At 40.0% G+C, this 72,089-nt stretch overlaps 3 protein-coding genes across 6 annotated transcripts in view; 1 reads left to right on the top strand and 2 right to left on the bottom strand.

Annotated features, from left to right (window-relative positions):
* Positions 1–8,776, top strand: part of LOC143289073 (kidney mitochondrial carrier protein 1-like) — a 28,446-nt gene extending 19,670 nt beyond the window's left edge. For all 4 annotated transcript variants that reach the window (XM_076597907.1, XM_076597905.1, XM_076597906.1 and 1 more), the window contains 3 exons: positions 3,160–3,264; positions 6,112–6,192; positions 6,611–8,776. In XM_076597907.1, coding sequence (XP_076454022.1) covers positions 3,160–3,264; positions 6,112–6,192; positions 6,611–6,649 — 225 coding nt within the window. In that variant the 3' untranslated portion in view covers positions 6,650–8,776. The remainder of the gene's footprint in view (positions 1–3,159; positions 3,265–6,111; positions 6,193–6,610) is intronic.
* Positions 7,791–19,946, bottom strand: LOC143289075 (ER membrane protein complex subunit 5-like). The gene is made up of 4 exons (XM_076597909.1): positions 19,865–19,946; positions 14,556–14,608; positions 13,573–13,676; positions 7,791–11,648 (listed from the first exon to the last, which is right to left on the bottom strand). The coding sequence occupies exons 1-4, from the start codon at positions 19,935–19,937 to the stop codon at positions 11,570–11,572; spliced, it is 309 nt and encodes a 102-aa protein (XP_076454024.1). The 5' UTR covers positions 19,938–19,946; the 3' UTR covers positions 7,791–11,569.
* Positions 19,947–40,350: 20,404 nt separating this feature from the next.
* LOC143288835 (AMMECR1-like protein) lies at positions 40,351–48,508 on the bottom strand. Its single transcript, XM_076597481.1, has 5 exons — positions 48,273–48,508; positions 46,249–46,359; positions 44,610–44,724; positions 44,296–44,386; positions 40,351–40,847 (listed from the first exon to the last, which is right to left on the bottom strand). Exons 1-5 carry the CDS (start codon positions 48,488–48,490, stop codon positions 40,681–40,683), a joined length of 702 nt encoding a protein of 233 aa, XP_076453596.1. The 5' UTR covers positions 48,491–48,508; the 3' UTR covers positions 40,351–40,680.
* Positions 48,509–72,089: the final 23,581 nt, after the last annotated feature.

The following is a 72,089-nucleotide window of genomic DNA, read 5'->3' as shown; positions in this document are numbered from 1 at the left end:
ATGTGATTGTATGTCTGATGTCTTGCATACTACAGTGGGGCTCTAGTGAGCTTCATTGTAACTTGGTTATTGGCTCGATGGTTGTTATTTTTCAAGGTGTTAGATCATTCTGCTTGATTGATGGCCTTCAAGCTCACCCCGTGAAGCAGCAGAAGCAGACGTACCCTTGGGTACCGCGATTGACACAAACCCACCACAATGGAGGCGTCCAGCGGTGGGCACGAGCGGAAAGTGGCGTGCCCTCGCACGCGCCAACATTAGTGGGTCTTGGTTAAGTTTACATCCCCTACTACTGTGTTTATGATTGCATCATTCCTTCATTGTTTCTATGTAGACTTCAGTTTCTCTTTGGCTTTGTAACATGTGTCGGGGGCAATGTCTTCATCTTGCGTTTCATCACCTCCGTTTTCATACCCGCCCCACTTTTGGTCAGCCCAAATACAGATCTTAAATGACAGTAGCTTAACTTCAAGCAACCAGACAATTCAGCATTAACCTGGAAATTGTTTCATTATCAAAAACACGTTTTGGCTTTTTAATAGATGTGTGGATGATAGCTCTCTCTATTAAAAAAAAAAAGTACAAAAAGAAAAAGCAGCCTTGATCAAACAAAAAGAATTCAATGTAATTTTTTTTTACAAAAGTCTAAATGGGCTGATAGATGTGTGTTAATTCATTGAATACAGTATTTTTGTTCTTGGTCACTCAAAATAATGACATATTCTGCAGCCTGTAATTTTAACAGCATGGGTGACTATCCTGAATTTACTCAAAAATGGATATTGACTATCAGCATCAGGCACAAGTATTCAAATACTTGAAGATCGCTAAATCATTCTTGGTTTTTGTGGTAAATCATGCAGGCACATGTCAGAATATTGGTGCACTGCAGATTTTAGTTAATCACAATTAAACTTAAAGAAAGGAAAAAAAGGAACTGGTCTGGAAAAATAGAGAGAGCTATGAATCTGATATTGTATTTCAAAGAAATGAATTGCGAATAAAAGATCTGTTATAATGTTGATATTTAACAGATCAAAAAATTCTTTTATAGTCCATAAAATAACTAAAGGACAAATGTTGATCAGTGTATTTCACAGCAATGATTCCAAGAAATTTAGGTTTGTTATTTTTGAAGAAGTCTGAAAACTGAAGTGCTACAGGCAAATGATTTCTGTTCATCATATAGATCTCATGAATCACTCCTCAGCTGGCTTGCTGCTGTTGACTGACTGACCATTTCACTTTCCTAATATTGATTAGTCCGGTGTATGTTCAGGATTCATTGTGGTATAGTGAGAGGAGGAAAATCGTCATTGAGAGGAAGAGAACGGAAATGTGTATGCCCCAGTTTTATTCCGTTTGCATAAGAAACAGTATCAGGGATGATCATGTCAGTTTGAGAACTGCAAGGTACTATCTTCTTTCTGATTGTGTCTATATAACCAGAGGCACTGGCATACAAGAAGAAATAAATTTTGAACTGAAAGTTTTGCTGTCAAGGAACACTGACAATCTTTTTGTCAAAGATTACTTTTTGTCTGGCTTAAGTTTGCCATGCCATTTGAATTATGAATTAAGCAGTTACAGCTGTAATGAAATACCAGTCATCCATACTCAATTTGCAAAAGATAGATGAGAATTCACTGGAAAATGAAATAATTGGCAGGAGATGTTCCTCAGTTCTGCAGTGATTGTTTTGCAGTCTTTTATAGAGATTGCTGGTTTGGAAAAATGGAGCCACTAAATCCATAAAGAAAAGCTCACCACTGAAAGATTTCATCAGTTTTAATGTTGCTACACCACTGCTTGAGATTGTGCCACTGTCCAAGTCGAGATTGAATCACTGATGACTATTTCGTCTCTGGCAATGAAGGTTCTGTTTGATAGCGTATTGGTGGACATGTTCACTTTATCACAGCTTTTGTACAGAAAGATGTGTGGATTGAACAGACTGTGAGAGGCATGTGCATCATGTAACTGTGATTGCCCAAAATTTTAGTGCCCAAACTTAAGCAATTGGGAGACATGTTAAAACAAAGATGTTCAAAGCACAAACTGAAGTTGATTGAATTCAGATTACCTTGAGCAGTGCTATGAAAATACACATTTTCCTTTGTTCTTGTCATTCTCCTTTTTTTAAAAGACAGATAATTGGCCTTTAGCACTTCATGTTTTCTTTGTACAATGTTTATATTTATCAATACTTGTGAACAATTGCGCCAAACATTTCAGTTTTGAACTCCAGATTTGATGCTGGTTTAATGCATGGACTTTAACATTTTATGAAGTCTAGTTTTGAGGAGTAAACATTGTTAAAAGATCAAATGAGTGTATTTGAAAGACATAATTCAAAAACTGGAAACAAATACTTGGAGCAGGAAGTAATCAAAATTCAGAAGTGGAAGAGCAAAGGGCTACACAAGTAGGCTGTGGTCTGTGGTTTCCATTCAGTTGTAAAAATTTGACAGTATGGCGATGATAGTTAATAATGCGACTGGTTCTTTCTGGTTATTGTAAAATGGATAGCACCCCATCTTTTAATTCTCATAGAAATATTTTCATCATGCCACCTGAAGCAGATATGTGTAGTACACAAAGTTACAAAGTAAGAGGAAATATTCCAGCTGTGCTAACACATAAGATTTCTGAAGTTCATGGTTATACAAGATATTTGACTATTCTTTGCAACATGTACAACCAAGAACAAGTGCTTTGAGAAAGCAGATAACGACGTTCCTGAGAACTGGAAAGTGCAGTTATCGTTTTGGCTTTATGTGAAAAGAGATGCACCTTCATCTAGTTGATGCCCTGCTGGAGAGCCCTTTATCTGTTCAGATTTGAATCTGGAACTATATTTGGGGAGGTAGTTGGGGGGGGGGGGGAGAAAAGGTTTGCCAAGTAAAAAGATGCTGAACATGAGATCTTGCTTTGGAGGAGGGAAGTGATCCAGGGAGGGATAAATCACGTACAACCAAGGTTCTGACCACAGCCTACTATGTGCAACAGGCCCCAAACTGTCCCCCACACACCCTCCTCATCCATCACCATCTCACAATCATTGCCATCATCATTTCATGGCCACAGTATGTGCACTGTGATTTTCAATGCCTATTCCCAGCCAGAAGTCTCACAAGGAACTTTTTTGGATTGTTGCAGACTCGCATGATGAGCCAAAAGAAGCTGAAGGTCAGTCCTGCAGGTGCTGCCTCCTCGGGAACCATGCATGTCGTCTATTCCTCCTCTATGGACTGTTTGCTGCAGGTTAGTGTGTGTTGACAACCAGAACATAACATGTAGGGCACAGTGTGTAAAATCAAACTATTTTGGTAATGATGATGTCTCAAGAGCGAATGCAAAATGCACTACAGAAGGCTAGGAGGGGGAGCAAAATAAAGCATAACCCTTAAAATACTGCATTAGAGTGTGGTGGAGGTTTGGCAGGTCTTTATGTGGAGGAGAGAGGGAGTTGGAACAATAATGAAAAGGGGGCTGGAGAAAAAAACAACAAATGGGTCTATCTGGAAGAAATACTATAATGGTTTGAGGTGCAAGAAAATCTTCATGCTTCAGAGGAGGATATGAAGAGCAGCAGTGACCTTAATTGAATATTACCATTTCACCCGCCCCTCAGGTTATGGAACCAATTTAGCCTTTGAATGAGTTTCATGCAGTGCAGCAGGTTGCAGAGGTTTTTCACTATATTTTCCACATCAGAATTCTTTAATCATATCAACTGACCATTGGTATGGTCTTGTACCCTTCCATTTGTGGTTCATCATCTGCCTGCATCTTCTTGATCAAAAAGTCAACCCTCAAGTAGTATAGATAGGGGTGCAAGTCGTCCAGCATATGCCTGAAATCTAGCACTGAACGTCATGATTTTGGGTAGTTTCCGGCATGAAGAAATTTCGTTTCGGTAGTCTTCGGTTATGTATAAATTTGTGTCGCCTGGTCGCTGTCTCTGATTTGTCTGTCATGTTTATGTTCAGTGACATGATTTTGTATTTGACGAAATTCGAACAAAAATGAAAGGCCAGAGAAGTACTAAAATCAAAATTTGTCAAAACCAGTGTGTCGTTTTCTTGCTTGTGCATCAATGTCTTCAAAACTATGGGAGATAAACGCATTGCCTTGATCTCTGGAGATTTAGGTTGAAAAGTGCATTCACCAAACATATTTTGTGACGGCATGATATTAAGCCTTTTTGATGAAAAATTACAAGAATACTGAGTCCGAGACCTGACAACCCTTCTTTCTCGGGGCAGTTGATCACGCTCCCTCAGTGGCACGCACACACACATCTGAAAAAAAGAAAAATAGGTGGTTTTGCGATCGTTTATGAGCAACACCTTTTGAAAAGTCCTTGATGTCTTTCCTTCGGTTTGTGCAAATCCAGCGAGAGAAAAAAGTATGGGTGGGGAGTATGAAATTTAAATGTGATAATCCAGAGAGAGAAAAAAGTATGGGTGGGGAGTATGAAATTTAAATGTGATAATGCTGGCAGCAGCTGTTGCGGTGCTACTGCTGTTGTATCTCAAGTTGAAATGGGGGGTGGGGGAGTTACGTGTGCTCACACACACACACACACACAAAATCACAGTTACACGCTCGCAGGCATGGGCGCGCTCACACTGACGCGCACACACACACACACTCACACTCACAAACGCATGCGTGTGATCACCATCACCATCTCTGCCTCAACCTTCAGCCGGGCTGCAAACATTGTCACTTTTTGCAACCATTACTTTGTAGCAATTGTGACAAAAACTTAGTAGCGATTGACGATTGACGTTTGAGTCTGTTTCTGAAATTACGGAAGCAAGGATGTGGCAATACCCTTCCATCATGGCTGCAGTTTTAGTGTACGTTATTTAGATCTGGGTATTATAGCCGAAGTATCAAAGATGCATTTGCATCACTTGCATGAAATGATTACTGTTGTTCAAAGCGCCACTTGTCTCTCATTTGGACATTGGTTCACAGGCCTGCCAAATACTTCGTTTTGCCCGTAGTTTCTATGATTCAAGCCCTCAGACTACAGCACTAGGCCGAGTAAAGAAAAACTACCATTTTGCTGACCGCGAAACCTCACACACACACACACACACACACACACATACATACACATACACAGAAAACAAATGCCAAGAAGCACTGCACATATTCATCACAGAAGATAAACTTTGTAAGCATATTGACATATGTTAGTTTTTTTTGCGTATTGTTGTGATTACGTCAGTCGATGATGCTACTGCCAGTTAGTATGCATTGTTTAGATCAGGGATCTATTGCCGACGTTCCATAGATTCATCCGCTTTACCTGCATGTAGTGTTATGTTTTGTTCAAACACGCGTGCGGTCTCTGTCATTTGGGCGTCAGTTCATTTCACTATCGCCGTTGCTTTTGATCACACATACACATGCACACTCGCTTGCATGCACACGCCTTGACAGACACCACACATACACAAATAGACGCACAAATGCATAGCTGTACACACACATTTACCATTACTTACATACACAAATGCATGTGCAAACACATGTACATGCACATGCAACGCACACTCGCACACACATTCATGCACATGCACACACCATCCACAAACTTACACGCATTTGTGTGCCTGTGCGCGCATGCATACCACACATAATTATACGCAGATCAACACACAAACACACATTTGACCATTGCTTACATACATAGACATGTACACACATATATACACACTTGTGTGCACACACACACACACACACACTATCCAGGCACTTATACAGGTGTACAGACACACACACACACACACATGCGCACGTGTGTAACACACATTCCTTTAGGTACTTTCTTCAGTAGCTCCAGACTTCGGTCTGGGCAGAACAAAAATTTCAGGTTTGAGTAGGTCTCTCTGCTTGCACCCTGTGTAGATCTGTATGTAGTTGATACTTAAAGAAAATGACCTGTTGTTTCCCATTGTAGTTTGCTGGCTTTGAATTGCTAATGGTGTGGGAGTATTCAGCAGTTTGGTCCTGTCATGAACACGATGGAGTTGGCATGTTACATTGTCAGAGAAGTGACAGAATGTTCAAAATAAGTGTGCCTGTTTTCAGACTGTGAAGACGGAAGGTGTGATGGCTCTGTACAAAGGCTTCATCCCCAACTGGCTGCGCCTGGGCCCCTGGAACATCATTGTATCCTTTTAAAATCTGAACAGTAGTAGTTATACATGTAAACCATGCGAGTCAGTGTAATCACTCTGAACTGTCCTTGTGTATTCAACAGTCCATTTTTTGAAACATTCATAAGAGCTCTCTCATAAAAGCAGACCAGTGTTCTTGTTCGGAGAAAAAAAAAATTGGCTGGTAGTCTGGACTGGTCATGTTTGTATGGGAGACTGAATGAGCAGCTTAGTAATGCCACTAAAATAGTGTAGATAAGCTATAGCAGCAGGGCCTGCTCAATAGTGGTTGAACTTTTTTTTCCTTCTTTTTTTTTGTTGAACTTTTTTAAGAAAATGAAATGTTTTTTCTTTACTATTCTGCATGAATTATTTTTCTGTCCATGCAGTTCACCAAAACTGTTCCAGTATGAATCCTTAACCAGGCTTAGTTCTTCATGACTTACGAACAGCTGAAGAAGACCTACTGAGGCAGTCAAAGGACACAGACTGAGAGCAGCCCAGTAGGAGTTTCAGGTGGCGGCCCCCCACTGGGTCTCACTTGAGGCTGTTTTTGATCTCTTGGCCACACACTGACAGTGTGCTTTGGTCTGGTCCCAAGCTCCTCTATTTCCTACACAGGCAACATGCTGCCAAGCACCATGGTAGGGAAGCTGAAGTCTGTGGGAAGCACACTGCAGGGTAAGGGAAGGAACTGCCTGTCTGTGATATGACTGATTGTGTGGTATGCTTCCCATGGAACCCATGACCTCAAGGTGTGGAAGGACAATGGGATCACACACAGCAGCAGTGTCTCTTCCCTTGCCATTTTTTTTTTCACGACCAAGAGCAGTATTGGGAGTGGGAGGGGGGTGGGGATCAGAACATAGGCAGTTCAGAATGGGGTTAAGGGAGATAAGCAGTGCTATCAGAAAGACCTATCTTTAATAATTGACAGTATTCTATTGAATTGATGATTGTTATGTTTTCATAGGGGACTGGTAGGGGAGAGAGTTTGTGAAGAATCACATCAGACCATGTGTAAATATTCACTCTCCACTGTGTGACTGAGAGAACTTGGGATGTGTAGAAAACTGGTTGGTGAAATGCTGTGTCTGGCAAACTGCTGAGTATGTATCATTGCATATGTGGACATGTGTTGGTGTTGGGGAGCTTGTATTGTGAAAGAACTGCATGGGTTGTGATTATGTTGGTGTGAATGGAATGATTTATCTGAGTATAGGTGTGTGAAGGAAAGAGCAATTGAGGGAGAGGCAGTTGATCTGAATGATGCAGAAGCACAAAGGATCTGTCTGGTGTATATAGATATAATTTTTTATGCATTGGTTGACTCTTTGTCTCGATGTTCATCCAAATGGCTGAATGTAGTATGTATGAACCCCAGTATTTAAAATAAAAAATTCTCCCAAGTTTTAATTGCAAGGTTTTGGCAAACTGAAAAGAAAACTGGAAACAAAACGGAAGTTTAAAAAAGAGGTAAAGACAAATGTTTAGATATTCTCTGAGCTGGTGAGAATTACATGAATCTTTTTGTTTGTGGATGGATCTGTATCAATTCTGGTTTCCTGTGAACAATGGTTGTCTCTTTGGAGGTTGGTTGGGTTTTTGGGGGGGGGGGGGGGGGTTGTTTTTTTTTACTGGTTATGTTTCTTTACAGATACGAATCATGATAAGGCAAAAGAGTCACCACACAACTTTATAATTTGGTTTGCAGAGGTGCCAGAACATTTATAATGTGTATTTCGAAATTTTCAAATGTATTCCTTCTCCATCATTTTGACCGTTTTGTCAAGAATAAACGAGTTTCGTTATGATCCAAATGTGACTATATACGTGAATTCTATGGCTGATCTACACCAATCACAAGACACGAGATCAGCCATTTTTTCCTTCGCCTTGGTCCTGTGTTTGATCATGGCAAGAAAAGAATAATGGTCAGGGTTCAAAATGATCAGATGAATGAACCTTTTCAAAATTTAGGGTTAAATGCCATGGTCACAAAACCGCATGATTAAGAATCCTGTTGCACAAAGTGTTATGCAGAGGCACAACTGCTGGGGTGGTGCTGTTGACATTGTAACTGAACGCTTATTTGACCTGGTAGTGGGACTTGTTTACTTAATATGTCAAGCCCCACAAGTCTGGAATGGGAAGAGGTATGCCTCAGAATATAACAGCTTATTTACACCAGTGGATACTTAAACCAGCTGATAGCCAAGCAAACTTGACTTAAAAGATGAAGGATACATACAAGTGGGTGGCTGGTTAGAGGCAGGATGTGGCAGACAGGAGACATTATTTGTCAACCACATTTTGCTGAAGTTTAATTTTGTTCAGTTGTGTTTGTGAAAAACAGGTCAATTGTAACATAAATACATTTCCAGGAGTATTGTTTAACGGATTTTGGAGGTTGGCACCTCTGGGCAGCAAAATCCTTCAGACTGCTGTTCAGGAAATTAACTCTTTTCTTGCAATGACTTCTTTTAACTTTTATGTTTGCTTGATTTTAATCAGTTCATTAATAAATTTAATTTTCTTTATGTTCTGTCTTAACAGTGCTCCATTTATGCCAAATAAACAACCGCAATCAATCTTTATTCTGTGTTTTCATAGCTTGTAGCACAGAGACAGATGCATTATTCAAAATGTACATTCACTCTGCAAAATTAACTCAGTTATGTATTTACATCAGAATACTGGATACATCATTTTGCAGTTCCAGCCTCTCAAATGGGCTTTTATTGTCATACATCAAAGCACTGAATACATCTTCACTGAACTCCTCTTCAGTTCCAATCTTGGCCTTTCCCTTTCATACTTATACTGGACACTGAATACATCTTCATTCTCAGATGTCCATTTCAGCATCTCTTCCTCACATTAGTAATCAACATTATTACACACATCCTGTAGGTCACAAATTTCAATCTTTACTACTGTCCTGAAACTGAGACCTGGTAATGCCCTTTATGTGAAACCCATGCAGAAGATCAAATGTGCACATTAAAAATCCTGTGATTTATGCTAAAGTTCATTGGATTATGGAAATGCATGGCAGAAAGCCTACTCAGAATGAAGTGACTTGCAGCCCATTTACACAGAAGATGAAGGAAACCAAAAAACCCATATAAACTGCATTAGTTGGATTAAAGTCCAACTACGCACATTTCCTGTCGGTTTTGGCAGAAAATTGTTGATGTTCAGATTTTTTTTTTTTTTAAACTACTAACTTTTAGTCATTGATTTCTGTTACAGTAAAAACTTTCAGAAAGGGGCAATCTACACACCCATTAACTGCTATGCAAAAGATAATCAAACACACACACACACACAAAACTTGGAACTTTTTAAATTACATCCTAAAGACCAGGCCAATTTACACAAGTACCAAATACTGAATTAACCATGTAAACACAAGTACCATGTAAACACACAACACAAATACCAAGTATTTTTTTTAAAGAACAATTTACAAATAAAAACAAACACACAACACAAATATCAAGTATTAAGGACAACTTACAAATAAACCATGTAAACAATCCACAGTGAGGAATTCTAAAGCAAGCCACTGTCCATTCACAGGCACAAATTTGCACACAATACATTCATCTTGCTGACACATCAAACACAACTTTCAATTACTGATAAATAATATGTGAGCAACAAAACATTGCATGAAATAACACATATACTCGTAGTGCACATCCATCACTTCTGAATACCAAAAAGGATTATCCACACTACAGCAATCCATGTCCATCACAGCACCAACAAAGAATACAAGAACAAACTTGCCTGTTAAGTGTCTCAAGACTAATCCACTATCGAGCACAATCTCATGACCCCACAATATGATTAATACCGGACACAGGAGTCTGAAAAGTACTCGGCAATCCATCATACCATAGATCATGGGAAGCAGTGTCGCAGGTTCTTTGTTCCTACTGCCTGCTGTAAGTAAACAACTCGTGGACAATAAAAGCAGCAACAAAGAAGCATAAGCATGTCACCAGTGCCATGATACACACACTGATTGGTAATCACATGCCAGAAGACATTCCTTAAGTTATGATAATGTCATTAGTTGCCAAAGGATTACATCATGCTGTGAGCTGTTGTAAGAAAGTGTCAGATAATGGGTAGCTCCCTTCATGCAAATCCGTACATCTTTGGCGTGTACAAGGGCAAGAACCAGACATGGATTCTTCCTCATGGGGGACATTACTTTCTTGATCAGCCAGAGGCATACTTTACACTTGGTTTGCTCCCACATCTAACATTTCAAAGTTGTGAGTGGGAATGTTAATCCTTTTTTTTTCTTCTTTTTTTTTTTTTAAAGATATTTATAAGTATTTTTTTATTTCTTTGGCTGAATGATACATAATGCATTCTACTTGTTTCTTCTTGAAATAGAATAATACACCGCATCTTTCTCACCATGCTACTATGATCAAAACACATTTCAAAAGTGATAATTCACAAGGGCATGAACAGTGGTAATAAATGAAAGGCTTCATGACAGCTCTCATAAAACTGTTTTCCAAGGCAGCTTGCAAGAACTACTTTCCTGGCGTTTGGGGTTTTATTTTTTGTCCCATATGAATGAACAGTGAATAACATCAATGAACGAAGAAAAATGTGTCCATGCTAAAATTTAAAAAACAAAAAATTAAACAGAGAAATGACAACATACAAATTTTTATATCAAAACCACTAATGCCATTAAATTGTGGGTTCAAAGTGACAAAACTAAATACAAACAACATGGTCTTGATCGCTAAATCAGAGATTTATTGTCTGCTGTAACACTATCCATTTTGCTTTTCAAACAAAAATAACATGTCCTTAAAAACATAAGTCCTGGTAATATGATGATGCCCAATTCACACTGTACGCTGGTGGACAAAGTAAACAACAGAACCATACAATGAATCCACTTTTGAACTTCAGTACTAAACAGTCAAAAAAATTTTGGGAAGCGATACCAAATTCTCATCATCTTCAAACCTTGCTCAATATTACTAGATCTTGATTAAAAACAACTGCATTTTCACATTTTTTAACTTCTTAACCTCACCAACTTTTTAAAAAAAACCATGTTCCATTTATATCACTGACCATTTCTATAATGACAAAAAAACAAACCATCATACCAATTACTTCTTCAGTCTTTGCTAAAAAAAATAAAATAAAAAATTTAAAAAATGCATCCACCATTTTACACCATGCTTTTGATCCAGACAAACATGCATACACAATCCTGTTCAACTTTTTTTTCCTTCCAAGTTTGCTGCCATGGTGAAGACAGACTGTAGATCTGTAGATCACATCAATGATCAACCTTGGTTCTTCTGGTGGAAGATGACGAACTCTTACAACTGCAGTCCTCAGATTCCATTGAACATGGCTTTGCCACGATGATGATAAATGTTGAAACCACCTCGGTTACTCAGCATGTCCCATGTTCTGTAATATAAAAAAAACCCAAAAAAACCACCATGCACATACACATAACAAAATGAGACAAATGATTAAATTTCTTCAAAATCAAACAGGGAAAAAAACGTTTATTTTTCATATCCTAGTGTCTGCACCAGTTGCAGTTTCTCAAGAACACGTCATTGCATAATTTGGGCGAATCCATATAATGCTACACCACATATGCAAGGTAGATGCCTGACACTAGTCAGGCCTGAGTGCATGCATTATATTTTTGCACAATTTCAGAGGCAGTGAGTGAGTAATCCCATTTTCACTCATAATCCCCACACACAGCCATATCCAGGGTTGTCTGCCACTGTCCCTGTGCCAACAGACTACAGAGAGCTATCAATGTTGTGTCACAATCCTGCCACACACCAGAGAGAATACTACACTCCTTGAGTCACTTTCCTGTTGTTTCGTGGTGCCTGGAGCAAGAGGAAGATTTCTGTTTTATGTCCTGTTAGTGTTGCATATCACTGGTGACTGCAGACAGTATTTATAGTCACATTTGAATGCTATCCAGTGTGTGTGTATGTATATATATGTGTGTGTATGTATGTATGTATATATAATATATATATATATATGTATGTATGTATGTATGTATGTATATATATATATGAATAAGTAAAAGGGTAGGAGTGGAGGGGGTGTATGGTGAGTTGAAACAGGACAGATGGAGGAAGGAATCAAAGATGAATGTCTGAAATGGAAATACAATGAAAGAAACTTTTTTACAGATTTTGTGTAAAAAAGAAGCTAATTTAATGATAGAATCAAGAGATAGTGAATGTAAAAATTCAAAAACATCAATGTTCACAGAGACAGCAGATGACTCAGTGGTGCCTGTTCTGAATCAACATACATAAGATACAACCCAAGCTCTTGTCTATACTGACAGACACCAACAACAATCTAGTCACAAAACCAGAAGGACCAAGTGTCCTTCCTGGAGTGGAGACCACCACTACATCCCTCAAACAACACTCAGTAAAATCCTAAGACAGGGACGTAAAATCACTGTATTTTTTAATGCAAAATCTCATCAAGTCATTATACAAGAAACGTTCAACAATCAATTGGTCAACTGGAAACACAATCAAAGACATTTACCTGTTTTCAATCTTTTTTTATTCACTCCATTTCTTTTCTGATCAATCCACATTGTCAACGAACTACAGCTTCTGATGACTGATTTATTGCATGTCGAGTGACAGTCTTCACTTGATTTTCGACAGAACATTGAGTTAAAGGAAACAGGCTAAAAAACAGGTACTGTCCATGATTTTGTTTCCGACTGACCTCCAGCTGATTCCGGAATGTTCCTTGGATGACAATATAAAGAAATTTCTTGTAAAGCAGCATTCTGTGATTTTATGCCCCTCAACACTCCCAAACAATCTGATGACACAAAAGACAGGTTATGGTCTGCCCATATGCATTGTCTCTTCCTTTAGATGCTGCTATGACTGTGTGCACAATCTATTTTCACTCCAGCCTGATTCAGTCACAGCCACTCTAGTTCACAAGGCAAACCAAAAACATACTTTTCCAAGGAAGTAGGGGGTGTCAGGAACGAGTCTGACACTCACCAATATTTGGAAATCTAAACCTGCAGTATATTAGACTGATCAAATTTTTGCTGTAAAAAATTCAGCGAACAGCCTCCAAGGACACCCAAAATTCTCCAGTATGTCTTATCTACAGATGTGTTATGTAGTTTCTGGTTTATCACAGTCAAAATACATTTTTATAGCATGAATTTTTTTGAAATATACATCAAAACCTCCAACACAGTCACAGCTCTGTTAAAATACTGTCAGAATAAAAATGGACACATGAGGATGTGTTGATGCTGCTGAGTTCAGAATAAATCATTCTGATCTAAACCACACTGGGTACTCACTTTGTTTCCTGTTCTGAACTGGCACGAATCTCTCTGAAGTTGCCTGCCACATTCACCACCCCATAGCAGGTAATCAAGAGTCCAATTACACACTGGAGTAAAATCTGCAAATAACCAAGAAAAAATTCTTGCATGATTAAAGACAAAAATGTAACAAATAATTCTTTCTTTTAATATCTCATCTGGGGATGGTGTGTTATACTTCAAGCTGAACAATATGGAAATTACATTGAATATTTGCCTTTGTGCATTTTGGCCCAAGTCACACAAAATTCCTCCTTTTTTTCTTCTTTTAAAAAAATATATATCATGCTTCTGATCTCTTATCAACTACACTGTTCAGTCCTCACCAAGATTTTATTTTTGCTTGTTCCATAGAAATTTATTAATCAGTAATGCAAACTGCAACTGAGAAAAAATACATTCTCCATGAAATACTTTGAAAACTATATTTCTGTCTAATCGCAGATTTTTCCCACTTGTAACTAAAAAATACTGAAAGTTCAATTGTTCAACACTTGTTCTAAATTCTTTTACAGCTGATATTTAGTTATGGTGTTTTTGTATCAGTTGTATGAGTTATAGTGTGACATGAAGCTTCTAAACGACCAACATTTTCTTCTTTCTTTCTATTCTTCAAATGCATCTTCATATTCTTCATATACATGAACATGCATGTATATGAATGTGTATTCTGTGTGCGTGAGTTTATGTAAATTTGTGCCTGCCTATGTGTGCGTATGTGTTAGGGTAGCTGTTAGATACACATGTATTGTTAAAATGTATGTATGCAGTGTGTGTGTGTGTGTGTGTGTGTGTGTGTGTGTGTGTGTGTGTGGTCACATTTTGGTGTGTGTATGTAACATAGATGTAATGTTTTATGTTAACAAAGTGTTTTTGTAAAGCACCTAGAGCAGATTTCTGGATAGTGTGCTATATAAGTATCCATTATTATTATTATTATTATCTTTGCATGAACTTACATCATGTGGAAGCATTGTAAATTCTTGTTCTGTTAAACGTAGATAGGTCCGATCTGAAACAAATGTTAGCATTTTCTGAAAATTTGTAAAAGAACACAATATATAATCAATAATGATAAGAAGCCATACCACTGCAATATGGATTCTTCCTCTGTGTTCTTTCCATTCAGTTTCGTTCTGGGGATGGTAAAACTGTAAATCTGTTTGAATAACATTGTTATATATACTCTCTATTTCTCCCCCTGTCGAATGACGTAACTAGTAACAGTAGTAGTGGGGACTGGCATTTTTGCCTTTAGGCCTCGCGGCCTATAAACATCCCCTCTTTGTATTCGTATCTTTTTGGTCTGCATTGCATGCTTAATTTTAGATATATAAAAGCAATTATTCGTCAAATTCATAAAACATTACCAAATTTTGGATCACAGTCCAGAAAGTTCTTAAAACTGGTAGTATCTTTTGCAAATTTAACTGAAGGTGGTAGTGAGTTCCACATGTTAACAACACGAATACTATAGAAAAGTTATATTTTCTTTTGTTTGTGCAAAATGGTTGCACAAATATTTTTCCTTCGGAATTTCTTGTTGTGCTTGATTGGCAAAGAGTAAAAAATTTGTTAATATCAATGTCCTCAATGTTGTTAATAATTTTGTATGTCGGTATCAAATCTCCCCTAATCCTTCGTCCCTTCAGAGAGTGCAAATTTAAATACTTTAGTCTTCCTCCATATATCATATTCTGGCATTCCTTCAACATTTTAGTAGCTCTCCTTTGAACATTTTCCACAGCTATTGATTGATATTTCCATGCAGGATACCACACAACATTCCCATATTCCAAATAAGGTCTAAAAAAAAAAAAAGCCTTATATAATTTCAAAAGGGTAACTTATCTTTAAAAGTACAAACTCCCTTTATAATTCCGACCATTTGGTTAGCTGTATTTATAATTCTCTGGATGTGAGGCCCAAAGGAAAGTTTGTCATCAAACGTCACTCCTAGATCTTTTTCCTCTTTACATGCATATTAATATAGTTTGAACATGATTACTAATACTCAATAGTGTAGTCATAACCTGGGTTTTGTTTGCCAATGTGCATAACCTTACATTTTGACACATTAAAACAGAGGTTCCATGTATCTGACCATTCTTGCAGCATCTTTATATCTTTTTGAATGACATTATTATCAGCTGCTTTATTGTAGATTCTTGTCATCAGCAAATAGTTTACATATGCTTTGTGGATTTTATCTGGCAGATCATTTATAAATATTGTAAACAGGATAGGACCCAGAATACTGCCTTGTGGGATGCCACTGAGAACATCAACTTTATTTGATAAATATTCACCCACACGTACCCTTTGTGAACGACCCTGTAAAAAGTTGCTTATCCACTGAAATACACCACCCTGGATACCATGACTGGAGTTTTATCAATAGTCCTTTATGCGCGACCGAATCGAACGCCTTCTTGAAGTCAAAATAAACAATATCAACTGGTTGATTATCATCCATTAAGCTGGTATGGTCTTCCATAACTTCAAGTAGCTCAGTTATACACAAATGTCTTTGTCTGAAACCATGCTAACATTCTACATATAAATTATTATCAGTACAAATATATACAATATTCTACTATGGCATCTCTAAAAACAGACTCCAGTACCTTACATACAATGCAAGTTAAGCTTACTGGCCTATAATTACTAGCATCTGATTTTGCACACTTTCTGAAAATTGCTGTTACTTCAGCGCTTTCCCAATCTGTTGGAAGTATACCAGTTTCTAGTGATTTATGAAAAAGCTGACATAGCGGTATATATAACTTCCTACTAACTTCTTTTAGCACTTTAGGTGGAATCTTCTATGGTCCTTGAGCCTTATTACTATTTAACTCTTGTAATTTCTTCTCAACAGCAAGAGGAGTTAATCTTATATCACAAAGTGTTGTACCGTTAGATTTCCTGCCAAAACCTGGGATATTTGCTGTGTTCTCTCTAGTGAACACACTGGAGAAAAAACTATTTAGAGTTTCTGCTTTTTCTTCATCAAACACAGCCATGGAACCATCTGTTTTTTTAAGAGTACTAATACCCAAATTTGTTTTCATTTGTCCTTGAACATATTTCCAAAATTTCTTTGGAATCTTTTTCCCTTCATTTGCAATATTTTTCTCAAAGTGTTTTCTTCAGTATTTTGTTACATTCATTCCTTGCTTTCATATGCCGTTCGTATTCACCCCCCTTCTTGGTTTGTAAAAAGCGTTTATAAAGATTGTACTTCATTTTTTATAATTCTCATAGCTTTTTTGTTCAACCACGCAGGTGTGATTTGTTTACCATTATTTGATTTTACTTTTGGTACACAAGATTCCATACCCAACATGAGAACATCTTTCATATAGTTCCATGACAATTCCACATTCATGTCCACCATAGGCTCCCAGTCATGAGTTCCAATAATATTTCTTAGTTTATTCATTGTAATAGCCTGTATTCAAGTCATATTTATACTTAAACATGTTGTTTATCTTTTCTCTTGGGACATAGAGTTGGAATAATAAAACATCATGATCACTTTTCCAAATGGTTCTAGGTGGGTAATACATGAAATCACATCATCTTCATTTACAAGTACCCAGTCAACCAAGGTTGAGTTCTGGCTAATTCATTTTCTTGTTGGCTCTGTTACTTTCTGAATAAGAAATGCATCTGGGATATTCTCTAAAATCTTTTCACCCTTTTCCCCGGACCATATTCCATCCCATCTGACATATGGGTAGTTGAAATACCCCCCCAATATAAATTTTATTACATTTAACACTTAAATTTGAATTTAACTCTTTCCATACCAATGGCAAAAGAGACCACGTTAACAGCATTTCACCCCAATTTCCATCATCAAAATATTGCAAGCGGAAGGCTCTTAAACTGAAGACGTGAATGTTGACAAAGAATACCACAATTCTGACGACGGAAGCTAAAGGTTGGGTCATTCAGACACCCACTGGACATCCGAGGGGTCTGTGTGAAGAGAGGATTGGCCGTACTGAGTGAGTTAAAACTTGAAATAGTTTGGCATCATTTTCTTCTGTGCTTGTGTTTGGACTTTCTCTCTCTCTCTCTCTCTCTCTCTCTCTCTCTATATATATATATATATATATATCCCTCTCTCTCTCTCTCTCTCTCTCTCTCTATATATATATATATATATATATATATATATATATGTACACCCAAGTAATACTCTATCCCCATTCACACTAACAAACATATACCAAACACTTTCTTCAAACTCACTTCCATCTATTTCCTCATTCTCTTGCATTCAAGGATTTATCAGTATAAAGTGCAACTTGTATTTTGGTGTTTTTTATTTATGAACATATCACAACCTGGAACATGGTATTCCGCTTCATTGAACAATGAATTTGTCTTTGGCAAGATTTCAGAAAGTGCAATAACACTGGGTTTAATCTCTTGCAATTGTATCAAAATTTTGTCTTTTTTATTTAAAAACTATCCACATTTCAATAAATCATATTACATGCATCCATTCCACATTTGAACTGTTTCTCAGTACCACTGTCACTTTCACTCCCTATGTCCCTATCACTACTTACATTATGCACAGAATGGTTTTTGAGTCATTCTGTCTCTTCCCTCCTTCATCGGCCCACCCATCATCTGTCTGTCCTGTTTCTTCAACTTCAAAGTCACTATTTTTCCACTTCTTATTGCAAGGTTTTCCTCTCCTTCCTGTACCCTTCTGGATAGTTCTGCCCTCAACTCTCTGTTCTTCTCTCTCTGTTTCATGGTAAGGTCTGGGTTTATATGTATACATGTGCATTTGGTCTTGTCAGTAATTCTCACGTTAATCTCAGTTTTCTTAATCAGTTAATAATCTCTTTCTTTTTTTCTTCAGACTTCAGTCACTCTGAGCATTCTTGGCCTGTTCCCCCCTACATACCCCAGCCTGACTGGGTCAGTCAATCCATCATCTGTAATCTCAGTCAATTTTCCCCAGGAGACTGCATGCCATTGCAAGATCATCTTGCTTCCTCTCCTCAACATTGACATTAGCACTTTCTTTCATGTTCACAATAATGATGTTCTTTTTCCTCTTTTCCACCTCATGTTGCTCTTCAAGAGCTTTAACCAGTTTCCTGTCTACCACTTCCTCAACTTTTTCTTCAAGTTTTTCCATTCCCAACCCTTCATCTGTCTTCTCTAACTTTGCTTTCAGAGAGTGAACTAATGGTAGAAGAGTCGTGAGGAAAATTGTATAATATATATTTTTACAATGTTATTAACCACATTAAAACTTTTCCTGTCTTATAAATGGAAAGGTACAGGAGACGAAATGTGGACGCCACACCCTTCTGAGTCTATTCCAGTCAGGGATGGTGAATGGGAAGAACATATGTCTGTATTATGTCCTGCAAATACTAAACTAGTGCAGATGGAATGTCAGAGCTGCTGCTGCTGGTCTTTCTGGCGCTCAAACTGCTGCCTGATCATCTTGGCAAGTGGTCTGAACCAATGACAGACCAGTCCAAGATGAAAGTTTGGAAACATGCAGAATGTCTCCAACAAGTGAAGAAACTGCTTTAATTTCTTTAACTGTTGTTAAAGCTTCTCACTTCTAGATTGAGAGAGAAAAAAGTAAAAACAAGTGGTATTTGTGTGTACACACATGTGTATCATGTGCATGTGGGCATATATATAATATATATACTATACATATGTGTGCATGAGAGAGAGAGAGAGAGAGAAAGAGAGGAGAGAGATTCAGAGAAACTGAAAGAGGGTAATGTCCTATCTTAGCGTCCTAAATAATTGAACCCAATGGTTACATTTTCATTTGTTGTGGGACCAAAAAAAGCAAGATGGTTTAGTAACTGAATCCGAGTAAAATAACGTACAACACGAGTCGAAATACACTGAAAATGGGTCACAAAATCTACTATTGTACTAATGGTAGTATTGTTTCATACATGCACAAAAATCGCCGACAAAATAGGTTCCTAATTTAAAGACGTAAAAATATGGGGAAAACTGTGACAACGTTGTTGGTTTTTTGCTTGTTTTTTGTTTGTTTGTTTTTTTTGTGTGTTTTTTTGTGGTGTTTTGGTTTGGAATTTTTTTTTTCTTTTTTTTTCTTTTTTTAAAGCAGTGGTGGTCGAACCTGGGTGCTCATGTATCGCACTTGTAGACGAGGTAACATAATTATCAGCGAACCTTTGCATACAACTCTAAGTGGATTTGTTGCATGTTCATTAATTCAAAAACTAAAAAGGAAACTTACGTTGGGCAGCGGAATACGCCGCATGAACCAATGCAACCAAACCCATGATCACGCACAGTTTGGAAGCAGCCATTTTGATACTGATTGCTAAAAACGGATATGGTTTGATTGCAACATTGACTTTGACACAGAAAAGACAAATAAATTTTCTGTCGATTTAGCGACAAAACCATGTAATGAAGACCAATAAAATTGCTTTGTTTTGTTTAAAATGGGAGACAGCAAATTCAGACTGAGGCAGTTTTGCGACAGACGACGAGTGACTGCAACCTGACATTGTAAAACAGACTGTAAATAATTTTAAAGATTTTCAGTTTTCCTGTGGTTGTGTTCTCTTATATAGTAATGTAGATAGTCTCTCCAATAAGATAGAGGAACTCAAGATAGGATTAGGTGAAATAAAACCGCATGTTATTGGACAAACAATTCCAAAAAACCAGAAAAATGGATTCAATATTAAAGCCGGTGCACTGTAATATCCAAAATTATTATATATTTACTAATACCAATGAAAAGAAAGGTGTGGCCCTGTATGTACACAAATCCTTAAAAGCGCAAGAATGTCCTACATTAGCATATTTTATTCTTGAAGAAAGTGTATAGTGCAAATTTGAAAGTGCGAATGATAAGAGTTTTAATTGGGTGTACATACAAAAGTCCACATTCGTCAGAATAAAACACAGAAAGATTATTTGAACTCTTAAAATCCAAAGAAATAACAAAATTCAACAAAGTATGTATTATGGGAGATTTTTATTATCCAGCTATGCAGTGGGGTGGTACTTGGACAGGCCCTTCAGACAATAAATTTATTGAATGCTTACGTGATGCATTCCTGATACAAAAGGTGTCAAAACCAAGAAGAACTAGACCAGGTCAAAAACCCAGTATTGTGGATCTGGTAATAGTAAATGAAAACAATTTAGTATCAGATATCAACCACCTAGATCTCCTGGGAAAGAGTGACCATGATATGTTGGTTTTTCAGTTCCACTCAGTGACATTTCATTGGCGAAGGTAAAAGCAGAAAAAAGCATAAAATTAATTTGATTTAAAAAGGGGAAACTATAATGGAATGAGAGAAATGATAAATAAAGTGGACTGGGCATCAATGGATTCGGATGGAAAAGACGTGAACCAGTGTTGGAATGACTTAAAGACTATACTTCACAAAACTATATATATATATATATATATATATATATATATATATATATATATGCCAAAAGTGTCAAATAGGAGAAAAATCAAACCCTCATGGATGAACAATAAAATAATGAGAATCATCAGACAGAAATATAAATTGTATAAACGTTTCTTAAGAACTAAGTCAGGTCACTCCTATCTATGCTACGTCAAAGAAAGGAATAAATGCTGCACAATCATTGTATTTAAAAAAAAAAAAAAAAAAAAAAGCCACAATTTTTTATTTTTTTAATTATTTTTTTTAAAGATTATGAAAGAAAGTTAGCCAAAAAATGTAAGCAAAGTCCTAAAATATTTTGGAAATATGTGCAAGAAAAAACGAAACTTAGTACAGGAATAGGGGGTACTGAAAAAAGAAGATGGAAGCTTAGCAGAAAACGATCTAGAAAAAGCAGAAACACTTAATAAATTCTTTACGAGTATGTATTCTAAAGAGACCTTGACAAATTTACCCGACCTTGGAGAAAACTCAAGGTCGGGAAACGTTAATATTTGTGACTTAGGAGTCACTCCATTGGCAGTAGAAAAGAAGTTGCATGCCTTAGACCCCTACAAAGCACAAGGACAAGAAAAAATACCCTCAAGAATATTAAAGGAATTGAGCAGAGAGTTAGCTCTTCCTTTGAGTATGATTTATAATAAATCACTTGAATCTGCTTGCCTACCAAAAGATCGGAGTATGATTTATAATAAATCACTTGAATCTGCTTGCCTACCAAAAGATCGGAAAATGGCTGAGGTAACAGCTATATATAAAAAACGGTCAAAACATAAACCAGGAAACTACAGACCAGTGAGCTTGACTTGTAGTGTGTGTAAGATCTTGGAGTCCTTTATCAGGGATGCTATAGTATCACACATGACAACAAACAATCTGTATGCAGACTGTCAGCATGGTTTTAGACAGAGAAGATCGTGTACAACACAGCTCCTAGAAGTAATTGAAGGTCTCACAAAAAGGATATATATGGGTAAACCTGTAGACATAATTTATTTAGACTTTAGAAAAGCATTTGACTCTGTACTACATCAAAGACATTTATTAAAATTAGCTTCATGTGGTATTACTGGAAGTATACTGAACTGGACAGAAAACTTCTTGTCAAAAAGAACACAGGTAGAATTGGAGAAAAAATGTCAATAAATGAAAATGTAGTTAGTGGTATACCACAAGGTAGCATACTTGGCCCAGTACTTTTTACAATATACATAAATGACCTTCCTGAAAGTATAGAAAGCAAATGCAAAATATTTGCAGATGATACTAAACTTTACGGCAATGTACAAAATGATACTACACTACAAAAAGACTTATATAAGTTACAGGACTGGACTGATAGACGGAATCTATATCTTAACGTATCAAAGTGTAAAGTAACGCACATGGGAAGAAAAAATCCAGAAAACATATGATAATAGAAGACACCACACAGGATATTGAAAAATGTCAAAGTGAGAAAGACCTTGGCATATTTTTTTTTTTACAAAAAACTATCATTCGACATACATATACAGAATACAATAAATAAAGCCAACCAGATGATAGGAATAATTAAGAGAACATTTACCTATTTAGATAAAAATATTTTTCTTAAACTGTATAAAGCATTGTCGGTTAGATCACAAGTGGAATGTGGTAAAACTGTGTGGCACGCATACCTCAGGAGACAATCTAGCTATAGAAAGGGTACAAAGAAGAGCAACTTTAGTTATTAAAAGAATGCAAATCTATGAGCTATCAACAGAGACTTATATACTTAAATCTGCATTCATTAAAGTAAATAAATTAAAGTAAATTAAAGTAAATAAAACTGCATGTTTGGTGCATTTCTGTTATGCATGTGTGGGTGTATGTGTGAATGTGTGTCTTCATGTTTTACATTTATTCGCTTATTTATCACCATTGTTGTCTTATTTATTTATTTATTTATGTTTTATTATTATCATTTTATTAGTATTACTAATATTATTACTACTACCTTTTTCTATATTATAATTATTATTTATTTATTTATTTATTCATTTATTTATTTATGCAAGCTTATCTATTATTTATTCCCCCCGGGTTGTTTTTTTGTTTGTTTTTTGTTGTTGTTTTTTTTGTTGTTGTTTTTTCTCAAGGCCTGACTAAGCGCGTTGGGTTACGCTGCTGGTCAGGCATCTGCTTGGCAGATGTGGTGTAGCGTATATGGTTTTGTCCGAACGCAGTGACGCCTCCTTGAGCTACTGAAACTGAAAACTGAAACTAAAGGGTAGAAGGCTAAGAGGGGATTTAATAGAAACATACAAAAATGTTAAATTGCCATAATGAAGTCAATGTGAATAATATTGTTTAGAATGTCCGATTATGAGAGTACAATAAATTCAACGATGAAAATTTGTCAGTAAAGAGAACTGTAATACTAACCTAAGGAAAAATTCATTAGCTAATACAACTGCACAAATATGGAATGCACTACCTATCGAAACTAAACTTGCACAAAATACTAATGTCTTCAAAAATCTCCTTGACATGAACATCAAGTTAAAAGAAAAATTTGTTGACTTTGACGAGTGATTTACAGTACGTGTAAAAGAAAACATATGTATCCCACAAATAAAAGGAGACCGATATTGAAGGGGCATAAAAATGTCGTGAAGCCTAGGCAGTCAAATGCCAGTCCCTACACTACTACTACTACTACTACTACTACTACTACATGTGAAATCGATTCAAAATAAAATTTCTGTGTGCACTCCAAAGGAGCCTCAGCTGGAGCGACATGTGGAACATGGCCCCTCTGAGGATCAGCTTCATCTATGTACGACCTCCTCCCCTCGAATACAAACTTGGTGAAATGGGGGAAAGCAGATGACCCTGCGTGCCCACTGTGCCATGGCAAACAAACAGTGGATCATGTCCTCAGCTCATGCAAAGCGGTGTTGAGCCAAGGACGGTACACATGGAGGCACAACCACGTGTTTAAAGAAATTGCACATGTGGTGAGCACTGTCCAAGGAGCATCAACCCCACCAGAAGTTCCAGCAGAGTTCCGCTTGGCAGAAGGCAATAAAGTCTGGCCAGGAACAGCATCCAATGTTTCCAAAGCATGGAAACGTGGGCTGCTTGATGGTGCCGAAGATTGGGAATGCACAGTTAACCTACCAGAGGGGAAGAAACACCCGGAAATCATCAACAAGAGCGGAATGAGACCTGACATAGTACTCCACTCCAAGGCAACAAAACAAACGATTCTGATTGAGCCCACTGTGCTATCCGAAAGCAGAATAGAGGAAGCCCACATCTACAAGACCGAGAAGTGTGCTTGCCTAGCCAGCAACCTGAGAGAATCTGGCTTCCAAGCCAAAGTCCTCGCCATAGAGATTGGTGCAAGAGGGTTTATGAGCGCATCTGCACTGCCCACACAGCCTCATGAAACAGCTATCGATTTCTGGCAGAGAGAGGACATGGGCTCTCACGGCAATGACAGAAGCAGCAGAAAAGAGTTCCAGCTTGATCTGGTCGAGGAGGAATTAAAGTAAACTTCATAAGGAGTAAATTTCCCTACTCAAACTTGGCTTACGATAGCTCAGCTCTGCCAGAAAAGGTGATTCAGTCCGGAAGTGGCGACCACCCTGAAAGGCGTGGGTTCGAACCTGCTGAGGACCAGGAAAACAGAAAAAAAGAAAAGAAAAGGGGGCAATACAAGGGAATCCAGGAGTCATGACCTGGGTGCGGCCCGGCTCCCTTAGAGTGTAAGGAGTTCAGGGCCGAAACACTTGACTGAGGGGGATTTCTTCTCTGAAGACCTTGTACTGTCCAGCTCTCCTTGGAGTTTCTTATCACTGTGTCGATGTCACATGCTTAAACAATTATGATATGTAATTTCTTGTGTACTTTCCAAATCTTGGAGACAAACGACTGAGGAAAAAAGGCACAGTACCCCCCTGCCACATGGACTTTATAAGCTAATGACAAAGTACCAAAGTGTCGCTTATCCCTTAGTGGTTTATTTTGCTTCAGTCATGTTTTTCTTTCCTGTTCCATTTTATCTGTTTTGCACCATTTTTGTTCCGATTAATACCTACTATGTCACTAGAGTTTTACAGCTAATGACATTAAACATTTCTGTGTTCAGTTCTCTCTCTCTCTCTCTCTCTCTCTCTCCACACACACACACACATTGGATCTGTTAAGGATATCAGTCTGATCATTCAATGGCTTGTATGACATTTGAAAACAAAACAGTCACAGCATACTTCTTCTTCTTTTTTTATTTTATTTTATTTTTTATAGCAGTTTTATGTGTCATCTTAGATATTATGCTTTGAGTGTGCTATACTTTAAAGATATTATGAATCAATAATGTTACTTTAATGTTGTTTTATCTCAAGCTGTTTTGTCATCAACATGCCAATTCTCCTTGTATTTTTATGTGGACATTTAAGTATATTTTGATTGATTGCTGGAAATTCAACAGCTAGCTCTCTCCTGAAACATCCATGTTTCACAGATGAACGAATGAAATGTCAATACGTTTTCCTGAGAATTTGCAGCTGCATGACTATTTTGAAAAAGTTCAGACATTACAAAATCTTATAAAGAGATAGCCATACCTGAAAATGTCGTTTTGGATTTTTTGTTGATCAAAGTTAAACAAAAGCCATTGGTTATGCAGAAAAATAAATTAACACTGATTTTTTTCTTTGAAAAATACAATTCCTGTAATTAAAATATTTGCTTTTGAAAACCATTGACTGAATTCTGAGTTATCTGTTCAAGATCAGCCTAATTACAGCCAGAATGTCAAATGAATGCATGTGAGAGAGAAAGTGTAGAAAAGGAAGTGAGTGAATTCTAATCTTAAAGATTAGTTGACAGAATATGTCATTTACATGCTTTTCACGGCACTGCTGTTGTGCACTGGCTTTACATAGTTCCCCCACTGAGACTGGATGTGAGTGAGAAAGGTCCATTTCCCCATGTTCCTCCATCCAGTTCTTTTTTTTTTTTTTTAAGCATGACAGTTCTCTTCCCTATCATGAACTATCAACTTTTCATTGTAAAGTAACAATCATGTGCCCTCTCTTCCCTTCCACCATCAACTTTTCAATCTGATTCCCTCGCATCTTTTAAATCTCATCTCAAAACTCACCTATTCCCTCAGCAATAAGTTCAATTGTGGCAGGTCCACAACTACATGCATGTATATGAATGTGTATTGTGTGTGCGTGTGTTTATGTAAGTTTGTGCCTGCCTATGTGTGCGTATGTGTTAGGGTAGCTGTTAGATACACATGTATGTTAAAATGTATGTATGCAGTGTGTGTGTGTGTGCGTGCGTGCGTGCGTGTGTGTGCGCGTGCGTGCGTGCGTGTGTGTGTGTGTGTGGTCACATTTTGGTGTGTGTATGTAACATAGATATAATGTTTTATGTTATCAAAAGCGTTTTTGTAAAGCACCTAGAGCAGATTTCTGGATAGTGGGCTATATAAGTATCCATTATTATTATTATTATTAAAAGTAACAAGCATGTGCTTTCGCTCCTTGAGCTGGGTGGAAAAATGTAATATATATATATATGTATATGTATATTTGCTTATATTTGCTTATCTCATAACCCTGAGTAAGTAAAATATCATTTAGTTTCTCTTCTCTATCCTTAACTATCATCTTGTCAATGAAAAATAACCATCAATCAATGTACTCTCATCAACTGTGCTCAGTTCACAACAGTCTGTTCGTTTGAACTGTAGAGTGCTCAAGACTTTGAGACTTTAGTAATAATAATGGATACTTTTTGAGCGCTTTCCTCCCTTAAAGGGAGCTCAGTGCTTTACAATAAACATTAAACACATACACAATAACTTACAAAAGGGAGAGGAAGAAGAAGAAGAAAAAAAAGATTTAACATTCAAAAGCATAAAACAGATTCAAAGACTACACCTATTACATTACTTAATCAAACACACACACACACACACACACACACACACACACACGCAGAGTTTGCATGGCTTATAACTGAATGGCATTGGAAAGAGATGGAAAGTCCATCCATAAGTATTTTCAAAAAGATGCATTTTCAGACCAGTTTTAAAAGATTGAAATGAGGGAGAATGGTGAAGATCATGAGGTACACTGTTTCAAACAGACGGAACTGAATGCAAAAAGGAAGAATCACTGAAGGATTGGGTTTTAAAATGGGGAGCGAGTAGCCGCCGTGAATCAGATGATCGGAGTTGTACTTTCAGTCCCTTCAGGATTTCTGCGGGTGTCTTATACATATATACATACATATATATAGATAGATTAAATATTAAATCCAGGCCCAGATGTCTTTGTTTGTGAAACAGTTGTCACTTGCTGTGCAAACCAACCTTCCTTTTTGAGGTACTTTGGACCAACATGGGCATATATGAGAACTTTTTAAAACCACCACCCCATCCCAAACACAGTTTTAAAGGTTAAAAGATTAACCAAAACTGTTTTTTGGTGTATCCTCCATGACACTGTGAAAAAACAAAGACATTTGGGCCTGCACTTAATATTCAATCTATAATCACATAACATGCATCATCCAGTGAGCCCAACAGGTCATGGTGTGGTATCCAGTTTTATAAACTTGGGATTGACTTCTTGGAAGTATATATATATATATATATATATATATATATATATATATATATATATATATACTCATTATATTATATATATATATATATATATATAGATATAAATATAATCATTAAAACCCTGACAGTTTCTACCATATTATGTATTGAATGGTGATCACCAACAAACATATTTCATGAATGAGCTGGGAATTTTGTTTTGTTTCCTGATAATATGTGGATATCTTGTAACATATGTACATGGAATGGAACTGTCAGGATTTGAATCACAAACCTCACAAATTTGTGGGATACAAGTCATACTCCAACCAGCTGATCGTCACAGCTATTGCTACAATGATACGAAGTCCATATAATCCAGATGGAAGTTCAGTGCACTTATTAACAGGCTATCACACTCCTCATGCCTATAAACCAACAAGTTTTGCCTTACCATTAATCCCCATGATACAATATTTAACTGGTTGTTGTTGTTTTTATTATTTTTTTTTTAATTGTCATTGACAATAGTAGCCATTTTCTGCAATGCTCTTTTAGCAATATAGCTTTTCTACCAAAATACACCCCAAAGAATTAATACATAAAACTGCGAACGCAAGGATTTGTACCTATTATTCTGTGTATAACCTCCTCTAAAACCTTTAACACAAGTACTAGTATTAAAACCCACCTCTTCCCAAAATAGCCTCCCTTGCCTGTCTCTTTCTTGTCTTTGGTTTCTACAGTTTTAGAGTTATGCACGCGTGTGAATGACTGGTGCGAAAGCGCTTTGATTTGTCTCTGCGCAAGATTCAGCGCTATCTAAATACCATTATTATTATTATTATTTCAACAGTGTGAAACGTGTAAGGCTGACTTGAAAACCCGAGCAAACTATTGACACCATGCAGCATCCTCCAATGACATAAAATGAAAGGGTCAAGCAGAAAACAACATTACATATGATAATCTGTCAATAAAATGTGATGCAATATAATTATGTCTACAATTTTCTTTAGTGCACACACACACACACACACGCATACACACACTGTCAACACCAACCAAAACGGAGAGCTTTGAGATACATATTTATTGCCACTACTACATAGATAACTTGTACATCAAAACAGCCAGTGAATGGACCATGAATGGAAACAATAATCCGAAACAGTACAACAAAACCACCACTGGGATGTCCGTATGTTTCCAAATTACTGTGAATGGTCTTCATGTCCTCACACAGCTCATAACACATGTGATGTCTGATCCTCCATGTGATTATATGACTCAGTTATTGGACTCTTTTGCCAGTTAGCCTATTTACCTAAGACATGACTCCAAAACACGTCTGGTCTCATCTTAGTTTGAGCCATTTCTAAAATTTCCCCCCAAAACATGTTTCTCTGTATCAGTGATCCTGTTTCAGATGTAAAACCCCATACTGATTCAGCTACTTTACTAATGGAAAATTGTATATAAACTTTTCTGCTTGCTTACCACAGCGAGTATTATTTATCTTCAAGATACAAATATGTGCACATAGAACATCATAGGTGGAAATGAAACTATTAATTTTGAACACTTCAGCACTGATGGAGAAGGAAGTCTAAATGAACTGACTAGAGACTGTGTAGAATGTGCAAATCAACATTATTAACAACAGTCATCATTGAAAGTTGAAAGTGTTAACCTTGGTCACAGAATCACATGTTGGATCACAAATGTTGGAAAGGCAGAGTAAAAAATAAAAAATTTTTAAAAAAAATCTTGCGTGTGAATCTGTTATTTTTCTTTTCTTTTCCCCCTCAGATTTTTCAAAAACTTAAAACATACATGCATGCATCAGTTATTCAATTGTATCAATTTGCAGATGTCAATTAATACTGGCTGCTAGTTAACTAATCTATTCCATTATAAGAGAGTTGGTAGAATGTAAACCATGTTTGTCACAGGTAACAATGAGCATGCTTAAACTTTGCAGCCAGACAAATAGTGACAGTGACATGGTGGTGTTTGTCGTGACTGGTGTACTTATACGGTCAACTCATCACAAACGCTACCCTTCACACTTTGTTTTCAGCACAGTACATTTTACACAGATGTCCCAAGTGCCGAGTTTCAGTCGACCAACTGAATCAACCTGTCGTGCTTACGATGAAAACAAATGTGGAGGCTCTGTCCCAGAATTGTTCAGCAAATGCTGCGGACATAAACCCCTACAAGGACACTTGGCTTAAAGATGATGTTCACAGTAATCGTGGTTCAACAAACAGGTTACACACACACAAGTACACACACAGATCTGCAACAACCAGAGGCTGCGCTGTTCTCTTTTGTCACTCACCTACTTCGTCCATGCATACTGGACCCTTGAGATAGAAATCACAACACTCACAGTGCACTAATGAATGAACAGTTACTCAGTGACTGATGAATTTCATCATTGGTCTAGTTATATATGGGGATGGAAAATCATACACACATACAAGTGCCGAAACACACAATGGAAAGCATTATCAATCACATACTGCGGGAAGCAACATGTATGAACAAATAACTTGCGATAAAATCTTTTTCTCAGTTAACACTGCACAATCTTAAAACATTCACTTGCTCAAAAACAGAAAAAAACACCCAAACAGTTAACAGGATCTTATCAAAAACTAACTTTTTAGAAAAGTTTTGTGTTTGTGAATTCTTGTGGTTTTTAGCTCTTCTTTCATGAACAGAAGCTGAAACAGAGGGAAAAACTGAGACAGACAGAGACGAGTAGAGGAAAAGAGGAAAAAATGATTTTTTTTACAATAAATTTTATTGTCCGTCTGATGAATGAGAAGAAGACAACAATTTTATGAATTCTGATCTTCTCTCCAAAGACAGAATGTTCCAGCCGTTTGAGTGCAACTGCACTTTGGGTGGAGGAAGAACAGTGGATTAAAAATCACTGTAATATACTGACTTGAACTGAAGAAATGTCTGCTTACTGCAACAAGGGACAAGACATCATCCATATGCATGCATATATAAGTGCATGCAAGAAGAGACGTTTGCATGTCTTGATTTTATTAATTCATTTTCATCTTGTTTTAATTCAACAAAGGTTTTGAAACCAGATCACAATGCTCCAAGAGATTTCAACGACCTTAGAGTAATGTGTCGTGTGATACACACAGAGAGAGGAGAGAGAGAGAGGAGAGAGAGAGAGAGAGAGAGAGAGAGAGAGAGAGAGAGGAGAGAGAGAGGAGAGAGAGAGTGAGAACAAAAAATTATCATATGTAATTTTTTTTTAAATCTGGTTGAAACAGACAGACATATCAGCAGACCCAAAAGTTATCAACTACAGCCAATCTACTATACTGTTGTGTTACATAATGCTACATACAAGTCAAAGGTGCAACACACAACACATGCTAACTGTACCACCCAATGCCACACACAACACATGCTAACTGTACCACCCAATGCCACACACAACACCTGTTTACTGTGCCACTCAACCTCCTAAAAAAAATGTTTGTGACTCCTGACCAATAAGTTGCAAATTAATACAACTCAACTGTCAAATAAAAATAGCAACAGTTGTCTGACTGTGCCAAAGACAAGAAAACCAATGACAGGTACTTGTTTGCTGGTTTCTTTCCCTATTAAACCTATGCCTTCAAAGGAAAAACAAAACATATCAGAATGAGAGATATAAAAATAAAGAACTTAAATCTTTATCACCTCATGTTAAAATGATAGCAATCACATTCAAAACATTTCCCATGAACTACCAGTTCACCAACTTAACTATCTGCTTTTTCAATGAAAGCAGTATAAAAATATTCTTTTTAAAGAGAACAAAGTTAAATCAGACTGTGAATCAGATTTATACATCTACTGTTTGTCCTCAGAACAACTGATTTATTCCAAGTTCAGCTTTATGATTACACAAAACAGAATCTCCACATTTTTTGTTGTTGTTGACAGTATGAAGTCAAAATACACTGACAATGTTCAACTCGATACGCAGATGATGTACCATTAATGTAATACTTCATCATCATAAATTTAATGTGTTGAATAAGTCAGTGAAATGTTGAAACAAGACTTTAAACCATTAACATAACCATAAAAATGCATCAACAAAAAATCAGATACCACTCAGTACGTACCTTCGTATCATTCCCAAACTTGCTTTTTCAAGTACTCAAATTATTTACCTCTAAATGAATGAATGGTTTGGAAGAGTACATGCTTTTATTTAAATCTAAGAAAAACGCACAGCAACAGGGAGACCACTGCATCAACTGACCAATAATGACTTACTTCTGTCTTTAGTTCCACACAAATAGAATCAAGACTCAACTTCACAACTTACACCTGCTTTCCCTTCCCTTTATGGTCTTATGAAAAAGTTGGGTGAGATATCTCTTCATGTCTCAGAAGTAGAACTGTGAAAATCAAATAAAAACCAAGAACCCCCCCCCCCCCCCAAAAAAAAAAGAAGATGCAAAAGCACACACTAAAAAAATACCCAGAATAACACTATAGACAGACATAAAGAGGTGAGCAGACAGTCCATAAGGTTAGAGTGGTTTTACAATGACTGAAACTGATAACAACAGCCACTTGTCTCCACCCCCCTCCCTCTCACTCCTTGATTTATGTTTGTGTGCATTTGTTCTGTTATTTCTTAAAAAATAAATTTTCATGAACAAATAAATGGATAACAGGTAAGCCATAAATGGTCAAATCTGTTACAGTCAAGCTACGGAACAGCTTCATTTTTTCATCTCATCTTCACAAAGAACTCAAAATTGTATAAAATCATTCAGATTTTTTGCACTGATTATTTGTTACTGTATCTACTCTAATCTGATACACATTCCACACAAATCATACACAAGTTCAACAGATTAAAAACTAAACAACAAAAAATTGCAAGGTTTTCTTGTTTGGACTTAAGAAATGCCCTCACAACATTAAAAATAATAAAATACTGGACATACACACACACTTAAAAAAAAACAGAACTTCATAACTTGATGAAACACATTCTGTGAGCATGTTAAAATGGAATAAAGATGATAATAATCAAAGAACAGTGACAGTTCATGTCACATAACACCCTGAGACAATACCAGTAGATCACCTTTCTACATGTGTCATTCTTTCTATATATAATCAAATTCAATCTGCTGACACAGTAAGGACAGACATGATTTAAAGATGGTCAGTCATGTCATTTTCACTCAAAGCTACATATCTGCTGCAACACGGCATAAACTGACATCACCTGCAGCTGACTCATGCTCAGACCTTACTCTATCAAATACACAAACATCAAAGGCAAACATGACTGGTCTTGAGAAACATCACACACATAATTCAATGTCCAAAGGATCTAAGGAGTATTCTAAGAACTCCGGTTCACATCATCACCAACAAGCAAAACACAATGAAAACCTGTACGCATATAAAATTGATCCAAGGCAATAGGAAGCTAAGCAACGCTGAATGCTATCAACTCAACAACAGCTGGGGCTAAATTAAAAAAAAAAAAAATCATCAATTCAAGTTTTTCCCCATCTTGAAAACTCCCTTTTTTCCTGTCAAGCTACCAACCTCAAATTGAAGATCTCTGTGTGAGGCCCTTACCTTACTAAATGAAGCATCACAATGTTTTTAAATACTGACAAGCTTTAACAAATCCTGTTTGCATAACTTCATCTTATCTATTCGTATTAAGAAAGTTGTCTGAAGAACACTCTTACCTGAGTATTTAAGTAACATTGTGCTGTATGAAATAGCCCTTTACCTGAGTATTTAAATAACAATACAACATGCAGCTTACAATTGTGTGTGTGTGTGTGTGTGTGTGTGTGTGTGTGTGTTTGTGTGTGCATGTGAGTGTGCATGCTGAGATGCTACCAGATGCGAAAAAATAGTCTTGTATTTCTATTTTGGAAGGTTTGTGTTTCCTCTCACAGATTTTTGTGCTTCTCTGGAAGAACACACAACTTCTCATTTCTCTAAACGATCTAACATTATATCATTAATTTATGGTCATGAAATAAAAAACAAAGACATAAGTAAAGGGTCTCACTTCATTCGTTTAAGAAATATTTCTGAACTGTAAAAACTGCAAGGGAGAGTGGGGAAAACTGGAAATCTGGAAAGTAATTTCCAGCCTTTAACACATTACAGTGCATAAGTGCACCCACCACCAATTAAAAAACAAACCACCCAACCAAAAACATGTTAACTTCAACACATGAAAGCTGCATGCATTCAATGAGCTGCAACAGGTGATAGGCCCCAAAGTGATTGTGTTCAATTTGATCTAGGTTTCATCTTCGACATGATACAGAAGACAGAGGCATATACCTATCTGCGTAGAATTTCTAAGCGGCGGAGTGGCACCCAAAATATGTTTGCAAGCAGCAGCAACTACTTTGAGCCTCGCCTGCACGAGCAAGTTTTTCTGATATAGGAACGGTCTGAAAGATTAGGACCCAGACCACCACTCAAAATCTGCTGGTGAACAAGAGTTGGGGTGGGCAGTAAAATCCAGACCCATGAGGACTTAACCAAGAACTTGGGATATGTTTCTTCCCAGGCCATCTGCAATCCACCATGCCAACTTTCCACTTCTGAAGAGAAAATGTGCCACATTGTCTGGGTTTTCTTTGTCTCTTAAGGTCACACACAGTTTTCAAAACATAAAGCCACTTCTGTGACATAACAAACTACATCAATTCTAAACAAATAACGCCACAGGGCAAACTGGGAGTTAGGACACTGGTTCTGCCTTGGAGAAAATACGGATAACCTATCACAGAACAGGACATCACCACCATGAAAACAAAACTCACAGAAAGTCCAAACAACTCCTGAAGACTTCAGATCTCCTGTCTGTAACACTGTCAAAATACACACTCTTCACCATTAACACAAACAACAACAACAAAAAAACGAAAGTAAGTAAAACCAAAAAAAAAGAGAGGACTCAAATTGTCCTGGCTCTATTTGATACAATTTTGATTTTTTTTTTTCAAAGCATGAGAAGAAAGAAGAAAGAAATCAACTAAGTAACACTCTGTAGTAGTCTTTAGCCCATAGAGTGCAACCATCAAAGTGTGTCACTCCAAAGAGACACAACAAGTAGTGACAACAAAGGCAATTTGAAATTTCCCACATGTGCAAAAAGTATCATCATACATCCAAAACTGGACATACTCAAAAGTTCAAGCCCAAAAGGGCAACTCACACAAATCCAATATAAAGTGTTTACTTTCTTATATTCTGATGAATACATATACACATGCATGGATACACACCAAATGAAAAAAACAGGAGAAGGAAGAATTCAAAAGCTAACCACAGCTACTTCACACAAGTGACTACAAAGTGGTTACAGTCAGTCAGTCCCACATCCAAGGGAAAAATGGATACGCTCAGAGAAGAAAAAAGTGAATATAGAAACACTAATGACTACATATCACCCAATGTGTCAGAATGCAATGACAGGAGACACAAACACCAGCAACGACAGGGACCACACAAGGCCTGTCCATGCATTCAGCATGACTCTCAAAGTCCCCCGGGGCAGCAGAACAAAGCAGCAAGCAGCAAAGTGGACAAGACACCTGGTCATCATCATTTCATTTTTTTTACTCTTTTAAGCAAGCACAAATAATGTTCCCATATTCTATTTAATCTGTCCACACTTACACCACATCATGGCATCTGAGTGCCATACATCAGAAGTCCCAACACAGTGCTCTCTGACAATACACAATGACTGAGCCAAACAGCAGAAGATTGCTTCATTTCAGAATAAGAAGGCGACAAGAAGGTAAGTGAGACAAAATGTGGGTGACAGTGAAGGAGTATTCACATCAGCCAAGAAATGATCAGAACCTGATTCACAACATCATAATGAAGGTAAGGCAAGCCTGACTGATACCTGTCAACCCATGTATCAGACAGAGTGGTCAATAACTTACACAAACATGACCAACACTTGTCAATGATGCATCATATAGTAGTCAGCGGCTCACACAAACTGACCATAGCTCGAGTTCCAAAAGGCGAAACACGGGGATGTGGGGGGTGAGGCGGTGAGGAAAAGGGAAAAAGCACAATGACAGGAATCACACCAAAACTTGAAACTGATGAAGAGATGAACATCCACACACCAAAGGATCCATAATCCACAGAAAATTTCTAGTGTGAGTCAGCACAAAGTGTCATTCTATGCATAACATTTGTAAACCAGACATCTGCTAATCACATGTTGGTCTGTGATAACTGCAGCCCTACAGAGCTGAGCACATGTTGGTCTGTGATAACTGCAGCCCTACAGAGCTGAGCACATGTTGGTCTGTGATAACTGCAGCCCTACAGAGCTGAGCACATGTTGGTCTGTGATAACTGCAGCCCTACAGAGCTGAGCACATGTCCAGTGAAAGGAACTCGATGAAGTGGCAGCTGCCTGCATAAAAGAAACCCAAGAACAAAACTGACAGCAAATCAGCCATGCCAGTGTCAAATTCTATGACCTACATTCCATGCCACTTATAATTATCTAACCACTGGACAAGCTTTGGTGTGACAGCCATGGGTCAGCTGGGAAATAAGCATGCTGCCATTGTACACAGGCTTGCCTTGTTGACCTTGATGCTGAATGAAGACTGAGCCTGAACAGGACAGCCCACAGTGGACAGTGAACAGGACAGCCCACAGTGAACAGGACAGCCCACAGTGGACAGTGAACAGGACAGCCCACAGTGAAGAGGACAGCCCACAGTGAACAGGACAGCCCACAGTGGACAGTGAAGAGGACAGCCCACAGTGAAGAGGACAGCCCACAGTGAACAGGACAGCCCACAGTGGACAGTGAAGAGGACAGCCCACAGTGAAGAGGACAGCCCACAGTGGACAGTGAACAGGACAGCCCACAGTGGACAGTGAACAGGACAGCCCACAGTGAAGAGGACAGCCCACAGTGAACAGGACAGCCCACAGTGGACAGTGAACAGGACAGCCCACAGTGAACAGGACAGCCCACAGTGGACAGTGAACAGGACAGCCCACAGTGGACAGTGAACAGGACAGCCCACAGTGGACAGTGAACAGGACAGACCACAGTGAACAGGACAGCCCACAGTGAAGAGGACAGCCCACAGTGGACAGTGAAGAGGACAGCCCACAGTGGACAGTGAAGAGGACAGCCCACAGTGAACAGGACAGCCCACAGTGGACAGTGAAGAGGACAGCCCACAGTGAACAGGACAGCCCACAGTGGACAGTGAAGAGGACAGCCCACAGTGAACAGGACAGCCCACAGTGGACAGTGAAGAGGACAGCCCACAGTGAACAGGACAGCCCACAGTGGACAGTGAAGAGGACAGCCCACAGTGAACAGGACAGCCCACAGTGGACAGTGAAGACAGCCCACAGTGGACAGTGAACAGGACAGCCCACAGTGGACAGTGAAGAGGACAGCCCACAGTGGACAGTGAACAGGACAGCCCACAGTGGACAGTGAACAGAACAGCCCACAGTGGACAGTGAAGAGAACAGCCCACAGTGGACAGTGAACAGAACAGCCCACAGTGAACAGGACAGCCCACAGTGAACAGGACAGCCCACAGTGGACAGTGAAGAGGACAGCCCACAGTGGACACTGAACAGAACAGTCCACAGTGGACAGTGAACAGAACAGCCCACAGTGAACAGTGAACAGGACAGCTCACAGTGGACACTGAACAGAACAGCCCACAATGGACAGAACAGCCCACAGTGGACAGGACAGCCCACAGTGGACAGTGCACTGAACAGGCTCACCACTGTACTGCTGTGTATTTGATGCACGAGATGCGACTCCTCTCACAATCCCACTACCTGTGATCCAACACCTCACTCAGGTCACTATTTCTTCTTCCCCCAAGATGGGAGATAACCTGGTACTAGGACAGCCATCATGAAATTAATGCCTCGTGTTAGACTGACCCACTCTCTGCCTGATGGTTTACACAAACACTCATGGCCTGATCTCTCTTCATGATCATGTACAGGTGGAAGTCAGCAGTTTGACCCCACAAAATGACCAGCAGACATTTCACAGGTTTTTCACAAGGTGGGAGCTGGAGCTGCAATATTTATATAAAGTATGGTCCCTAAGCTCCTTACATTGTCACCACTGGAGACTTCATGCCAACAACTGCTCCTTCAAACTGTCCCCACTTCTTTTTTCAATCTGAGCAACCATAATATGTAGAATACCAAAATCTTTTCTATTATGTCTCCCCATACCACAAGGGAATCATAAACGAAGAAAAGCTGAACACTGCTTTTTTTTCTTTTTCTTTTCAAAAGAGACGGAGAACTGTGTATAAACTTTCTCATACAGTCTATCAACTATTTTCCAGGAATATATCACTCTGCAGTCTAAAGCAAGCACCCCATTACGTGGACAAGTTTGCACTTTGTGTTAAAGACACAGACCTGATTTAGCATTGTCAACATCTGAACAGTGAGAGGACTGCGTGAAGGGGAAGTAAAGAAGACGTTTGCAATGACCTTTCATTCTCAAAGAGATGTGTGAACCAGAGGAACAGTCATTTCCTACAATGTCTCAAACCCATTAACAATAAAAACAAAACAAATTAAAAAAATCTTTTCTTTCAATATGATCTGACACACATGTGTTGCATAAAAATAAAAATTGTCTTCTAGACCAAAAAACAAGTTTTAAATTTGGGATAAAATCAAACGTAAAACGGCCTTTTTAAGAGTGCAGAGCTTGGTCTGAAGTTCATTTGCACAGTTCTCCATCCCCACTAATATAGAACCTAAAAACTAATCATATGTGCTAAGAGTTTGTTTGACCCAGGGTAAGCACAAGTCCAGTCTATAATAACAATATTGTTCTTTCCAGAAAGCATAAAGACTGAGCAACAAAGACAAGCCACCCTGCTGAATGTGCAACAAATCAAGTGACATGACTGAGATCAACTGGAATGAGACCACATGTTCAAACTGATGACTGTTGTTCTGGACCAACTGGTAAGCCAAGCAGCATTAAACAAGTTTTGATTATTTTCAGTTCTGATGATCTGATAATGTCATTCAAAATAACAAACAAAAAAAGAATCAATAGGCTGAGCCAAAATTATTCACACAAGGGCAAAAATGAATCTTCTACAAAGATTCACTCATTTCTATTTTACATTTATCTACCTCAGAAAATATAACATTTAAATTCTACCCTTCCAGTCTTCCAATTCACTTTCCACCCTCTATCCCATGCAAAAAAAAAGCAAAAAAAAGAAAAGAAGAAAAAAAAAGAAAAAAAAGAAAGAAAAAGAAAATAGATAAGAAAAAAAAGAAGAAAAAAAAGAAAAAAAAAGAAAAGAAAAAGAAAATAGATAAGAAAAAAAAAGAAAAAAAGAAAAAAAAAAGAAAAGAAAAAGAAAAAAAAGAAAAAAAAGAAACAAAGACTTTGGGGTTGATAATGATAATTTCTGGGCCTTCCACTACCCGAAGAAAAAATACTTCATCCTGCTAACATTGATAAGCTGAGCAGTTTGTTTAATTTAATTGATCTTTCTGGCTACCTCACTTTCACCGTAGGTATTGACAGAGATTATGATCAGGGGGGAGGGTGTGGAGGGGGCGGGAGGGTGGGGGTAATGTACAGATTCAAACATTCCTTTCCTTGACACTGATTTGCAAATAGGTGGTCCCAGGTAATGAAGTGTGCTGAATTCACCTCCATTTCCACTGATACTATGCTCAATACCATATGCTGATCCTTCAACTTCAAGCAAACATTCTGTTGAAAAAAAATATTTTAAAGAATTGTTGATGACATGCCTTTCCTCTGTCCCTGCCTTACTTGCTTTCCTCCATGCAAGTAACAGTTTTTCTATTATCTTATTTCTTTTTCTTATTCATTTGTTACTCTTGGAGCCCTCCACATTTTCATGGCATAAAAAATAAAACAGAGTAAAATGCAAATTAAATTCTGCCTTTCTTCCTTCAGTCTGGAAAAATTGCTATCCAATTAATTGAGAGCCAGTGCATACTTTGGGATGACTGGGAATAAGCACCTGTTTAAGTTTGTAAATGTGTTGACGCTGAATGTTGATCAGATGTAACAATATACAGGAGTGCTAATCATTTCCACATATTCTAACAGCAGGGAACACATCACAGTAGTATATAGCCAGTTTTATCTTCACAGTCAAGGTATATGTCACCAACTCTTTTATTATCTCAAGCTACATGGAAGTTAAAATCAAAAGGTAAACCATGTTGCCTTATTCATTACCATCTTTTGTTCATCAACCAAAATTTTACAGCAAAAATTTAACACAAGTGCCCCCAATATATCACTAAGTATTTTGAACTTACATACAAAGTTCTTGTCATTTTTTCTTCAGACTAAAAGAAAACATTAAAAGAACCAACCAAAGAGCCTGTCTGTGGGTGAAGTACGTACCAAAAATAGATGTTAATGATTTTCAATGGTATGAGGCCAACGTACATTCTAAATTCTGACATGAAAATTTATCACAAAGATGATGGAAAACTAAAATAGCAAAAACACAAAAAAGATCTTGCATCAATTGCTATATTTCTCTTTTCTTGGGTATTTGTGGCGGTGGACAGAATTCTTCACAACTCAAAAAAAACCATGAAAGTGACAAGCTTCATTTTGTCACAGCAAATACAAACCTGACACCCACACAGCATCAGAACAAATCTTAAAGCACAATTCCAGTGAGTTTGTGATATCCTCAGTCAGTCAATAAAATGGTCAAGAACACTCACTCAAAATGATTTTTCTCTGAGTCATACCTACTCTCAAAACTCAGACTGACAGACAGACAGACAATGCAACTCAAAATGAACTTCAAGATCACTGCCTCGTGTCATAACAACCAATCAGCTGCAAGCTTACTTAAAGAGATGAAAGAAACAGAATACTGCTGCCCACTTGGAGACCGTGTTCCACGTTGATCATGCATGGCTATTGGTCTTCTGGGCCACATAGTCGCTGTAGCTGACTGTGATTTTTTCACTACGGTACCGCGTCAGTCGTATAGACTTGCGGACATCCGGGGTGATTGGTCCCTTGTGTCCCCCTTTCCTCATCAAGGAGTCTATCGTCTGCACCCTGTCCCAACCTGAAAACAGACAACATACATCTCTTTCCTCATCAAGGAGTCTATCGTCTGCACCCTGTCCCAACCTGAAAACAGACAACATACATCTCTTTTAAAAACAGTCTGCCTAACAACAACTGTGTGGAGTTCTTATATTCACCTTCTCGCACTGAAGATGAGAACTGATACTTAAAAAAAAAAAAAAAAAAAGAGGGAAAAAAAGCAAGAAAAAAAAACATGGAGAAGGATCCTGTTCTGGATAGCCCTATCTCAAAAAGAAATACTTCTTGCCATCAGGAAATTGAAGAACAAAAAAGCTGCAGGCCCATATCAGATAACTGCAGAAATGCTTAAACACTCTGAAGGCTTAATATGAAAAAAATTCTCAACAAGCTTGATTCAAAGTGGTGTATATCCTAAGGGTTGGACTAAATTCATAATTCTGCCATTTTTCAAGAAAGGGGACACAAATTATAGAGGAATTTCTCTGTCAAATGCTTGTGGAAAATTACATAGTTTTGTTTTTAATAATAAGTTACAATAACGAATGGAGTAGAATAACAAAACAGGTGAACATCAAGCTGGTTTTAAGAAAGACAATTCTATCATTGATCAACACATCCATAAAACATTAAAAACATCAAATAATACTGAGCCATATATTTAAATGGATATAAGTGTATTAAACAGGCTCCAATGAAATTTGGATGCGGTATGTTCAATGTTGCAGTGCATTCAAGATGATATAGAACTGATGACACTCAAAATTTCTTATGCAATTTGTGAAACTCCGTGACTCCAGATGAAGCACACACTGTTTTGGAATGCCCAGTTATTCATGATTTAAAAAAAAGATTTTTCAGCCATTCTGAAGCTTCCCCACATAAATTTCTAACTTTTAAGGTTCATCAGCCATAACAAACTACTACAACAATCAATATTGAAGTATCTCTCTCAGCTGAAGTGATCTGTATATAATCATGAATACCAATCTAAGATGTGGAACGCGTCCGACTATGAAGCAAGAGAATCTGAGCACACTGGTTCGAATCCCACAGTTGCAAGAATGTTCTTCCCCTCCACTAGACCTTAAGTGGTGGTCTAGAAGCTAGTCATTTAGATAAGATGATAAACTGAGGTCCCGTATGTAGCATGCACTTAGCATATGTAAAAGAAGCCATGGCAAAAAACGGTGTCCCTTGCATAACTGTGTAGAAAAATCCACTTCAATAGGAAAACAAATAAAACTGCAGGCAGGAATAGAAAAAAAAGGGTGGTGCTCTCAGTGTAGTGACACACTCTCCCTGGGGAGAGCAGCCCAAATTTCACTCAGAGAAATCTGTTCTGACAAAAAGAATATTACAATACAGTACAAAATATGCACAGTATCATCATCATTTGATGTAATATATATAAAGTCAAAATGGGTAATCTAGGGAATAAATTTGATTTGGAGATTTGTCAGGGCAATACATTAAGGACAAAATGAACTTCATTCTCACTTAATTCCTCAAAAAGTCGACACAAAAGTGTCACCCCCCCAAAACGGAGTATGGCTGCCTACATGGCGGGGTAAAAATGGTCATACACGTAAAAGCCCACTCGTGTGCATACGAGTGAACGTGGGAGTTGCAGCCCACGAACGCAGAAGAAGAAGAAGAAGAAGGACACAAAAGTGCAGAATGATTTGTGGTTTTCTAACAATGTCTGCGTATGTTATATTTTAGTTCAGAAAAAAACAACAACAACAAATCTTGATCTGGTCAGATTAAATCGCAAGGTCTGCCAACATCAAACAAAAGTGTTGCTTCACTCTTTTGCTTCTGAAATATCAATAAAATCCACACACATCAAACCTTTCACTTGACTCGGTATGACTGTCCCACTCTTGTCACCTACAATTTATTGATTGTGTGCGGAATATTAGCACAATTATGTCTTCACCTAATCCTTGTTATTCCCATGGAAATCCAAACTCAAATTCACAGAAAGATAAAATTTTGAGTTACATAATTTGCTGTCTGGTATCACAAATACATATTTATACATTTGATACTCAACTCCTTTTTTTCTTTTCTTTTTTTTTTTTTTTTTTTGTTGCCCCATCATCTGCACCATTTCAGTGGCATTACTCCCACGCCACTCATTTAGATTCCCCCATACATGGCCGAACCCGGTTTCGTCCGTCACAGTTCCAGCGTCGGCAGTCTGCAGGGAACCATCGATGTTAGGTCACCAGGAGGCCACACACCAGAGGAGACCCTGCACTGCTGCTGAGTCACTTCGGTGGTGTTCAGTGGTGCCTGTTCTCATTTAACGTACTTAGGACACCACCTACTAAGCCCCCCTACTAACGACAATAATGGCTTAGTTGCGGAGCCAGACTGAGTGAGCGTTCCTCCCAGAGTGGAGACTGCTACCACGTCCCTCAAACAACAGTCCCCCATGAATCTGCCGACACTGAAGACATTGACAGGACTCACCCCAAGCACAGAAGTGGAGGGGTATCGAAACTGAGGTCACCATGAGAGCAGGGCATGAAAGGCCACAGACTTTGAGACTGTTTTGTTTATATTGATGATGATGGAGGAGGAGGATGACGATGACGATGTTGCTATGGAGGTCCATTTTGGTTTGGGACTGTGTGACAAGGCTGTACTCTGCGCTTCCTGTCATAATGATATCCCGGCGTTAACCAGGCCCGAGAGATACAGACACTTGCAGTGTTGGTCAGGTAATTAGAGCAACGCACCCAAAGACGCATCCTTAAAGAGGATGACACTCGACTGTGTGGTCCCAGTCTCCCCATTTAAGCCCACAGCACACTCAACTCTGGGTAGGAGCCAGCCACAGGCCGAAAAACCTACCTCCGCTGGGATTCGAACCCGTGTCCTCCCAGGCGTCAGTCCGCGACACTAACCACTTTGCCACGGCGGCTGGTCCTTTTGCCTCCCTAGTCTGGGTCATTAACATATTGCACGACTTATGCGGCAATCAAGTATTATATTCATTTCATGGGCCACAACTCCCATGTTTGCTCACATAATTTTTATTCACATGGGCTTTAATATATATGGCTGATTTTAACCCACCATACAGGCAGCCTCACTTCATTTTCAGGGGTAGCCATGTAGGGTGTGTTCTTGATTCCATAACCAAAAAAAACACTCAATTGCATTACCTCTTTATTTTTTTATAGGATCTGTAATGTGTGTATTTGATTGTCTGTATGTATACAAAAACATATAAATGCCTGATAAGATCTGCTGGTATGTTGACCTAGAAGACAGAAAATACTTATCTCCACCCTTTATGCACTTTACATTGCAAATGTGCGTTGAACCCAGGACTCTCAGATTGAAAGTCCAACACAAACCACGCTGCCATTGCACCTGTCTACAACTTTCACCAATAAACCAGGAGACAGAGAGAGAAAGAGCAAGAGGAGGTGATACAAAAAAAACCGTACCTTGTTCTGTGGCAACTTCAGGCAGGTATGTGGCCGTTTTCTTGTGACCTTTCTCATTGAGAAATTCAATCCGTATGCCATTCACACCAACCTGAACAAACAAAGCCCAACAGTTATATTAATCAAAACAGTTTTCTGTGACTCTACAATAAAGGGAAAAAATAATGTATCTTTCAAAAATATATAATAATAATAAATAAACAAATACGTGTATAGATACATAATACATGATGTACATGTGCGTGCATGTGTGTGCGTGTGCGCACAGTGCATTCGTATGTGTGTGCGTGAGTGTGAACCACACAGGTACTCACCTCCCAGTCAAAGCAATCCTTCCCCTCCTCAAAATGTGTCAGTATGGAAACTGAGCAGTGCAGTTTGGTGAATTCTTCTTTGGTAATTGGGTCAAACCGACTGTCTTTCATGGCACTGAAAACAAACAGCCATTTAAAACACTCAGTTTATTCTCTTGGCTTTGCTGCCTTGTGACAGAACAATGATGAAATTTTGTTTATAAATATAATAAATATTTATTAACCCGTGCTGTTTTATATTGTTGGTAAACCGCTGCTTGCTGACAGAAAACTTTAAAAACTTATTCGTGTGCCTGTGCCTCACAATGAATTAATCTGACCAGTTTTTAATAATGTATATAGGCATCTATACAAGACTCAAATTACAAGGCTATGCACACTGAAAATTGGAGACTTTTTTCTATTAAAAACAACAATAACAAAAAGTGACTTTTTAAAAGGGACTAGGAGTTTGCATAGGACAGGAATCAGACCCCTGCTGAAGTCTGCACCAGGAGTATAGTATACAACATGTGTAAATAAAGTGACATCTTAACAGTGTTACTTGATGATGTTCATTTCCACAGGAAACAATCACTCGTGAAGTATTGATTTAGATTCGATTATTCATCAGATATAAAGTAGCCAGGCTCTTATTTGTTTTCTGATCGATCAGAATGATACTAATTAACATTATCAGTTTTAGAACTGTAGTACATGCATCATTATGAAAAACATTGCAAATAGCCTCATCTAAATTATGGTAAAATCCCTATATAAACATCATGAATAGACACCATGCTCATCATAGTCATACTAAAGTGTCCTTTTCACATTAGAGAATGGAAACTGGAGGTGGTATTTATTCTTGTGGGAGTCTTGAAAATTCTCCTCACACACTGACAGTCTAGGTCAAATGCTGTTAACTGTGGTGGCAAAAAATTAAAAAGCCAAACAATTTCACAGAATAACACATTCATGAAGAAACTGTTAACACTACGTAAAATTGCATATGTCGGTGATACGATCAAAGAACATCTTTCTCAACATGAGAATTAAGATCCATAGTTTCTCTATTTCCCTCCTATCATTATCAATATTTTGTACACATATAGTGGAATTACCAAATCTGTCAAGCCACTTTCTACTCAAATCTGCAGACAGTTCAACAATAAAGGTCATGGTGAATAAGGAAAAAAACATAAAACAAACCACATATGGACTCCCACAGTCATACTCATAGTCAAAGTGTGAGAATACTACAGAATATCGTCTTCTTCTTCGTTCATGAGCTGCAACTCCCACGTCACTCGTAGGTAAATGAGTGGGCTTTTTACCCGCATGAGCATTTTTATCCCACTTTGTAGGCAGCCATTCTCCGTTTTCGTGGGTTCTACACAATATAACTAAATATATCACAAACCTTTTTCATTTCCAAAACTGAAAAAGGAATCCAAATTTACATGCTTGTCCATACTCAGAAATCTAATATGATATGATGTATTCTCTACTTCGCAATCAGCTATGACATTAAATAATTATCAAGACATTCATTACAAAGTGCACCAACTCCAAATTTTATGCGCATGCATATACACCGAGGTATCATACACACACACACACGTACACACAAACACACTGTTACACACACAATGCTGACCTGGTAACTGCATACTCCCTGAGACCATTGTGCAGGTTAGTGGGAGAAAATGTTCCAATGCATCCCCGCAATCGTCGGTCTCGTCCCATCTTCCAAGTGACAAATAAAGGACTGACACAAAAATCATATACATCATATGATACACTGTGAATGTGATGAAATGAAAAAAATAATATAGATATGAATGAAATCATTCAACTAAAAGTATTCTTTCATTACTTTATATTTTTGTCAATACTAACATTGTAACAATACCTTTTTTTTTTTTTTTTTTTTTAAAGAACCTTTCATTTTCAGGTGAACCAATATCATATCACCTCATCAGATCAATCTGTCTGTTTCTGACTTTATTTTTGTTTATTTTTTTCATTGATAAATTAAAAATAAAGAAAAACAAATCAAAACCTGAACATGTATACAGAGACAGAATGTCAATGTGTGTGTGTGTGTCTGTGTGTGAGCATTTGAAACTGATAACATCTACTGCTCATTTACCTCTCATTTATTCTGCAAGTGTGCTGATGTGCACATATACATAAAACAGCAAGTAATGAGTAACGAACATACAGTACATTCAAAAACATACATGCATGCATACACATGCACACACGTATACATCACATACACATACGCACACCTATATACTATTAGTACAATATTCAGTGTATATAAATCCACAGTGTGAACAATACAGTACCACACTCAGTGTCTGACTTAACAGAGTTGCATAACTTTCATGACCAAACTATCAAAGATCACAATTCACACTCAATATTTCAATTATCTAACAGTAACACACACACACACACACACACACACACACACACACCAGCCTGACCATGGCTTGAATTACCCACCACCCAAATGTTCAGGACAACTAAACCTGGTGGACAAGTGGAAATTTGCTCACTCCACTTGTCTGTAGGCAATCAATTTTTTACTGTGTCAGTGGAAGGGTGAATGAGCAGTTAGCTTCAGTATAGACTGATAACAATTCACTCCCTGGCATTTTCTTGCAATGCGTACTACTTATATCTATAATGAATTGTGTCTGCTGACTTCACTTGAGAGAGAAAAAGAGACAAAGAGAGAGACTGATACTGACAGACAGAAGGGATGGGAGATAGAGGGGGGTTGGGAGAGAGAGATAGGAGGGGTGAGAGAAATAGAGAGAGAGAAATAGGAGGAGAGAGAGAGAGAGAGAGGTGGGGGGGAAGTGATGGAGACAGACTGAGAATCCAGGAAAGATTCACAAGAGACAAAGGAAGATAATGAAAGACAATGACTGAAAATAGTGAGATACTATTACTAAAAGAAAATTATACATTTTTTTAAGGAAAAAAAAAAAGACTGATTTCCATTACAATATCAGTATTATATAATGAATCTAGATATGGCAATGAAAGTCATATCCTACCTTAAAAGTAACAAATTAAAATTGGGAGAAAAAGTGTTGAAAATGAAGAGTGTAAACATCCTTCAACTGAATGAAAAAATGATCACCACCCATCCATCCCCCTCACTGATTTTAAAAACGAAATGAAGACAGGGCCAACTACAATATAGTATAAACTGATTGTATTAGTTACCATGGGGACTAAAAACTTACTCCTGTCTCTTGTCAGCACCACCTTCATGGCTGAGCTTTACTAAATATATCTATTTCCTGGCCTGTTCCACAAAGACGGTTGGAAAGAACAAAGGACTGGAGATAAATAGGCCACTGAGGTCGGCAGACTTTCCCAAACAAAGGGGTTTTCCGAGACCCCACCTTACATGGAAATGTGTAAACATTTGTACAATCCCCCCTCTTCACAAAAAATGGACTGGCCCACCATGACAAGCAACCAAAATATCTCACACAAAAGGATTAACAAAAGGCATAATAAGCGAATTAAACATTTACTTCCAAGTTAAATGGGCTGTGAAAATACGAATTTCTTATATTTTAACCAAAGAGAACATATAGTCATATATGGGTCACATTTGTTTATACCCAGATGAGGACACTGGGCTATACTCACTATGGTTCGTTGGTGAAGCGAGGTGGAGGTACTTTTTCAAATCCATAGTTATACAAGTGACAGTGAAGCACATCGAAGCAGAAGAAGCACATATCCGGAATGGTTACGGTGTACGAGTTTTTGTGAAAATTGGGGTGAACCGAGGATCCATTGCAACATATGGAAGGCAAAGAGTTGTTTAGCTTTTGTTTCTTCACGCCGCAGCAGCTGGCCGCCATCTTCCGCTTTTGATTCACGTTCAATTCTCGCGTGACAAACATAGAAGTGGCTGGGAGATAACTCTTTTAAGCTACAACGGAACTGGAACCGGATTCCACAGTACCAAGTATGCTGGAACTGAATAGATTTCATTTATATTTGGAAATAAGAACTAATGTTTACAAAACGAATAGTAATGACGATAACTTAAATACATGTATGTATGTATATATATATATACATATATATATATAATTTGTTGTTGTTTTTTCTTCCTTAAAATAGACAAAGGCGCTCAACTTTGAAGCTTGGCGCTCCCCAACCCGGTCCAATCACAGGATGTCTATTTTAAGAAACAAACAACGACAAAACATTCACCGCGACTTTTTATTCGTGATTTTCTATTAATTTTTTTCTTGTTTTCATATGTTAAACTTTATTCTAATCCAGCATATTTGGTACCATGGGTTCGTGTTCCAGGTTGTATGCCTGTTTGTATGTATCTTCTTCCACTTAACGACCAACATCAGTATGCTGATAAAAATTTGTGGTGGGTGGGAGGTTCCTGTTGGGCGCAATTTAGCTGGGCTCCCGAGGGATGTTCTGTTAACTGATAGGAGAGATGGGGCGAAGTCCACTGGTGTGTTCGCATCTCCAGCGAGGCCAATCCGGCTACCGTAGCGGTGATGGCCTAGAGGTAACGCGTCCGCCTCGGAAGCGAGAGAATCTGAGCGCGCTGGTTCGAATCACGGTTCAGCCGCCGATATTTTCTCCCCCTCCACTAGACCTTGAGTGGTGGTCTGGACGCTAGTCATTCGGATGAGACGATAAACCGAGGCCCCGTGTGCAGCATGCACTTAGCGCACGTAAAAGAACCCAACAAAAGGGTTGTTCCTGGCAAAATTCTGTAGAAAAATCCACATCGATAGAAAAAACAAATAAAACTGCATGCAGGAAAAAATACAAAAAGAAAAAGAAAAAAAAGAGTGGCGCTGTAGTGTAGCGACGCGCTCTCCCTGGGGAGAGCAGCCCGAATTTCACACAGAGAAATCTGTTGTGATAAAATGAAATACAAATACACCCGACCGGCACAGCCCTAGCCTTCTACGACACTACTTTCCAGTGGGGGGACAAAAAAGAAAGAAAAAAAGTGGGGGTGGGTGGACTTGCTGGCTCAGTGGTGGGGGGTGAGGCGGACCTAAAGAGAAGTGTTGGAGGGTAGTGGGGGGGGGGGGGGGGGGAGTCTACTCTGTTGTGTCACAGGCAGGAGGCGAGTCTGGACTTAAAGCAGTGCAGCGACTCATCGGCTGTGAACCTCCTGGGGCAGTGTATTCCATTCCAGGATATGGTACGGGGGAAGAAAGACACCTGTCTGTACTGCGTCCTGCAGGCAGGTATGTCGTAGTTGCAGGTGTTGTTTTTCCTGAAGCTCAGCCTGCTGTCTGATGGTGTCAGTGGTAGGTAGACTGGGTTGATGGTATACAATACAATACCGTCAATACATCTGAGTCATTATTCATTCATTTGGCCAATTAATTGTGCATCCATAGGCTCAGTCGTCGCTCACCCAACACAACATCTCAGCCCATATCCAAGTCCAGTACACACATGCACTCGCACACAATGTGACAAAGGTTGGACTGACCAGAAAAGTCGAAACTGAGCTACATATCAGCCCATCATATGTATATAGTACTGTATGTGTTTATGTATGTATGCATGTATGTAGGCCTATGTATGTACTCTGTATGTACTTTATGTGTGTGTGTGTGTGTGTGAGGAGGGGAGGGGGGGGGAGGGGGAGGGGCAAGGCTCGAATCAGAGCTTGTACCACAGGTAAATAAGGTGAATTGAAGCAAACCAACACGCTAGTCCTGTAAAGTTCAAAATCGGCCGTTACGGTTGTGTCCGTGAAGATCTCACCAAGGAAGTTTCCATTGGCTTGTTGCGGTTATCTTTCCTGACGTGTGGAACTGATCGAACAGACCCTGGAGAGTCCCGTTCTGATGACGTAAAGAGGTGCGTCACATGCTGTGCACTCTCAAATTTGATTGGCTGTCCGAATTTGCCGCGAGCAACGAAGGTGATATATCGACAGACGGATGCAGAACGTGCAAACACCAGGCTATGTTTTTTCAGTCGACTTTTTGAATCAAGTTTTAGTTGTTTTATTGTGAATTCGACGACACTCCATTATACAGTGTTTGTTTGTAGCAATGGAGGCTGTCAACTGAAGAAATGGAGGACAGAAAACTTTGAAATGAACTCAGCTGAAGCCACGATCAACGTTCCCGCGCATGGCGGAGCTGCCGAGTGCTTGTGCGATGCACCTTTCAGGTAATCATCTTTGTAAAACTGTATTAAAAAAACAAACACGAAACAAAAAACAATAAAACTTAAAGCACACAAAAAGAACCAAAAGCAAAAATCAAGGAGTTGCCGTGACAGATTTTGCGCAGACGTCAGTCACGGGAAGATGCTAACCCGGCAGCCACGGTGACTTTTTGTTTTTAAGATGTTACGCCAATCGACTTGGAGCCAGAAGTGAAAAATGGCAGCCGTCAGGTTCCGGTTATATCATGTGACAAGGCAAGGCAAGGCCAACGCAAGCCAAGGCGCCCGTGTGTGTATGTGTGTGTCAGTGGACGCTCGCGCGCGCGCCGTGTATGCGAGTATGTGTGTGTGTGTGTGTGATTCATCTAGACATGTACTAACTTTGATCTTCACGACGCCAGTCATTAATATATCTTTCTTTTATTTATCAGTGTCTACGTAATCATATTATAGCATACCAGTGTAAGCAGCCATTCCTCTTCTTTCTAATACAATAGTTTTCACAAATGTATTTCGCTTGTGATGTTGTCATCATCGCCGTCATAATTCATTTGCAAGACACCAGTGATATCATTAGTTCTTACAACACTTGATTTGGATTCGTTTCGTTTATTTATCTATAGTCTATTCATCTAAGATGATGATATTACACTTGATTTGGAAATGACGAACCTTGTCAAAAGTTTTACAACATTATTAAAAAAAAGAGAGAAAAAAAAGAAGAAACAAGCAATCCATCCTTTACTTGGAACCCACACCGCATTGGACAAGTTAGTTACTGCAACAAGGGATAAAACATCATCAGACATATGCACTGCATATAATTATAAGTGCATCTGTGTGTGTGTCAGTGTGAAAAGAGAGAGAGAGAGAGAGAGAGAGAGTTTATGTGTGAGTGTATGAATTGATGGCAGTTGTCTGGCACGGGCGCGCGCGTGCACACACACACACACACACACACACACACACACACACACACACACACACACTCACAAACGCACAGATCGTGATTTTGGGAAAAGAGATCGAGGGAGGGAGAGAGAGGAGGGGAATACAGACAGAGGCACACAAACACAGATTTTATGTGCACAGATACAATTCTTTTTATTTCTAATTCAAGGGAGATGAACCGAACTGGACCAAAATACAATAATTTGTGAAATATATCAATGCGGCCATGGTACATTTTGAACACATGGATCTCTCCGTTTTCTTCCAATATGAGTCAGTTTCAGTGGCGGTAGTCGGTCCACCAAACCCTAAATGGAATAGGGTATACATATGAAGTCTCTGAGTAAAAAAAGCAATAAAAGTGTTGAAGAAAACTTCTCTAAAAATATTGACAAACATTACGTATAGTGAATCAGTGTTGCATCAACCGTATTTGGGGAAAATTCAAAGGTAATACCTTAACATTTACAACAGTGTTGTTTCACTGAATAGAATATATAATTCTATAGGCCTACTTTTCAAATTTCATATTTCTCAATGTCTCTTTTCTGTGGGTGTCTGGGTCTTCGTTTGTAAATCTGTCTCTCTGTCTCTATCTCTGTCTCTCTCTCACACGCACGCACGGCACGCACGCACACACTCACACACACACACACACACACACACACACACACACACACACACACACACACACAAGTGCACGGCGCACATACGCATGCACGTGGTCACACACACACACACACACAAGTACACGGCGTCATACACATATACACGCACACACACACACGCACACACACACACACACACACACGCACACACACACACGGCACGCCTTTGTATCATTTCAAATGGTGTGTTATTCGTCGACAGATTCTTAATCTTTAAGTTTAAAGATGAACATTCATGTACCGATGTGTCGATGCAATTGCTGCCAGGAGGGCGTTGTGTCATACTGAAAAAAACAAAAACAAAAAAAACCCAAGATCTTTAGAATGTTCACCAAGGTGTTAGAACCCAGGTTCAATGCTGAGCGATATCACCTATAACACTACGCCGATGTAAGACACTCAGCAAACAATATCACCAGGTTTGATCACAGCACGATGCAAAAATACTCCCGAAACTGGAAGCACTAACAGCACACTGAAAATGTCAAACAGAGAAAGTAAAATTCTAGTGCAGAAAGATTACACAATTTCAAGGTGAAAAGCATGGAATAGGAAATTTTAATGTGAAACAAAATTGGATCTCTCTCTCTCTCTCTCTCTCTCTCTCTCTCTCTCTCTCTCTCTGTCTCTGTCTCTGTACCCACTTCTGGTAAAATAAAACTCGTAAGAAGTCATTTAAACTCAGCTGATTCCGTTCTTCGACCGAGCATCACAAGTCAGGTGATAACTAACACAATCGTAGAAATGGAGTCAAACCTGTTTTAAAATCAGCCGACAGTAACTAAAATCATAATGTTAATGTTCACAGGTAAGTGGAAAAAAATATGTTGAAAGACTCCATTAGATTCAATAAGTAATGATGTCATAGGAGGCCCATCTGATTTAAAGCATATCCCGGTGCCACTGATTAGTCTCCATAAACACCGTGACATTTCATTGATAAAAAGGGACAAATATGGACTGATACAACTTTAAAGCCTAATTACATTTGTAAGCTGTTTGTCATCATCATCATCATTCTCCTTTTTTTTCTTCTTCTTCTTGTTATTATCAATATTATAACTAGTAGTAGTGGTAGAAGTAGTAGTAGTAGTAGTAGAAGGTGTAGTGGTACACTCTTATGATTCACATCAAAGTGATTTATCACCATCCTCCCACCACATTCCATGACTATGTCAAACTGAAACCTGCCCGTGATCTTTTTAAGCTGGGGTTCTTTCATCCACAGCCTCCTCATACTCACGGATGTAGTTTTTGAACAGCACTCGAGAGGCCAAGGCTGGAGGGAGTCCCAGTGCATTTGCACGATTCTCACGTTCACTACCAAGGCCAATGCATCCCGAAATCACTGCAGCGCACATGTCCCCAAGTTCTTTGGGATTTCTGCTTATCCTGTCAAAATAAATGTCAAAAGGGTTTCGATGACGTTTTGTGGCAGACCAGCCTTGTAGTAGTCTCCTGATGTGTAGCTCTCCGTGAGAGACACCGCCTGTCTTGTACAGCAAGCGAGCTTCGGGTAGGATACGGTTCCTCTCACACTTGGCGAATAAGAAATTAGTTTGTGGAAGTGTCCTAAAGAATGTCGTCATCCCAGCCTCCACACACCACACTAAATGCTCGGTTCTTTCCCTCTGGCATACATATCTTGCTCGACGTCTGAAACGGTTATACAAAGGGCTCCCGGCAACCAAATTCATCACGAAGTACAGCCATGACAATCCGTTTCTCCGAAAGGAATTCATGGACAGATCCCAAGCTCTCCTGATGTAGAACTGACGCAGTTCAGGACTGCTGGGGTACAAAGAACGTATGCCAATGACATCTTCGATGGTGTCCCTCGACCTATACCTGTCAAAGATCTGGTCCAGCAAGGAATCCAGCAGCCGACGGGCGTCATATTGATGAAGAACATAGTCATGGATCCGAAAGGCGTTGACCAGAGTTAACAGATTGTCGGTGGCTGGGTCTGTGGTCTGTACGAGATGCAAAGCCAGGTCATAGTGATGTACCAGCAGGAGTCTTTCAAACACGTATCGGTCATATCCGTCGTTCATGGTGATGAGGTCGTTCAGCCTGACAAACTGCAAAAGAAAGTCATCAGATCATCAGAGCCATGCTCATCCAAAGCACAAGTGCTCAAACACCATTACTGCAATACGGGCTTCTTGACTTACCTGTGGTAGTGTTTTCTTTTGTAACATTGCCAGTAATTATCTTCTGGTATGGTATTGGGCGAAGGACATATTGATTTTACTCCTCAAACACGATTTACACTTCAGTTTATAAGACACCAGACAGAACATATTATATTGACAGTTGTACAGATTGATAAAAACAAGGTGACACCATTGACAGTTGTACAGACTGATAAAAAGAAAAGTGATATCAGGATGATAATCTTTCGCCCTTTGTCAGGAGTTTAATTATAGCAGTGGATACTTGACTGACACACTGCCAAGAAAAATGCACTGGGTCTTCAATATTAAAACTTTTTTTTTTTTACCAAAGCTTGCTTGTCCTTTTTTTTCTTTTTCTTTTCTTTTTTACGAAAGGTTGTCTCATTCTTTTTATTATATTTTTTAACCAAAGGTTCCTTTTTTTCTTCTTTTTTTTTTTTTTTTACCAAAGGTTGCTTCTTCTTTTTAAACCAAAGGTTGCTTGTTTTTCTTTTTCTTTTTTCCCCAAAGTGCAGCTATCCAATGAGAGCCCAAAGGCAGGTCGAGACAAAGGTGAAAATAGTATCAAATCATAAATGCGTATTTACTGACAAAATCAACGCGTTTGATATAAGATGTGGTTATTGTCATTAGCCTGTTCACACAGGTTGGTAATGTGTATATTGTGCGTGTGTTTCTATAATCTCAATGAATTAAATTATTGAAACGTACATTATCTGATTTTTCAAGTATTGTCAGCTGTGTGTGTGTGTGTGTGTGTGTGTGTGTGTGTGTGCGCGCGCGCGCGCGCGTGCGTGCATGTGTGTCTGTGTGTCTTTGTTCAACGAGGCCGATTTCATTTATTTCATTTTTCAATTTGTTGTTTCATCAATGCATGTATTTATTCAAGGCAATTATTTGTTTATCTTTTTCCTTTATATATATATATATATATAAAATTTCTTGGTCTACACAGACCTTGCATCTGCACAGAATAGAATATGAATTTCTAACATAGCATGTGTTGATTATAATCAGTTGTCTAAATGACAACACGTAGCAACAAGGAGGAGGTGTGGGTAGAAATCCTTGCGAATCTAACCACCAAGAGGAGAGATATCCTTATACCCTATCCATCCCCAAAATAAGTGTTGTTTTTTCATCAAACATTACATTAAGGTCACCTCACTCATAAGTACCGAGAGCGATCTAGAAAAAAAAATCATAAAAAACACCCATTGAACATAGTTTACACATTTCCGTGTCAATTCTGCCGATATCCATCAGCTTCATCAGACAGTTAAATGTGCATGTGTAAAGAGGGAGGGGGGATATACGGAAGTCTTTTCCCACATGGTAGTCCATCAGTCAAAATAAAGGAGCCATGCTGCTCTGCCCTCAAATATCATGCTTGAAACAACCCACGTGAAATAAAAGGGTTACAATTCGGTGATAAGCGAACTGAAATGTATTATTTTCTGACATGAAAACACAAATGCCAGCTTGAGCGTGCAAAGGGTGTCTGACTAATGTGAGGTAATGAACAAGCCGATCAATACGGCAATATGGGCATACGTGGTATGGAAAACAGTCAGTCAATACAAGCCAATACGTTAAAACAAAAACAGCTGGTCGAACCGATTTTTAGTTCGTTTTAGTATCTGCTCTTCTTATTAATTAAGATAAAGCTCTGCTCACCTGTGTGTGTGCGTGCAATACAGCAGATTTTGCTGAAAGGATTTCTGGTGCCAAAATTGTGGACAGAAACAATACACCAAAACTGGGGGCTTACACATGGGAATGTTCTTAGGATTGACGAACTAGTAAAGCAAATCGGGTGGAAGTAAAATGAACAATGTTAAGAAAACAACACAGTGCACAGACTGAGGAGCTCACAACAAGGCAAAGAGTGTCGAAATTCTTTGGCAGACTGTCTGTTTCTGTGAGCAGTGACCACTTTCAACAGCAAGTCTGCAGACAGAGTTCACTTGATTTATTCACGATAATGGGGTTTTTTTTCCGTGTGCATGTATTACTGGTTTTCCATCGTTCAAGCGACTCCAATGATATGACGTTTTTTTAAAATTTTTATCGCCTTGTTTTGAGAAAGAAAACCAGAAAAAGGAAGGAAGCAACTCAGGTACGAAAAATGAAATGTTGTGTGTGTGTGTGTGTGTGCGCGCGCGCGCGCGCATGTGTGTGAATATCTAGGTGATCTATGAGTGTTGTAAAGAAAGTCTAATTGTTCAACATAAACGTCAGGATCTCTACTCCGCAATACAATAACACATGTACCTACTGATTTAGGATTGATTCACTGATGGATTGATTGGACCATCAATAATACACCATGTCTATCTATCTATCTATCTATCTATCTTTCCACACACACACACACACACACACACATATATATATATATATATATATATATATATAGTACTGATGTGTGTATTTACTGTATTTTGATAGTGTTCTTTTTTTCACTTATTGCTTTATTACTTTACTTACTTATCCCACAATATTTTACAATGCTTTAAATTTTTTTATTAATTTTATACAAAAATAGCAACGACCTGCTTGTGTGGGAGTAATGGCATGTTTATGTGGAGCCGGGTGGTATACGGGTTGGGAGTACTCATGTGACTGTGCTTGTATTGGCTTGTTTAACTTTGCGACTGTCCTTTTATTTTATTTTCGGCCTGTTTCATCTCGTGCTGTGAGCATCCGCTGATTCTAGGGATGAGAAAGGACGGTGCGTATGTATGGTTTTATTTCAATAAACGTGTTTTAACTCATTCTACTCCAGGAACGAGTTAACTCGTACCATGATAACTCCCCCTGTGGACGAGGTACGAGTATTCTCGCACCAACACACTATTCTAATTTAGTTTGTTCTTGCTTTGTATAGTTGGCACACTAAACTGAACCGTTTATGGATTCCGGATGCATGAAAACGAAACTTTATTCGACCGATTAAATCAACAATATTCTCCATTGATTTTCACCGTATCAGTGAACCACCCTGCCGGTTTTTTTCTGCAGTGGTCTCATGTAGTGCTGGTCCAGGGAAGTTGTAGCAGGCATGTAGCTGTGGGGTAGAATGAGTTAAAGAATCATTCTGCCTATGTTCACGCACATATTACTTTTGCGCGTATTGTAGAACAATAAATTTCCGCACTTGGGTATGGACAATAAACCCGTCTGGGGAGTGAGATTCGTCGTCAGCAAGCGGTTGAAAATGCTGCCGCTAGGTTTGTGACCACGTCCAGGAGGTTTGAGCACATCACTCCCACTCCAAGAGATGTACGTTGGCTGCCTGTTCTGTTCTTCATTGACTCAATCATAAACATCTTCCCCTTCCCCACCACTGTGTCAAGAAAAACAAAACAAACAATAAACAACAACAAAAAGCAGTATGTCGACACGTCTTTCTCACCCGCATCATGTCCGCACACCTGCCCCCTGTCTCTGATCACCGTGGAGGCATCTCAGCCCTTGGCGTCCTCTGCCCAAGAGGTGGAAGACCAATTGAAATGCTTACAAAACTGCTCATTTTTCTTCTAGGTGAAGGCAAGGTGAGCATGGGAAGAAAATCTTAGACTGTAAAGATGGAAAGGAGAGAGGAGAGTGGGGAAAGACAGAGAAAGGGAGAGAGAGAGAGAGAGAGAACTGAATTGAATGATTTTTGTTTTCTGCGGGTAATAGAGTATGCAATACAATGTGTTTTTTTCCCCTTCTAACCCTCGAATTGGAAACAGTAGAATAAAAGAAATGGGGAAATCATTATATCAATACAACATGCACATTATACTCATGGTTACATGAATGGTAATTCGGCATTTACAACACTACACAGCGAGAGGAGAATGAGAGGAGAGAGAAATCAAGGGGCACAGAGAGACAGAGAGAGAGAGCTGGCATATTTTATCTTAACTGTTCTGAGGTGGTTACTGTTCATTGTTCTCAAAATGTAAAATGTTCTTAAATTTATTAATGTAATTTTGTCTTATCTTTTTGAATATTTAAACATGTACACGTCTCTTAAATTTTGTATTTTATTTTCTAAACACTTCCGATTGTTCTTCAATATTTCAATATGTAAACTGTTCTTAGATGTAGTTAAGAAGGAAAGTGGCTGAACGATTACTGAAGACGATTGTCCGTCAATACAGTGTGCCTGAGCGGGTCTGGGTCCCATTCCTGCTTTCACCCTTTCTCCCAAGCTCCACTGCTGAAGTGATCCAGAAGAAATCCACTCAAATGTACACACTTATTCATGCATGCACTCAAGGCCTGACGAGGGCGTTGACTTGTGCTACTGTCAGTCATCCGCCCAGCAGATGAGGTGTAGCGCAATGATGCCTTCTGGAGAAACTGATACTCTTACATGTGGCAAGTCATATCTTTGAATAGTTGGATTTGCATGTAATCTTTTGAATGCATGTTTTGTTTATACTGTGAGCATGAGCTACACGGTTATACTAAAGTTTAGTTGAATTGACTGACAACGCTATGACCGGCATGCTTAAAAGACGTGAGCATGTGCAGTTCCCACTGAAGGGACCACCCTGCCTGAGGACATCAATGAGACTGACCTGAACATAATTCTTCAGAAACACAGGACCTGGCCCCTTTCAGACACCAACAGCAGTAGCCTATCCAGTGCGTGTGTGTGTGTGTGCGCGCGCGCGCCCGTGCGCGTGTGCGTGTTTGCGCGCGCGCGTGCGCACAGGCACGTCTGATGATCCCGATTATTTTCTTTTTTTGATGTACGCTTTTTAAAGTGTTATTTTTGAGCGCTGAGAACATACCTATTGATGTAGATAGTTCGACTATGCCATGCAAGTTTGTATTCATTCATTCATTCATTCGTACAAGTTCTTTGCACACAAAGTATAACACACACGCAAAATATAAATTTTCTTTCATATAAAGTTCACTGAAGTGAACCGAAAAGGTTTAAAATACAATTTTGGACAATTTTACACAATTAAACATAGCAATGTGCTGAAACGTCATTCAGTGCACCTTATTTTTCATTGCTTTAAAACTTGCATTTGGATCCTTCTCCGCGGATCTGTCATCCAGAAAAAGCCTTCGCACCCAACTGAAGATGCTGTGCACCCGAAGCTTTGAATAGTAAAAACGTAAACAAATGTTACACTGGGAAAAAAAAGCAACCCTTTTATAACACTCAAACCATGTTATAAACCATGTCAGGGTAGGTCGCACAAACATTCCCAGTTGCAGACGTTGTATTGTATTTTTGATGTTAGGCAATGTTTGCAAGCATTTTTCTTTATTGCAGCGGCGATGCAGAAATGTTCCAGAAATTTCAAGTGGAGAACTATTTTCATATTACTGTGGGAAATGCCCCTAAAATACAGGAAAGCATGAAACGTAGTGAACCACTGTCGTATCAATCGTGTTTTGAAGAAAACGAAAGTAACCAAACGTAAGGACACAAAACGTGCAATGGTATATGGTGCTTTGAAATATCTTTTTCATCAATTTCTATCTCTTTCCCTTTTTCTCCCCTCACCCCCGCACACCCACGCACGCACACATACACACACGCACGCATGCACACTCACATACATTGAATTTTCAATGTCACGTTCATCATCTGGAAATGACTAAACCTGCATGTACTGTTACCAAGTCAAGTGGCTGGTGACTAAACAGTACAATCACAGATCTGGAATCGAAGTGACCGGGTTCCACATATCATCCTGTGTTCAATCAGGACTAAAAACAAGTTTTAAAAGTCTCTATCTAAAATCAGCTATCGCAAATTCAGATTTCAATGCTTACACTGGCACAGATAAGCAAATTTCATGAACCTTGACCGAGAAGCACAGACTGATTGAAGAAAAAACCAAACAAACAAAAACAAACAAAAAAACGATTAGACAGACATACTGACTGCTCAAATCTCGTCTGTAATGATTTGATCCTTTTAAACAATAAAATCGTATTACACTACATTCTTTTTTCTTTTCTTTTTTTGTATGTGTCGGGATAAGCCTTACCATTTGTTTCAGCAATACAGATCATTGATGAATAACTGGTAAAATCAATACTGATCGATAACATGCACACCCATCTGTTCTGAACAGCCAAAACAGATGATATGGCGCACAGACGTGAAAATAAAGCAGGTGCACATGGCTGTGTTTGATACTGCTGACAATAATTATCCCTACATTGAATAAGAATCGCTCACGATTTTTAAAAATCATACCTTAAAACTGTAAATATGCAACTATAAACATAGCACAAAGCAAACACGTTAGCGCTTTCTTTCTTGCCGATTACCGATCTCAAAACGTTATGATTATAAAATTATGAGCATGCACACATCATTGTGTTATAGACAAGATGACGCATGATTTTAGCAGGGAGTTGTGTCATAATGAAAAAAAAAAAACCCAATACAAAAGGAACATTTAGTGTGCTGTTAGAACCCAGGTTAAAGGCAGAGATATATTTCCAACAAAACTCTGCTGATATGAAATACCTTACTAACGATGTTGTCAAACTTGAAACAGAACTGCAGCATGATGCTGAAATGTCCCAGAGAAGATGAGCACTTTATGTCAACAAACGTTTGGAGAACCACCCGATTAACAGCATTTTAGGTTGCTACTGATCAGTCTGTCCGAATATGGAAACACTTCATTGAACAAAACAATAGCAGAGTAAAAAGGTGATATTGGAAACTGGCTTTCCATTGATATCTTTTTGGCTACAATCCGTAAAACTGAAGGGAAAAGTGTCTATTTTCTAGAAAAGTTGCAACCCTATACTGTGGAAAGAAAGGCCCATCTTCTCATTCGTTAGTCTCCTTTCAAGACAGCACATGACTTCACTTCTGTTGTGTTCTTCTCATACCATTACCTTCGTTGACAGCAATTGTCTCCAGCTGAAGAATCGATAAAAGAAAATCACGGCTTTACTTGTTACGGATTATTAATTATGAACATATTGACCTTTTTTGTAACACTTAGAAGTAATTTATCTCCCCCTTCACCCTACTACCAAATTGCACAATGCTGTCAACCCGAAGCCCACAAAACAGCTTTTAGGCCTGGAGTACCGTATCCACGGCCTCCTGATACACACGGGTGTGGTCTTTGAACAGAACAAAAGAGACCAGTTCTGAAGGGAGTCCGAGAGCCTGAGCACGCCTCTCGCGATCACCACCACAACCAATGCTTCCCGAAACGATGGCAGCGCAGATGTCCTTGAGCTCTTTGGGCCTGCTGCTGACCTCTGTGAGGAAATCCTCCACTTGGGTGGGAGCGCTATGTCTCCCGAGACGTTCCTGTTTGAGGGCGTGCAGCTCTGCGAGAGAGACGGCGCCCGTCTTGTACATCAGCCAAGCTTCCAAGTACATCCCATTCACGATGCACAGGGAGAACAAGTCAGAACGGTTGGTGAGTGGCGGAAAAGGCCTGAATGTCGTCATTCCAGCCTCCACACACCACACTAAGTGCTGGGATCTTTCCTTCGTCAGTCTCTCACTACCAAACACTTTGTGTTGATGTAGGGATTCCCCGCTTATCATATTCAACACGAAGGACAGCCAAGACACTCTGTTTTTCTGGAAAGAATACGTGCACAGGTCCCGTGCTCTTCTCATGTAGAATTGACGCTGTTCAGGACTTTCGGGGTACAGTGCACGCACGAATATGACGGTTTCGATGGTCTGTGCCCAGCTGTACGTGTCAAAGACCTGGTCCAGCAAGGAATCCAGCAACTGTCGGGCGCCAGGGTCACGGAGGACATAGTGATACGTTTGAAAGGCGTTGACCAGAGTCAACAGATTGTGGGTGGAAGGGTGGGTGGTCTTTACGAGATGCAGGGCCAGGTCAAAGTGACCCACCAGCAGGAGTCTTTCAAACATACATTCATACCGGGTGTCCATGTCCGCTCTGGTGTTGCCCATGTAGCACGACACACTGAAAAAGAAACTCGTCACATTATCAGAACCTTGCTGACATCTCTCACGCACTCTCTTGTAGACACAGGTTTCCTGAGTTACCCACACAAGCATTCTGTCTTACAACGTTACTGATGACGATGTTCAGAACTTCTTCAATGGAAGTGGGTGGGAGACAAATCACTGTATATTGTATATTGTTATATATCATTGACTCATCTCCTCGAACACAATTTGCACTTTCAGTTTATAAGACATCACACAGGACAACATGAATCAAACTGACATTTATGCCAATCAGCAAACTGAATTTGGTGTTTTTCCTCCTTAAATCTTACATAAAAGAAGGGTAACCAACATTTCGTGTATTACCAGCCGCCGTGGCGAAGTGGTTAGCGTCGCGGACTGACGGCTGGGAGGACGCGGGTTCGAATCCCAGCGGAGGTAGGTTTTTCGGCCCGTGGCCGGCTCCTACCCAGAGTTGAGTGTGCTGTGGGCTTAAATGGGGAAACTGGGACCACACTTCAAGGATGCGTCTTTGGGTGTGTTGCTCTAATTACCTGACCAACACTGCAAATGTCTGTATCTCTCGGGCCTGGTTAACGCCGGGATATCATTATGACAGGAAGCGTAGAGTACAGCCTTGTCACACAGTCCCAAACCAAAATGGACCTCCATAGCAACATCGTCATCATCATCGTCATCCTCCTCCTCCTTCATCGTCATCAATATAAACAAAATAGTCTCAAAGTCTGTGGCCTTTCATGCCCTGCTCTCATGGTGACCTCAGTTTTCGATACCCCTCCACTTCTGTGCTTGGGGTGAGTCCTGTCAATGTCGTCAGTGTCGGCAGATTCATGGGGGCTGTTGTTTGAGGGACGTGGTGGCGGTCTCCACTCTGGGAGGGACGCTCACTCAGTCTGGCTCCGCGACTAAGCCATTATTGTCGTTAGTAGGGGGCTTAGTAGGTGGTGTCCTAAGTACGTTAAAACAGAACAGGCACCACTGAACACCACCGAAGTGACTCAGCAGCAGTGCAGGGTCTCCTATGGTGTGTGGCCTCCTGGCGACCTAACATCGATGGTTCCCTGTGGACTGCCGACGCTGGAACTGCGACGGACGAACCCGGGTGTGGCCGTGTATGGGGGAATCTAAATGAGCGGCGTGGGAATAATGCCACTGAAACGGCGCAGATGATGGGGCAGCCAAAAAACCCCACACAAAAAAAAAAACACCATTTCGTGTATTACTGATCCAAGGCAAGCCAGAGCCAGTCAAGACAAAGGAGACAGACAGACAGACAGACACGCACACATCCTGCACACACACACACACACACACACACAATGGAACGAGGCCAAGTTAATTAGTCCATTTTAAAAGAATATTTCCATCACTCATTCATGTATTTATTTAAAACAAGCATCTTTCTTTTTCTGTAGCATTTGGTCTACACATATCAGGCATCTGCACAGAATAGAATATGTATTTCTAACATACTCCGTCTTGATTATAATTATCGTCTGAATGATAATGTGGAGTAGCAAGGAAGAGGTGTGGAAAGAAAGCCTTCCAAAAAGCACAAAACAAAACAACAAAGAAACAAGAGGCGAGATTCCCAATCACCCCATCCTTCCACCACTCAAGTTTCTTTTTTGTTTATTTGTTTGTTTTTCATCAACGATTAAGATCGACTTACTTGTAAATACAGAGAACGTTTGAACGTTCTATAAAAAGAATAGAACACAGTTTCCACATTTTTCATGTCATCCTGTGGGTAATGGTCGACAGATAGCGATAGCTTTAACCTTCGCTGGCTGTCGCTTTTGACTACACACGGAAGCTCATGTGGGTCGTCCACGACCCATACCTTTTAGAGACAAAAACCTGTATATTCCTCCAAAGTTTGTGTGGGTCGTGCACGACCCATACTTTGTAAAGAGACAAAAACCTGTATATTCCTCCAAAGCTTATAACAAAATATAGAAAAGGAAAACATATCGTAACAACAGATTACACACACATGCGCTCGCACACGCACACACATTCACACAAACACACACACTCAGAAGAAACACATGCTCACGCATTCACACATGACACATACACACACACATACACACACACTCACACACACACAACTGATCACACACACAAACGCATAACACCACATGAACATACATACAAACCCTACTTATGCACACAGAGATAGAGACTGAGACAGAGAGAGAGACAGACAGACAGACAGACAGCGACACACACACACACACACACACACACAACTCATAGCATCCCCAATCAAAGATATTCAGTCACACAGGTACATGCTGTTGGAAGGGATGGAAGGGGGTTACAGCTGAAGACAGATGAAAGGGACGGGGCGGGGAGGGGGCGGGGGTAGTGGGAGAGTATTGGGGTAGTGAGGCTATTGAAAGTAAAACTTCTTTATTTTCCTTCACTAATTGCAAATTAAACCTTCTGAAATCACTATTAAAAAGGTATGGGTCGTGCATGACCCACACGAGCTTTCGAGGGGTGACCACGTTTTTTCCTCTTTAAAAAGCATGGGTCATACACGACCCACACAAGCGTTCGTGTTTAGTTAGAACGCCACCTTTAACTACTCATTAACTAATCAATGAATTTCTTTCATTTTTTGGCAAAAGTTGGCCTTTTAGGTGTAGGAAGCATTTCTGAAATTTCTTAGAAAAATATTAAGAATTGGCTGAGATATTTGCGTTTTTGTACCCTTCTGGGTCGCGTACGACCCACGACAGCCAACGAAGGTAAGTTCAGATAAGGAGGAAGGGGGCACACACGGAAGTCCTTTCCCTTGGGGTAAGTCTGGTCGAAGTCGAGGAGTCGTGTTGCTCTCCCCCACGTGAAACACAATGATGAGCAAATGAAAACATAATTCTTTTCTGATATGAAAACGCAAATTGATAGCTAGTGTGTCGCCAAGGGCGACAGGAAGAAATGACATTTGACTGGAAGAAATGAACAAGCCGGCCAGTAATGGCAACATGGGCCCTACGTGTTCAGTGACACAATCAATCAATTCAGGGACGGAGCCAACACGAAAATAAAACAGCCAGTCGTTCTAATTTTGGTTCCTTTCATTTTCCATTCCTTGGTTAGAAAATAAAGCTCGACCGACCTGTGTATATACACAATAGCATTCTGATGTGAAAAATTGTGGACAGAAAATATACACCTAACTTGGGGGAAGGCTTCTACGAGGGAAGATATTTAGGACAGACGAACTTGTGAGGAATATCAGATAGAAGTTAAATGAAAGCAACACACCAACAGAACAACACACTACACAGACTGAGGTGATCACAACAAAACAACACACTACACAGCCAAAGGTGATTACAACAAGGCAAGGAGCTTCAGATTGTGCTGACCTCTTTAAGGAAATCCTCCACTTGGGTGATCACGTGCCCTGTTCATCGCACGACTGAGTCTATGGACAGAGTTCACTTGTCACAAACTGTATTTCGTGCACACATTATACTGGTTTTCCATCGGTCAGCTGGATTCAGTGACACGACTTCACCATGGGAATGTTTTCATTTTGAAACTTCAGGATTTGAGAAATAAATAAAGCAAAACAGAAATGACAGGAAACAACTCAGATGTGAAAGATGAAAGGTCACACACACAAGCGCGCGCACACACACGCATTTACGCACGCACGCACGCACACACATACACACACACGCGCGCGCGCACTCATGCACGCGCACACGCACGCACACACAGGCCTACAAGGATGTGTGTGTGTGTGTGAAGGCCTGTACATATATACTGGTATTGACCAATACACATACTGGAAAACCTTGAAAGAGACGAATAAGCACTCAAAATAAGAAAAGCCACTCCCACCTCTGTGTCTCAATGTGTGTGTGTGTGTGTGTGTGTGTGTGTGTGACTGCATCTCCCTGTCTCTGTCTGTCTCTGTTTCTATACGTCTGTCTGACTGTCTGTCTGTCACTCTCCCTCTCTCTTTCTCTCTCCCCCTCACTCTCTTTCATGACGGACAGAGCAGGAAAACAATGGATGTTACACTTCACATTCTGTACAGACCAGATTGCAGTTCTCTTAATGTCTTTCTTTTTTTTTCTGTCCAGCGTTTCCCTGTTTCCTCTCCATTCCGGTGGAATCATCCCCGAAGCCGTTTGTACTGAACCCCCCCTCCCCCCCCCCCCCCCAGCCCACCTGTCCCCCTGGACCCCTTTCCCTGACCCCCCCTCCCCACGCCTCTACACTCACACTCTTTCTCGTTCTGCTTCAGCCACAGCCCCAGAACCGCCAGTTTACAGACAGCTTTCAGTGTCAGGTGGCAATGGGGTCACACACAAGAGGAGGCCCTGCGCTGCTGCTATGCTTACTCACTGAGTCACCAAGCTCCCGCTTGCAGCATGCACTCATCGCAGGTAAAAGAACCCACGGTAACTGTTACGGAGTGCCACAATCTGATTTCCTCGTGCAGGGGAATTCACGAGCTTCTGTTTATTTGCACGTGTTTTTTTGTTCTGGTCAGTGAGTTTATTTTCTCTGCCCAGTTTAACTGGCAAGCGACACACAGTCTGTCGCAGAGGCTTGGAAGGGAAAGGTCTCGCTGTTGGTGCTCTGTGGTTCTGGCCAACAGGTAATTACATATTAGTTATTTTTCATAACAGTTTAAAGATATGGTTTGTATTTTTGTGAAAGCATGCTTTTTTTATGTACCGTATATGTAGTTAATATTTTTGTGTGCATATTTTGGAACTATGCCATGCGATATATTGTGTAAGCTTGGCTACACCGCAAATTGACCAAAGGACAGTATGTTCTCTGTACATATAATCGAAAGCATGAAAAGCAGAGGTAGTATAGAATTATGCTATTCTTATATTTCTAAATGTTGAGAAACGTGGCCATGTTTTTCATAACAACCTGGGAATCATTGTTAAATATTCAGTTCTCCTTGTCAGTCCCTACGCATGGATAATGAACAAATGTTTTCCTCTTTTTGTCATGTAAGCAGCATGGCCTTAATGGGAAATTGATTTTCGATAATTGGAGAGGCCGTCGATATTCCAAAATAATAATTTGAACTAAAATAGGTATGGGCATGAATGGATATAGATGAATTAGGTGAAAGGGGAATGTGGAAATTATATAGAGAGCATATATCTTACAGGTCTTTATACACCGTCCCAGAGTTCCGGGGCAGACGTAGAGACAGCCCAGTCCGAGGAGACGGTATCAACCCACTGTCCGAGGAGACGGTATCAACCCACTGTCCGAGGAGACGTGGTAGCGGCCCAGTCCGAGGAGACTGGAGCGGGACAGACCTGGCTGAGGTCTGATGAGGCTGGTGCAGCCTCGAGACACGTGTCTTGAAGACTAAGACACGTCCTAAAGAACCACGAAATTTGTGTGTGCGGCACAAGGCCAGAGGTGATATGTGTTGACTGTTCAGTTCGTGGACCCACAAAAACATTGAACAACAGAAGTCAGCATTCCCCAGACTCAAAATGCCCTGTGTGTGTGTGTGTGAGTGTCTGGAACGATACGTTGCAGGAACCTTGGCACATTATCGTCGCAATGTGTGATGGGAGCGCATACTTTGATTAGTCTAAGAATCTATTTTTCTTTTAAGCTCAAATTGTCATCATCTATATTTACTTAACTATATATAAGTTCACTTAACTATAACCCACACCACCCCTCCCGAAACCTGGAGGGGGTCAGGCTGGTGTTCTCTTGACCCCCTCCCGGGAGGGTCACTACCTTGCTGTGGTCGGGAGGCTTAGTGGCCAGTGATCGAGCGAGCTATGTCGGCGGGGGCATCAGTGCTTCTTGGGGTTTGCTGCTCTGGTCCCAGGTCTTAATTGACAGCCTACATAGCCATCGTAGCTGTTAGGGCTGAATAAGTGGTGGTTTTCGTACTGATGCCCCTGATAGGGCTTCCCATGCCGAACAGGTCGTGAGTGAGGCCCAAACTAAACGTGACCCACTGTCCCTTTCGCTATTCTCTATTCTTCTTTTTACCGCCTCTTTTCTGTCCTCAGCTCCCCATCAAGCCTTTTCCACATTCTTTTTTCTCTGCGGCCTTCTTCAGGCCCGCCGTGTTTGCCGTGCGGCGCGACCTGTGATGGAGGGGAATGAGATCCTGGGGATTGAGAGAGCACGCTGCTCTCAACACATCCCTTTGGCTCGGACTCTCCTAAGACAGGCGGCACACATTGGCCCGTGTGTGTCAATCGGCTACCCCTTCGTGGGGCTGGGTCAAGACTGGCAGTTTAGAGGCTAACGAAGATAACCCCCGTAGTGCTCGGTTCTCTGTCCCCGGGAGCTGGGCATGATCGGGGGGAACACGTTGAAGCTAGGCTGTTGGTCGTATATCCCTCCCGAAACCTGGAAGGGGTCAAGCTGGTTTTCCCTTGACCCTGGCCCCAAAGTTGGACCCCATGGTGGGTGGGTAAGGGAGGGATGAATATACAATTATTTAAACATGAATTCAAAACAACTACACCCCCCTAACGGAAAAGAAGACGACAAGGAACAGACGATTCAGACTCAGATTCGGAGGTCGTTGAGACCTCTGGATTTTGGCCGTCGTGGCTTGTGATGGAGGACGCTGATGACAAGCCCTTGTCGGCTCTCAGCCCCTTCGCTATCCAGAAGGGCTTCCAGTGTCTGGCGGGATCGCTGAAATCCATCAAGAGGCTGAGGAGCGGAGCGTTTTTGGTGGAGACAGAGTCAAAAAGGCAGACACAGCTTCTGCTGAAGGCGACCACTTTTGTGGATAGGGCGGTGAGGGTTTCCCCTCACAAAGGTCTCAACTGCTCAAAGGGGGTTATCAGATGCCCGGAGTTGAAAGGTGTGTCTGAAGCTGAGATCAAGAGCGAGCTGGCCTCTCAGGGAGTGACCGACGTGTACAGGGTGACAGTGAAGAAGGGGTCGGACAGAGTCCCGACCAACACATTTTTCCTCACCTTCTGCTGCCCGAATGTCCCCAGGGACATTCGAGTCGGATACCTGATGGTGAGTGTGGGCCTGTACGTGCCGTCCCCTCTAAGATGTTTCAAATGCCAGAAATTTGGACACGTGCGGGACCGATGCAAGGAGGAATAGGCGTGTGGCACCTGTTCAAAGGCGGCGCACCAGGGCGATTGCATCAGTCCAGCACGTTGTGCGAACTGTGGAGGCGGCCACCCGTCCTCATCAAAAGACTGCCCCGCCTGGAGAAAAGAAAAGGAAATCCAGAAGGTGAAGACGGAGAAGAAAATATCATTCTTTGAGGCAAGAAAACAAGTGGAGGCCGCGTTGCCTAAGGCGTCTTACGCCTCTGTCGTCAGACACAGGATGGTGGACGTCGCGGTCCAGACGACGTCCACAGGGACGCAGACGGACGACGTGCCTACCTTGTCAGAACCGTTGGCCTTGGGTGGAGGCGCCGTGTCCACCCCTTCCCATCCTGTGCGGCAGTCCTCAGGGGCTGCTGGGCGGGAGCGGAAAGCCTCGAGCGGAGGCACGTTGTCCGCCTCCCGCCCCCCCCCCCTCCGGCCCCCCTCGCCCCGCCTCTCGTCTGCCTGGCCCTCGGGCTGGCAGAAGTGGCCAGAAACCCCCTGTACCTCCAAAACTCAAGGAGGGGAGGGTTGCGGCCTCGGCGGGATCGGGAAGAGCCGAGGTGGTGGATATTCCGGCTTGGTCGGAATCAGAAAAATTAAATTCTAAAAATAAGTACTCAATCTTGGCCGACCTTGAGCCACCGCAAGCAGAGGAGCAGGGGGTAGCGATGGAATAGGCTGCTGCTTTATTTTTTTTAACCTTTTTAATGGCAGTGATCCACTGGAACATCTGGGGGTTCTTCGCCAATTTCCAGGAACTTCAGCTGCTTTGTCGTGCTTTGAAACCTTCAGTGCTGGCGCTGCAGGAGACTCTGCAAAGAGATGGCAAGGTTTTATCTCTCTCTGGTTTTAACTCCGTTTTTAAACCCGCTCAACCGAAACAAGAGGGATTGACGGGAGGTGTCGCTCTTTTTATACGCAAGTCCCTTTTATACAGTACAGTTCCTTTAAGCACCCCTTTACAAGCGGTGGCAGTCAGAGTCACACTTGAGAAAACCATCACTGTCTGCTCTCTGTACCTTCCTCCTGCCGTCCGTGTTCTAGGACCTCATGAACCTGGTCGACCACCTCCCACGACCGTTTTTACTGTTGGGCGACTTCAATGGACACTCCCCGCTCTGGGGAAGTGAGATGACATCAGCCCGAGGTCTTCTCTTGGAAAACCTCCTTTCCGATATGGACTTGTGCTGTCTTAACGACAAGTCTCCCACTTACCTTCATCTGTCCTCTGGAAAGCTCTCGTGTTTAGATCTGTCGGTCTGCGATCCATCGTTGGTCCTGGACTACGAGTGGAAAGTGCACGACGATCTGCACGGGAGTGACCACTTTCCTATCGTTCTCCGCCCCACAGATGGAGAAGGTGACTCTCTGCCTGACCGCCTGAACTATGACAAAGCAGACTGGAGTTTTTTTTACCACGAAGATAAGAGCGGAGCTGCAGGAAGAAACAGTATTGAAAAGCAAGGACCCTGCTGACACTCTGACTCGGATCGTTTTAGATTGCGCCAAAGCAGCAGTCCCATCGTCTACCTCCAAGCCTCAGGTGCCTAGAACGCCCTGGTTCAACGCGGAATGTCGGGAGGCCCGTAAGTCTCAGAAGAGAGCGCAGCGACGTGTCTTTCGGAGACCGGAGACCGATAGCGTTCGAACCCATCAACAGCTGAGGGCGAAAGCCAGGTATGTTTTTAAAAAGAGCCAGAGGAAGTCATGGAGAGATTTTTGCTCCTCCTTAACCTCCAACACACCCAAGAAGAAAGTGTGGAGGGTTTTAAAAAGAATTAAGGGCAAAAACGTATGCCCAACCTTTCATCATCTTAAACTTTCAGACGCTCTGGTCACAGAGAAGAAAGCAGTTGCCAATTTGCTTGCCTCCACAATTGAACAGAACTCGAGATCTTCTAACAAATCTGTTCGGTTTCTTAAAAGCAAAAACCTGTCAGAAAAAACACCCTGTAACTTCTCTTCCGACAAAACAGAGAATTACAACCTTCCTTTCACGATGAATGAACTTAAATCTGCCCTTCAGACCTGTACGGATTCCTGTCCAGGAATGGACGAGGTCCATTATAAACTCTTAAAGCACCTTCCCCAAACCTGTCTGGACACCCTGCTTAAAGTTTATAACCACATCTGGGTCACAGGCTTTTTTCCACCCTCCTGGCGGAAAGCCCTCATAATCCCGCTGCCGAAACCGGGAAAAGACCCCTCGAACCCCTCCAACTACCGCCCAATAGCACTGATCAGCTGCATCTGCAAACTGATGGAGAAGATGGTCAACGGTAGACTGATGTGGAAACTAGAGACCGACGGCCTTCTGGCGAAAGAACAGTGCGGTTTCCGCAAGCATTGCTCTACCGTTGACCATCTGGTTCGTCTGGAAACCAGTGTAAGAAATGCCTTTGTAAACAAACATGTGGTGGCTTTTGACTTGGAGA

This window comes from Babylonia areolata, chromosome 13, assembly GCF_041734735.1.
Source record: "Babylonia areolata isolate BAREFJ2019XMU chromosome 13, ASM4173473v1, whole genome shotgun sequence".
NCBI lineage: Eukaryota > Metazoa > Mollusca > Gastropoda > Neogastropoda > Buccinidae > Babylonia > Babylonia areolata.
This window is presented reverse-complemented; position numbering and strand designations above follow the sequence as displayed.

Bases quoted from the DNA above. Each gene is read 5' to 3' on its own strand.
- LOC143288835 (XM_076597481.1), bottom strand. From the start codon at position 48,490: ATGGCGGCCAGCTGCTGCGGCGTGAAGAAACAAAAGCTAAACAACTCT. The intron at 44,725-46,248 runs GTCAGCATTGTG...GTTTGTTTTCAG, and splicing joins AGGGAGTATGCAGTTACCAG to TGCCATGAAAGACAGTCGGT. The intron at 40,848-44,295 runs GTACGGTTTTTT...GTCTGTTTTCAG, and splicing joins TGAAGTTGCCACAGAACAAG to GTTGGGACAGGGTGCAGACG.
- LOC143289075 (XM_076597909.1), bottom strand. From the start codon at position 19,937: ATGGCTGCTTCCAAACTGTGCGTGATCATGGGTTTGGTTGCATTGGTT. The intron at 14,609-19,864 runs GTAAGTTTCCTT...CATTTGTTTCAG, and splicing joins GGCGTATTCCGCTGCCCAAC to ATCGGACCTATCTACGTTTA. The intron at 11,649-13,572 runs GTGAGTACCCAG...TTTATATTACAG, and splicing joins AGTTCAGAACAGGAAACAAA to AACATGGGACATGCTGAGTA.